The sequence below is a fragment of the Thermobia domestica genome, chromosome 7 (assembly GCF_964235325.1).
Source record: "Thermobia domestica chromosome 7, izTheDome1.hap1.1, whole genome shotgun sequence".
NCBI classification, from domain to species: domain Eukaryota; kingdom Metazoa; phylum Arthropoda; class Insecta; order Zygentoma; family Lepismatidae; genus Thermobia; species Thermobia domestica.
Window position 1 is genome coordinate 15,737,529 of NC_137460.1, and position 72,089 is coordinate 15,809,617.

At 36.1% G+C, this 72,089-nt stretch overlaps 1 protein-coding gene across 1 annotated transcript; it reads right to left on the reverse strand.

Moving 5' to 3' along the window:
- Window positions 1-9,226: 9,226 nt before the first annotated feature.
- LOC145689863 (uncharacterized) lies at window positions 9,227-57,020 on the reverse strand. Its single transcript, XM_081764132.1, has 4 exons — window positions 56,866-57,020; window positions 50,814-50,944; window positions 48,488-49,034; window positions 9,227-21,859 (listed from the first exon to the last, which is right to left on the reverse strand). The coding sequence occupies exons 3-4, from the start codon at window positions 48,958-48,960 to the stop codon at window positions 20,362-20,364; spliced, it is 1,971 nt and encodes a 656-aa protein (XP_081620258.1). The 5' UTR covers window positions 48,961-49,034; window positions 50,814-50,944; window positions 56,866-57,020; the 3' UTR covers window positions 9,227-20,361.
- Window positions 57,021-72,089: the final 15,069 nt, after the last annotated feature.

Below are 72,089 nucleotides of genomic sequence, written 5' to 3' on the forward strand. Positions count from 1 at the left end.
GGTTTCTATAAAATCAATTGAAAATTGCTATTTTTAATTAGGCAGCTAGTGAAAAACAGCAGCTTTCGACTCCAGCCGAGTTTAAACTCAACCTACTCAGTTGACCAAAGTGAACTGACCCGACTGACCCGACCCGAGCTGACCCGATTGACCCGACCCGACAACCCGACCCGAGTTGACCCGATTGACCCGACCCGAATAACCCGACCCGACCCTAGTTGACCCGACAACCCGACCCGAATAACCCGACCCGAGCTGACCCGAAACCGACAACCCGACCCGATTAGCCTGACCCGACAACCCGACCCGATAACCCGACCCGAGTTGACCTGACCCGACCCGACCCGTAACCCGACCCGTTTGAGAGCACTATTAGTCACTGATCGATCATAAGTTCATTGTCATGAAACCTACAAATTAATATCATCGCCCTGGAAATCCCATTAATTATAATAAATATTGTTAACAGCAGGGACGTACGCAGGGGGTGGGTCCTGAAAGCCGGATCCCCGAAATCAAGACTTTTTTGTAAATGTAGTCTAAATTTAGGGGCAATTTTACAATTTTAAATGTAATTGAGCCTGAAATTGTGTTTGGACCCCCCGAAAAGCTTTGGACCCCTCCCGAAATAAATTCCTCCGTACGTTCTTGGTTAACAGTACCATAAATAGGATTTTTTGTGTCGCTCCACCATTGATCCTGTTATCACCATTGATAGGATTTATCTATCCTAAATTGTGACATTTTGAAAATTAAGGGGGGGTGTGTGCAATGACATCAGCCTTTCTTTAAATTTGGCCCACAATATTGACTGAAGGGTACTATCCCCCAGAAAATTTTTGATGGGCACGCCTATGGTCTAATTGACCTTTACAAACCTAGGGAAGATATTTCTTGTTGCAAAACACAAAAACTATCCTTTCCATATCGTAATGATATACCATGGTCGCATTGAAATGTAAATGAATGCAATTTTGTTTTATACTAAGAATTTTTAAAGCATTGGTCACGCATTTCGTACTTTTTAATTGCACGTGTATCTCTTATGATATTTAGTTTATCATCAATCCCAGGTAGGTGTACGATGATATTTCATTTTTTTTATTACAGCGCTATCTAGGCGGGTAACGAAAAGTACTTTAAGTAAAATTTGCATATTTTCGATCGCAAAATTCAAATCTGCAAAAAAATAATAAAAAAAATGGAGTTTCCATTTAAAAATTTCAAGTTGGCCCGTGGGACCCTATGGAGAGACCCCTGGGGGAACTTGTTGTTTACAGAATTTTATAGGCCCCTGACATATGTACATTCTTACGTAAATAGATCTGTCACATTTTTCGTTGTTTAGGAAATATTTGAGGTCGCAAAGTTCGGGGACGTACGTACAATGATATTCATATTTTGCGATTACAGCGCTATCTATTAGAATAACGGAAAAGTGCTACAAGTAAAAGTTACTTAGGTTTGATCACAGAATCAGAATCTGCAATAAAAATAGGAGTTTCCATTTGAATTTTTTAAGTTGCCTTTGGGCCCTATGATAGGACCCCTGGGGGAACTTGCTGTTTACAGAATTTTATAGACTCTTGACATGTGTACATTCTTACGTAAATAGATTTGTCACATTTTTTTGTTATTTCGGAAATATTTGAGGTCGCAAAGTTAGGGGACGTACGTACGATATATTTTTTTTTTGCGATTACAGCACCATCTATTAGAATAACGAAAAAGTGCTTCAAGTAAAAGGTACTTAGTTTTAATCGCAGAATCAGAATCTGTAATAAAAATATGGGGTTTCTATTTGAAATTTTCCAGTCGGACCCTGGGTTACTATGATGGGATCCCTGGTGACACTTGATGTTTACAGAATTTTATAGCCCCCTGGCATGGGAACACATCTGCGTAACTACATTTGTCAATTTTTTTTGTCATTTCGGAAATATTTCACGTCGCAGAGTTATTTGAAACACCCTATATATATATATATATATATATATATATATATATATATATATATATATATATATATATATATATACAGGGTGGTTGTGCATGAATGTCGGAAAATTCGTGAGATGAATCTACAGGTAAAAACAAGCAAAAAATGTTATATGAACATTGGGTGAATGCGGCTTCGTTTGGACGCTAGAGGCGTCTGAAATGTCACCTTCCGAGGCGGCAATTTGCAATATCTCAAGAACGGAGAGAAATACGAATGTCGGGTCAAAACATATCAAAGGAAACCCCATCCGAAGAATCCAATTATGCATAAATGGTGGCGAAACAGTGGCGGCGCTAGAGGGGGGCACAAAGAAAGTGAATGAAACATGGAGAAAAGTGAACAATTTACACTGAAAAATTGTAGGAGGGGATGTTACTTGGAATATGCAACAACAAATGTTAATGAACAAAGGCAACAACGGCTAGTCTGTAGGGACTTTATGGGAGGCGGATTGTAGGAATACACTATCTTCGTAATGGTGAGAAATAGGAATGTCGGGTCAAAAGGTATCAAAGGAAATCCCATCCGAAGAATCCAATTATGTATAAGTGATGGTGAAACAGTGGCGGCGCCAGGGGAAGCACAAAGAAAGTGAATGAAACATGGAGAAAAGTTGAAATTGGTGAAAACACAACTATTTGAAAGCAATCAGGAAACAAGGAATACAACTCTAGGTGTACTGTATGATACATGTCCGATGACAGAGGGCGCATAGCTACAGTAGGTGGAACAAGGGGGCGTGCAGAGCGTCGCGTAGTAGAGTTAGTTATAGGAGTAGTGGAAGCGTGGGTAACGAGAGCGTTCGCATCGAAGGTGGAGAGGACAGCGCACAGTTCATTCGTACTGAATGGGGCAATGACAGTAACAGCACAAGCGTTTTAGTGGTACACTCTACAGGCAGGGCAGTAATCCATGTGTATGTGAATGTGGTTTACTTTGTGTCGTGTGAAACAGTGTTGATGTTGACAAGTGCTATGTGTAATGCACCACAATGAATAGGGTAGTATACACTAACGCCGAAATGGCAGATATGCATTTGATGTACGGCTTAGGGGAAGGTAATGCAGAAGAAGCACGTAGGTTATATGCGGAACGCTACCCAGATCGACAAATTCCAGCACCGGGGATGTTTATTCGTATTCATCAGCGATTGCGGGACACTGGGTCATTCCTTCCCAACACAGACATTCCGAGACGACGACGCGTTCGAACACCCCCCCTGAAGAGAGGGTACTCCGACATGTGACCCGGAACCCGAGTATTAGTACCCGACGAATAGCAAGGCAGGAACACGTTTCGCCTCAAGTCGTGCTAAGCATCTTTCATAGTAATAATCTCAGACCATACCACGTACAACGAACGCATGCGTTATACGATGGTGACTATGAAACCCGACGACGTTTCTGTCGTTGGTTATACCGCCGCTGCCGTGTATCACCAGCCTTTCTAACACAGGTATTGTTCTCGGATGAGGCATTATTCACACGGGATGGCATCACAAATTTCCACAATGACCATCGATGGGCACTCAACAACCCGCATGCAATTGTAGAGACGAAGCATCAACAGCGTTTCCAATTGCATGTGTGGACTGGTATTATTGGCGACAACGTTGTGGGACCACATTTCTTACCACAGCGATTGAACGCAATATCGTATCTCCAGTTTCTGACTCAGAACCTACCTATTCTGCTTGAAGATGTGCCACTGAGGACACGACAGTGTATGTGGTTTATGCATGATGGCGCCCCTGCCCACTCATGTCACACCATTCGTACATATCTGAACAAAACATTTCCACGCAGGTGGATAGGTCGTGGTGGAAGACAAGCATGGCCCCCACGTTCACCCGACCTGAATCCCCTAGATTTTTTTCCTGTGGGGTTACGTGAAGAGTCTCGTGTATACACGGCCCCTGCATGATGTTGAAGATCTTCGCCAGCGTGTATGTGCTGCATTTGCCACATTACGGCAAACGCCAACGATATTGGCACCAGTCAGAGAATCCTTACGCCATCGTGTAACTGTCTGTCTCGAAGAACAAGGAGGACATATTGAACAGCTGCTATAGAATGGCATTATGTTGACCATGGTAAGTACAATACCTCTTGTTTTTACAGTACACTGGGTCTCATCTTCCATACGTGTTTTTTACGATCTGCACTTTTCATCACTAAGAGTGTTTAACAGTTTCTTTACAGCTCCCATGCGCCGCCACTGTTCCGCAGTACGTGTGCATAATTGGATTTTTCGGATGGGATTTCCTTTGATATCTTTTCACCCGACATTTCTATTTCTCTCCGTTAAAATGATACTGTATTTCAACATTCCACCTCTCATAGTGTCCCTACAGCGTAGCCATTGTTGCCTTTGTTCATTAACATTTGTTGCTGCATGTTCCATATAACATCCGCTCCTACAGTTTGTCAGTGTAAATTGTTCACCTTTCTCCGCATTTCATTCACTTTTTTATGCTTCCCCTGGCGCCGCCACTGTTTCGCCATCACTTATACATAATTGGATTCTTCGGATGGGATTTCCTTTGATATCTTTTGACCCGACATTCCTATTTCTCACCATTACAAAGGTAGTGTATTCCTACAATCCGCCTCCCATAAAGTCCCTACAGACTAGCCGTTGTTGCCTTTGTTCATTAACATTTGTTGTTGCATATTCCAAGTAACATCCCCTCCTACAATTTTTCAGTGTAAATTGTTCACTTTTCTCCATGTTTCATTCACTTTCTTTGTGCCCCCCTCTAGCGCCGCCACTGTTTCGCCACCATTTATGCATAATTGGATTCTTCGGATGGGGTTTCCTTTGATATGTTTTGACCCGACATTCGTATTTCTCTCCGTTCTTGAGATATTGCAAATTGCCGCCTCGGAAGGTGACATTTCAGACGCCTCTAGCGTCCAAACGAAGCCGCATTCACCCAATGTTCATATGACATTTTCTGCTTGTTTTTACCTGTAGATTCATCCCACGAATTTTCCGACATTAATGCACGACCACCCTGTATATATATATATATATATATATATATATATATATATATATATATATATATATATATATATATATATTTAAAAGTATGTGTTACAGTTTCGGCTATGTAACACAGGAGCCACAGAAAAATATGTAAACGTTACAGTAGTAACTCTGTATAAAATTAACAATAAGCAGTGAATAATCAGATACCAAGTCATGTAGGATAGCTTTAAAGCATAAGGTACACCACTAACAAGAATAGGTGAGAAAATTCGGTTCCCTGGAGAGTCGTAAAGCTTCGTGCATATTTTCAAGCTTTCTCGTGCTTTGTAAACGCGCCTTCGGCATGGGATGCCAGGATTCAATTGAAGCGCTTGGAGGATAAAGGTGTTATGTTACATTTTTTGAAATGTTGCATTCTGGCGGTTCATGTACGTGCTATATGTTAATCATGCCGCATAACACCTTATTAAGTGAGTCCTCGTCTGGGCCCAGGTATTTAGAAAGGATGAAGGCGGTATGTTAAGGAACAAAGTTGTCAAAGTCAATTTTCCCGTTATATTCAATTTGTTACATAACACCTTTATCCTCCAAGCGCTTCAATTCTCGAAAAAAAAAAAAAAAAAACGAATATTCTGAGTGTACATTAAGCAGTCAGTCTACGTTTCAATGCTGAAAATGTAGTCCAATGCATTACTCATTTGCTTCAGAAACGATCGAAATTGAACACATACTTGTTTCAATGTATCATGAAAATATTATTGTGTCTCTTGTTCAGAAGTAAGTAAACAAATGTGTAAGAAATGAAACTAGTTAGCCTTTTACAATTATTTAGTATTTGTATCCGTTTCGAATTATACTCTTAAGCTGCGACATACTTAGGGATTTATTTTAGATGTCCAAATTGAATATGAGGATAACGTGTATTAAAAATTTGTAAAATACCACTAAGTTTGAAGTACATTTACAGAAAAGTTGGGATTTCGGTTTGGGGCGGGGTCCGAAAACCCATGTCCTACCCTCTGCGTACGCCCTTGCTTTCAAATATGTATGTTAGTGGGTATGTAACCCAATGTTTTTTTCTTCAGGATCTATTGAGGAGGGACACGGTGGGTTAGTGGTAGAACACTCATCTTTAGTGCGAGGGGTCTGTGGTTTGATCCCCACCCAAGTGAGTTCGTATTGAGCAATATTGTATCCATGGGTTTTCCCTGGGTTCTTCCAATTCCTTCCGCATTCTCATTTCACCAATTATTTCATAATTCACTTTCATTAATTCATCCATCTCGTTTAGTCTAAAGCCTCTGAAGGGATATACGACTAGAAATTTCATTTCATTTACACAATCGATTTAGAAAATTCAATTGAAGAAATAGGTTTAGTACTGTTGGCAACATTAATTGTTTTTTGCCTTTTGAATACGTACCTTGAACTATTTTTGCTGAGTGTAAAGTTCGTAAAGTTAAGTTAAATAATTATGTATATAACGCATATACATTGGATATATGACTATAGAATGGTAATTTTTTCCTGCACGATTTGCACCTAACATCAGAATTTTAAAATATGCCTTCAAATTAAAATATCGCTGAAGGCCCGAAAGCCAGGGGATGATTTTGCAATGCGAAGCGGAGGAAGGGGGGGGGGGTAATGAGAGAAAAACAGCTTCATCGCTATTGTATGCCATTGTGATTTCCTTGTAGAACTCTAAGGCAACCACTGCTTGATACATTTATTAATTTAACGGAATACAACGGAATCCGAGCTAAAACATATGTAATAACGGAAAAGACATTGTTCACTCAGTAACTTCACATGACTGTCTTACATGTAAAAATAGCGAAGTATATTCGTGTTATTTTGTAGCTAATTGAACGATCAGTACTTCTTTTCTGGCCATATTATTAGGCATATACCATATTTTAAACATTATTATGACTTTACCATCATAATGTTCCATAAATATAACAAAAATTTCAGTATTAGTTACTACAATTCCCGATATTAGAGAGGTACATACAATATATTTTATTTAGTTTATTTTCCAAACAGTTCTTCCCGATATCAGACTAGTCCATACACAATATTATCTTTTGCATATTTTCCAGTTCTCCATCTTTTAGCGCAGAAACGAAATGACTACCTCGAATAGGTGGTGGCTGATGCAAGCTCAAGAATAACGGTACAACTTTCGTCGATGACCGTACTGGTGACATCATAACTCCAAAACCTGACATTAATTTTCTGGTGACTTTTCCGGAGGAGATGAGGATTGCCCAGTGAATAAATACAAAGTTTCAATTCCATTTGAATTAGTTAGGTCTGATCAACATTTGATATTTTACTGGACTATTAGCCAACGCGGTTTAACGTGATAGAAAGAACTAAAATATATAATTTCAATTTCATCTCTGTGAGATATTCGGTTCGGCCGTTTTAGTATTTTCCTATCTTAAATTTTATTCATCTTAAAGAACACCATGCAGGTTGACATTTTTGTGTGATTTTGTTACATGTACACTCTGATAGACTTACATCTATAATTCAGTGAGCTGGGATTTAAATAAACAGGAAGAAAGAAAACGAAATCTTTGATGAGAAGAGAAAAAAAATATAGAACTATGTTGGTGCGAGAATAATTGTGAGCGTAGGACGTTGTTTCGTTATGTTTGAGGCATACTTTGTCTGACTGCTACTAGGACAAGGGTCAGGAAGTTCATGTGACTCGTTTCATCACTGATTGACGCTGCATATTTTTATTAAACGTTGTCGATAACAACACTTTTAGTTATTGTAGAAAAAGCATGCCTAGATAACGCCTACAGTAGCATTAGCGATTAAAGGTAAAAAGAAAGGGAAATGGGAAGACTTATATCAATACATCTTAAACAATATGAAACTGAACAAAATTAGATAGGTGGAAGTAAATACTCTTGAGAAATTTTCAATAAATTTATTTGAGTCCTAAAAACTGATGTTATAACTAAGAACGTCACCTATTAATATGAAGTGTATAACAATTACTCATTATGGTTTATTAAGCCATATTATACCAGTAGTATTAAACCAGTATATTATAAATACATTATGGTTTTCATTATTACACTACGAAGTAATCAGTAGGTTGTATGGTTAATGGGATGAAGTTCAACATTATGATTAACTTCTAAATTGTTTTTTTTTCAAACTTTAATATTTCCTAAAGATGAGGTCGTACTACGATATTTCAGATCAAGATGAGTAAAATTGGATGTCTAGAATTGAATTTCCATCCATTGTTTCCGAGAAAGTTGACAAGAATAAATTGTTATTGAGCTAGAAGTTATGACATTTCTTTCATTTGGCCAGCTATAGTTTACAGTTTTGTATTGTGCTTCAACGGATAATTTATTTCATATGAAAATACCATCTTAATGAACATACCCTGTACAGTTGAAACCGGTTATAAAAACATTCCTTTTCGCGACCTATTGACTATAACGGCGAAATTTAATGATCCCGTCTAAATCTTATAGAAAAACTGTATTTAAAAAAAAAAGCGATTAGTACAGCACTGCTTATTGCGACATGTATAAAACAATATATTTTTATCACATTATCAGAGAAATGTACCGGCCATAACGTTGAATGTTGAATTTTGTTACGTGTTTGGAGATTGCTGACAACAATGTAATGTTTATTTTCATATTCTTAACATTTTGTTTCATTCGTTCGCTAAAATCGTGTACGACATTATCGAACAATTTACACGGTTGATGTCTTTTCCTCACTTATTATAAGCTTTTATATTTTATTGCCATACAGTATTATTGTTGTACGTACCGTATAAACATTAGAAGAAAAAATCCTCTTCAGTCCCACTCCACAAATATTGTATTTTATGTACTGTATTTCAGTTGTGTTTTTGGAAGTTTTAGCTTTATTCTGTTCATTTATGACGTAAGTTTACAGCCTAAAACTAAGATACGAAATGTTGAGGAAGAAAAGGCAAACGCGGTTTGTGCGACGATTGGGTTTAACAACCATAAATTTGTTGTCCCTTTGGAGTCTGTTATAAACGGTTTCGACGGTATATTGTTAGGTTCTAACAAGGACACATACTCTTAACCGTAAACACACACTTATATATATATATATATATATATATATATATATATATATATATATATATATATATATATATATATATATATATATATATATATATATTAAGACATTCTTTTATTTTGTGGTACTAAAAACTGAAGTATTTTCTTAATCTCTCGGGGAAACCAAACAATAAACAAGTAAAGGTGACATATTTTAAATAAAGTATCGAAAAACATCCTGGTAAAAATAGTGAAACCTAAAAAGAAATATTGTAAACACGGAAGACTTTTACAAGGGAAAATAAACAATCCTATTTTCTCAAATCCGAAATAGAAAATGAAAGTATGGAAAGTATAAATATATATACTCTACAAATCTTACAAAAATCATCACATTACAATCACAACTCAACCTCAACGCACAACATCGTTTACAGTGGCGTTCTTCAATCTTAGCGTTAGTGGTGTGCAGACTCAGCTGTCAATTGACTGTACCTGATCATGGACTTCAGCCAAGTGTAAGTACGCAACCATGAACTCTGTCCATGCAGTCTTAACATAAGAACGAGAATATGTAACCTTGTGTAAATCGAAATATTAATTATTATCTTCTCTTTAAATGTTATTCATTTCTCTCTTAACATTTGGTGGCGATCATACATTATGTACGTATATGCAATAAAATCACGTTTTATATTATTCTTCTAAGAATCTGTTTGTCTCCTTTCAAGCACTATACTACCCGCTTTATGGCAATTAATCTCATGTTTTTTTAAACGTCTTATGGCTCCCCCTGAGGAATTTAAACTCTCGTTGTTAAGACAGTCTTGTATACATTTCATATACTTGTAAGGCAAGTCTTTTATTTTTCATATTTCATTTTATTGTTATGATATGCCTATAACTCATAGGCAAGCATCTTTCATACCACTCACCATGCATTCCACTTCAGACAACAATACCAATAATACTTCTTGTACAGTTTCCATCATTCCCGACATATACGATCCAAGTACGCACCCATCCGCGGAATTATTTTTAAAGAATTTTCTCAAGATCGCTTTAGTTAATAATTGGTCAGACTCGAAATGTGTGCAAATTTTTGAGAAATCCTTAGCTGGACCCAATTATTTCTGGTTTTCCACCCAAAACTTTTCATCCAAACCGTGGGTAACTATCCAATCAAAATTCTTACGTCAGTTTGGTCAAGATCAGTTCCCTCGTTCCCGTATTCACCAATACCGTTCACACGTTCAGGTCCCCAACGAACCTCTCTCCCATTATGTCTTTTCCAAAAAGCATTTAGCAGACCAAGCTTATATCCAGCTAAACTTTCAGGAATTTTTGTTAGATTGTGTTTCTAATATGTTACCTGAACACATTCGTTGGTTCGAGACACGCTCAATTCCTGACTATCCTACCCTCCTAGAGGAAGTAACCTTACTGGAACGAACCAACCACCTTGTTCACAATTGGGAAACCGAAAAAAAGACACATTCTACCACCGCGACCGATCCAACAGCGCAGGCTATTTCCGAACTAAAAGATCAAATATCTCAACTCCGTTTCCATGTTAATACTCTTTCAAATTCCCAATTTACATCTGTCCATTTTGCGTCTCCCCGTTCCCGTTCTCCAAGTCCTCATAACCGCTTCTACTCCTCCAAACCATCCCGATCTTCTTTCCCGAACTCAACTCACTCACTTTCCTCTTCCTTCCTCCCACATTCCCATCCTACCAATGCTCTCACAACCTTCTATCAAAACTGCTCTTCGCCGACTCCTCCACATTTTCATTTCTCTGTTTCCACCTCAACCCCATGTGTTCCTTGCACTCCACTTCCCTCCCACATTCCCATACCACCAACTTCAGTACTCCCTCCTGCACTATCTGTAACCCACAGCAATATCAATGCTGCCAACACACTTCTTCAACCCCTTACCATCCTTCTCATAACTTCATAAACGAACCTTTACCTGCAAACAATACCAAACGAAAGAACCCCAAGAAACAGTGGCGATCGAGTCAGAACAAACAATCTCCATCGCAGAATGTTTTAACCACACAGTCTACCCAAATATCTATTCCTCCCTACCCGTTTATCATCCTTTTTTCCAGTATCCCCCACCTCCGTTCCCTCCTGTCCCTGGGACCACAAAACACGCCTAAGAATTCAAACAACGGCCTAAATTAGCGCGGGACTCACCCACTCGCGCGTTAACCACACAATCTTCCCATCTCTCTTCCACTTTCTCTCCCACCGCGACCAACCAGGACTACCATACCCTTCCCTTGCAGTTCAAGGGTAATTCTCCCTATATACGAGGCACTTACGCAAACAAAGATTTACTTTTTTGCCTAGATAGTGGTGCAGACGTGGGATTTTTTCCATTTGACTTACTGGAACCAGACGCCCATACTTTCCATCTCCCATCCCTTCTCCACGGCCTGTCAGATAAACCTGTGCAATTAAATCACACTACTATCCTCAAAATTAACTTCAATGGTCGCAATTACTCCATTCTTTTTCGATTAGTTCCCTTCAAAAATTTCCCACCCCTTTTTTCATCACGTTTTTTGTAAGATCATCAATACATTTTGGATTACTCAAAAGGCACTTTGTCCTTGAAACATTTTGGAAAAATGCCACATACTGTAAAAGATAAAAACCCAGTTAGTATTAACATCTCGCTTTTGTTTCAAAAACACTCCAAAACTCAGGTTGTATTTTTTTGCGCGGCGCACTACTGTTATTACTTCTCATTCTGTTAGATTCGTACCACTTGCTACTAATGGTTATTCCCTGACGCAGTTTCGCATACATACACCGATTTCTCGGAATTTAAGTAAATGTTATATAGCACATACTGTAGTTTCCACACAAAACCTTGTTCTACCGTTAGATAAACTAACGAGCAAAAAGCAAACGATTCAAGCTCATAATCCAGTAGTTATAGGTTCTCTCTTTTCCCAACGAGAAAATGGCCACAATATCTTGAGTGTTAGGCAACCATATTTTCCTACAGACGAAGATGCGGCACGCAGCAAAGAAAAACGTCTTAAAGAAATTGGTCACCTTATAGATATTAGTAAATTTCAGCTGTCTCCAGACATGAATAAGGAACAAGCTCAAACTCCGGAATTACTTTCCGAATATTCCTTTTTATTTCAATGGGCAAGTGACCATTTTACCAACATAGATTCTTTTGTGGCAACATTAGATTTAGAAGTCAAAACTCCATTTCAGTGTAACTCTTTTGCAATTCCGCACAAGTTAAGGCCCAAAGCGAGAGAATTAGTTATCAACTTTTGAACCAAGGGATATTTAAAAAATCAGACTCTCCCTATAAAAACTACATCCTCTGTTTTAAAACCGAATTCTGAATCTCTCAGAACCGTATTTGATTTGAGGGTTCCCAATAGTAAATGCCGTACTTTGGCTTCTCTATTAGAGGACACACAGGACGTAATAGACTCGCTTAGTGATTCCACGTGGTTTACGAGTTTTGACCTTCATTCCTCCTTTCATCAATTATCCCTTCATCCTGATGATCGCCCTGCAACAACCTTTAGTTTAAAGGGCCTCTCTTTGCCCTTCAATCATATGGAACTCGCTTCTATTCCACAGGGTTTCAAAAATTCATCTATTTCAATACGACAGGCACTGCAAACTATTTTTCGGGATTTATACACCAATAATATTACTTCGTTCGTAGATGACGTTTATCCATGCTGATTCTTTTGACCACATGGTGACAGTTTTACGCGCATTTTTTCACACAGCTGCAAAACATTCCTTGCTGTTTATATAAAAATATCAATATTGGCGCTAGACGGATTAAATGCTTAGGACATATTGTGGAAAATCATAGTCAAATCTGATCCTAAAAAAAAAACGCTGCTCTCACCAATGCACCAAAACCGACCACCATAAAAGGGTTAAAGAGTTGGTTAGCTTCGGCTAATTACTTTAGGAGGTTCTTCCTTTACATTTCTCTCATATTAGCCCCACTTTATGAAGCTATTTCGAATGGAAATCGCAAATTAATATGGACACCTGAACGGGAACGTGCCTTCGACCAGATGAAGCACCTTCTCACTTCTCCACCAGTTCTTGCTTTGTACTCAACAAAGAACACAGAACATATTTTAATGTGCGTTTCCTCAGCCCTAGGCGTTGGCGCCGTATTGTTACAAAAAGACCTTAGCTCTAATGTCATTCAGCCCGTCTGTTATGTTTTTTCTAAGCATCCAGAAACTGTCAACCCACTTCCAGTTTTTCATCAGGAATTATATGCAATTTTCTTTTCTCTTAAGAAATTAGAAAAATACCATTTAGGAAAACATTTTACCTTGATCACTGACATTTCTCTCCTCGTTATTAGGAAAACTGTTGTCCCTAACGCAAAAATTCTCCGGTGGATCACTTATATCAACACTTTCACTTTTACAATCAAACACGCAAAAAGCCAGTCCAGTGCAGTTGCTGATCTATTTAGCCGTTTTCCTCTAGACGTCCCACCAGACACCATTGCCTTAGAACAAGATGACACTCCCGATGCCGTTTTCTTTACCAATAATACCGATACTGACCAGACCCACCTACTCCTGGAGGACACTCCTCCTACTGTTTTTACTATAATAGATAACAACACTGACCTTCCAAATCTTCAACTTCAGAACCGTTTTTTTTGGCCAAATTATTATGACTTTGAACACTAAAAATGAACCAGATCCAACCTTTCAACGTCTCACAAAAAAGTACGTTTTTAGGAAGAACATCTTATACAGGAAAATGTATCGTGCCTCGCAAACTCGTTTGGTAGTCTATTCCGGGCGCACTAAAACCTGCTTTATTTCAAGAATATCACAGTGAACTTACTCATGTAGGCTTTTACTCGATTGGACGATACGCTATAAATATTATGTTCCACGTCTGAAACCTTGGCTAGCTAGTGAACTCAAATCTTGCAAACAGTGTGCAATTTTCAAACGGTGTCCATAAAGTCCTTTGCCACCCCTAAAACTTGGAAACGGTGAAATATGTCAAAACGAGAAAACACGTATTTCATTATTTCAGAAGTACCACATACTGAGGGAAACAAAGTTGCCCCAGGGTCCTTCAGAGGGTTCAACTCAAAATTTTCAAATGGCAAGGGGTTCAAGTAGTATACCGTTTGAAAGCTATTTTCAAAAGAAAGACGATGGAATACGTTTTGATGCTCTATAGTAAACTTGTACAAAATGGCGGCAGGTCAAAAAGTTTGCAGATATCAAAACTGAAAAACACGTATTTTATAATTTCAAAAGTACCACGTATTGAGGGAAATAAAGTTGCTCTAGGGTGCCTTATAGGGTCCCAGACGGGGATCAACGCAAAAGTTGTAAATGGCCGTTTGAAAGAAATTGTTAAAAGAAAGAAGATGGAGCAAGTCTTGTGGGTACACTAGCCCTGTATGAAATGGCGGGGGACTAAAAAAGTTCAGACAGCCTTGTAAAGCAAATTGTAATAATACTAATAATAGTACTACTACTTGTAATAGTAATATTAGTAGTAACGTCAGAAATACTAGTAGGCACACTTGTACTTGAAATAGTATTGTCTCAATTAGTAATGTAGACATGGCATCCAGTTAATTAAACCTTTCAATAGATGTGAGTGTTCACATATCTATCAATTCACCCAATCCCTGTTCTTCCGGACACCGTTGCATAGCCGTTCCGAACTTGTATCATCTTTCTTTTACCAATAACTTTCAAACAATATGGTACTTGACCCCTTTCCGATTCGCAAATTTTAAGTTGCAACCCACTTAGGAATCTGCAGGGATTCTGCGACAAATATTTGTACATCGAAAAGCTGTACTTAACAAATAAGGAAACACTCCTTTTAGCGTTTTGATATCTTATGTTTTACGTTTCGGATCATTGGAAGTAACATGGACTTTTCGGTGAAGGTCATGTTAAGATTTTAATCCCCCGCCATTGCACGCAGGGTTGGTATTGAAACAAAAGACCTGTTCCATCTACTTTCTTTTAACAATAGCTTCCAAACGATAATTAATCCCCTTTCCCATTTGAAAATTTTGAGTTGGACCCCGTCTGGGACTCTCCGAGAGACCCTGGGCCAACATTGTTTCCTTCTATACGTGGTACTTTTGAAATGAGGAAATACGTGTTTTTTAGTTTTGATATCAATTGAGCCATTTCAGATTTCTAGAAGTGGACAAAGTCATTTCAATGCAAACTGTATTAAGATTTCGACCTGCCGTCATTTTGTACAAGTTTACTATAGAGCATCGAAACTTATTCCATCGTCTTTCTTTTAAAAATAGCTTTCAAAGGATATACTACTTGACACCCCGTGCCATTTGGAAATTTTGAGTGGGACCCCGTCTGGGACAACTTTGTTTTCCTCAATACATGGTACTTTTGAAATGATGGAATACGTGTTTTTCAGTTTAAATATCTGTTGAGACATTTCAGATATCTAGGGGTGGCCAAAGACTTTTCAATGCAAACTGTATTAAGATTTTGACCTGCCGCTATTTCGTACAGGTTTACTATAGAACATCGAAACTTATCCCATTGTCTTTCTTTTGAAAATAGTTTTCAAACGATATACTATCTAACATCTCTTGCCATTTTAAAATTTGGAGTGGGACCCCGTGTGGGACCCTCCAAGAGACCATGGGGCAACTTTGTTTCTCTCAACACGTGATACTTTTGAAATGATTAAATACGTGCTTTTTTGTTTTGACATGTATTTCACCGTTTCCGAGTTTTAGGGGTGGCAAAGGACTTTATGGACCCCCTGTATATACATATAAAGATGTATATTGACTACAGAATTAGAAGAGCATTCTTGATACACAAAATAACTACAGGCAGAGGATGTAATTTAAATTGACGATATTACTAATCTGCATATACAGCACATAGAGCCGAATTTGATGCTGCCTTCCTAAGAAATGCTTTGTTTTCATAAATAATTCTAAGTAATAACTAGTATTTCTTCCCTTCTAAATTTCCTACCCGGAGAATGCATTCCAGTTGGATCACGTGTATGATATACCATTTCTCTTTACCGAATTTTTACAGGCCGGAGGGGGTGCGGACTGGATGATAGAACATGCACCGCTTCAAGAGTGTAAACACGATAAGGCCATTGAGCTGGCATTTGTACACTTGGGGAATGTCATAAGGTAACTGCCGTAATCCGTTTCTTGGTCCGTCCGGCGATAGAACTTCAGAAATGTTTTCACCTTGCGTCTGTGCAGTTCAACTGGCTCAAAATATTCGAATTTCGTCTAGCACATTTAATATATACTATCCATTTATCACGGTCTTTAATCTTGCCTGGCATAATCGTAAAAATTGAAAGAAAAAGACAGCAAGCCCTATTCAACAGAATGTATAGTTTACTACTTCTACCTTAATTTCATGTTTCCGTATTTAATTCTCAGTGAAGACACATAATTTCCGTAAATCTCAGTGCATGCATATAATTTCAATTGTAGCATAGCATTGCAAACATTTGAATAATTATTTGAATTAAGAGCTAACGCATTGAAATAAGAGAAAGCTAGAATAAATAAACTATGTGAATTCACTCCTAGCCATGTGGTCTGAGTACTCATGTCGTTTGTATCCCATATAAAGCTGTAAGTCCCCGTTCCATAGAGCTTCGATGCTTTAAAAAATTCTAAAACACAATTCAGCAAACCAGAAGACCGTGAAATTATTGAGCCAAGTTATATAGTATGCTGGAGATTTTACAGGTCCAGGGGATATTTAACCGTTTTTAAGTATTATGATGACTTAATTACGAAAACGATAGGATGCGATATAAATATTTTAGAGCAATTAATTTAATTTCCCATTTTTCATGATTCAATACGGTAACTCATAATCAGCTCCATTGTAGAAAGAAGTGAAGAACTTTACTTAAGTTTGTTTTCAAACCTTTCTCGGTCGAAAATGTGCAGCAGTTTTTTTTCAGGTTAAAAATGCAGGTTTTGAAGGGTTTGTTCATTTACATCAGCCAAATGATAGAATGGTACCCAGCATACATATGACATGCTGGAAAAACAATATGTCTTGGAATTTTATATCCTATTTGAAAAAATATGTGCTAAAATGAAAACAATGTATCTTTTAGTATAACAGTTAACAATTGCTTCTAGAATCATAATACAGACTCACAAAAACCTTTAAAGATACTCAAAATATCACTAAATGAAATCAACAATTTTTTCAAAATATTGATTGGTTAAGCGTTAAAAGTCAGTTTAAAAAAATGAAAAAATATAAAAAATAATTGAACATATAATATGACTGATCCCTATTGTGAAATCACGCTCTTGCAAACGGAATCATTTTTCTTATAATTTTTCAACATGTCGTAAAATGTCGATTTTCCAAAATATGCATAAGCTTTTTCTCGACACTAATTAGTATATAATGGTTAGTGTGCGAAACACTTCATAAGAATTTCATACATGTTATCAAGAGTCAAACTGAGAACTTTTCATGTAAGATTTATCTTAACTTGAATGTAATCTATCAGTAGTAGCGATTCAACCTCTAAAGCTTAAACATTGTCTGGTTTCGTTTCTCAGAGATTCTTCAACTTCTAATCTCCCTTCTGTAAATAGCTTCCATAAACTGAGGCCAGATTTTTCTCACGGTTTGACTTTAAATTTTTATTATACATTTTAGTTAGCTTTCTGAGATATAATTGAGTACTTTCTTTCACACCTTTTTCATATAGAACATTGTTGATGTAATAATTTACCATTGGCTTTTAAGTGGTAAATGCTTCTGCGAAAACTCATGCCGAATCCACACAATATCATTTTTTGTTGTACGATGTGCTTATAGCCCTTGAATAGGGACGCCGGAGTTCAATATTTACATCCAAACGGAATGTAAACATATAATTTTCTAATCTTAGTTTAGACAATTGTTAATAAAACAACATGGTACAAGCGGTGGTTCATTGTCGATTTTTACCGCAGAAGACGTGATAGCTTACGTTGCAAAGTATTCTTATTCTAAAGTCGAACTAGCACTGCACATCAGTGACAAGCTTATGAGTACAATATTTGAGTTGAGTGTAGTAACTATTACAAATGGTATATACACACGTGTAAGTAATATTTAAATGACCGGAGCTCAAAAAAGCGGACAGGAATCGTGAGTCTTGCGCCTAGTTAATCTATGCCCAAAACATTCACCAGTATGTGTGATCTGGTAATTTACACGACAGGCTTGAGAAATATTTTTTGAGTCAATTAAATCTTTGCGAGATAATATACAGTTCAAGCAGTCTGATAAAGGAAATCATACAGACATTAAATTTTGAATTCTCCCTTAATATATAGGAAAATATCGATTAGAGAGCCTTACAAATGAAGGGTAGAAAGAAGGAATGACCCCGTGTGTGCTTTATCGAGTGCATTGTCCTATTTGTTGGTGATTCGTAGTACTATTTGACGGTATATGCTATGCATGCGTAGATATAGAAATGTCCATGTAAAAAAGGCAAAAGATTTGAGTGACTCTATACTTTCTTACGCGGTTTTCAATTTTAAAACCGCCGTTTTCTCGAAAATGCATTTTTGTAACATTTCGTATTTCCCCCCTTACCCTTCAAATATGGTTTGAAGGTGTTTTATCACATTTGAATATGACCAAATACTTTCCCGTACTCTACCTAGTTATATCATAAATACTATCAAAAAGTTTGGAGTGGCGCTGTTGGCATCCGGAGTGGCAGTGCTGCCATCTGTGTATAAAGCGGAAGATACCTGTAGTGTGTGTTTGACTGTTCATGACATACGTTGATATTGTACTGAGTTCTGATAGAGTGGGACGATTACCAAAATCATGTAGCAGTAATTGCACTACAGAAGGTAGGGAAGACAGCAGGTGAGATTTTCAACCTCCTGAAACTCCTACAAATCAACAAGAGATTCGTGTATCGCGCCATACAGCGACACATTGAGACGGGAACAGTAGCTGACCGCGAAAGGAGTGGCAGACCACGAACGGTACGAACCCCGCGGGTTCAGAAAGCAGTCAGAGCAAGAATTCGATGAAATCCTGTTCAAACACAGTGTGATGGCTGCTGAGATGAACGTCAGCAGAAATTCCACCTCTGGTGTGCTCAGGATTGACCTACATCTACGGGCATATAAGAGGCGGACTGGTCACTTTCTGACCCAAACATTAACGTCGCAGAGGGTCCTTAAGTCAAAGAGACTGTTGAGGTGTTATGCCAACAATCTCCACAGAAAGATTCTGTTCACTGACGAAAAGGTGTTTACAATTGAGCACGCCTAAAATCACCTGTGTATGCCAGATCTACTGCAGCTACTGATGCAGCTCCAAGGGTTCAGAGGGCACATCATCGCGCCTCAGCAAGTTTGGTGGGGTGTGAGCTACTCAGGCACAACCTAGCTGCATTTTTGCGAATAAGGTGTTAAAACATCTGCCAAGGTGTACCAGGACACAGTGCTAACACCTATAGTGAAATCACTGTCTGCTACCGTATTCTTTCGAGAAATGTGGACCTTCCAGCGAGATTCCACTCCGGGCTACAAAGCGAAAACAACCCAGGACTGGCTGGCACGGAACGTCCCCGACTTCATTTCTACCGCTGATTGGCCTTCTAGTAGCCCGTCCTTAACCCGTTCGACTACAAACTTTGGACAGTCCTTCAGGCAAAGGTCTGCCATAAACGGCATCCACCTGTTGACAGCCCGAAACAAATTTTAACACGAGCAGTGAACAATTTTCATATGGACGTCGTGCGTAATGCCATTAATCAGTGGCCGGATAGACTTCGTGCCCGCATCAAGGCCAAGTGGAGACATTTTCTAAAAATGATTCGTGCACAGCTGTAAAACATATAAGTGTAAAACATGATCAAAATAAATTGCCTTGATGTTAATATTCTCTGTGTTATTTACATTCAAACTTGTGAACGTATTTATGATATAATTAAGTTGATGCCTATGGTGTTTTACACTTGTATGCGTAGAAGTTTATTTGGAGTATCTGTATATCGATTAAATTTTTCTCACATTCAAACCACATTTCTAACACTACGTATATTAGTTGCGTTGCCAATTGTCTCTTTGTAGCAAATTCTTCTCCACTTTTTTAGACATATATGACGAGAATCTATTTATACAACGTTGCCACGTGTGAGGTTTTCGACCTGTATGTAATAATACTTGTCTTGCCATATTACCTTGGGTCGTGTGATATTTTTAATTGCATGTATCAGCTCGCTTTCTTAAATGTGAATTTACAATAAATCGAATAGCTTTTTGTTGGTACGTGCGACGTTTTATACCTCTATGCTTTAACATGTGGGTTGTCAAGCTAATCTTTTGTCTAAACTTCTCCCCACACTCATTGCACATATGAGGTTTTATATCGCTATGTATTAACATGTGTGTTGCTAAATTACCCTTTAGACCAAATTTCTTGCCACACTCATGACACGTGTAAGGCGCTACACCTCTATGTAGTAACATGTGTGTTGACAAATTAGACTTCTGTCTAAATTTTTTTCCGCACTCTAGGCATCTGTGAGGCTTTTCACTTGTGTGAATAAATACATGTTTTGCTAAATCTGATTGTACGATAAATCCTTTACCACATTCTTGGCACGTGTGAGGTTTTACACCTCTATGCATTAACGTGTGCCTTACCAAACATGATTTAAAACTAAATCCCTTTCCACACTCATCGCATGTGTGAGGTTTTGCACCTGAATGAACCAACATGTGTCTTCTCAAATTTGTTTTCTCAAGAAATCCTTTTGCACAATGTTCGCACGTGTAAGGCTTCTCGCCTGCGTGTATTGAGAGGTGTAATGATAAATACCGCTTATGAAGAAATCCCTTTCCACATTCTTGGCACGTGTGAGGTTTTTCAGCTGTATGATTTAACATGTGTCTTGTCAAATGTGATACAGAAATAAATGTTTTGCCGCACTCACAGCAAGTTTGAGCTTTCTTATCTGAATGAACTAACATGTGTTTTGTCAAATACGATTTTTGAATAAATCCTTTACCACATTCTTTACACGTGTGAGGTTTCTCACTACTATGAGTTAATATGTGTCTTTTCAAATGCGACACACGAGCAAATCTCTTCCCACACTGTTCGCAAGTGCGAGGCTTTTCCCCTGTATGTATCAAAATGTGTGCTGCCAAATTTGACCTTAGACAAAATCCTTGTCCACATTCTTGGCATGTGTAAGGTCTTTCATCTGTATGTGTTAATGTGTGTGTTGCCAAGTGTGCCTTCTGGCGAAATCTCTTACCACAATGTAGACACATATGAGGTTTCTCTCCTGTATGTAATAACGTGTGTTTCGACAAATCTGATTTAACAATAAACCCTTTGCCACACTCATGGCACGTGTGATGTTTTATATCCGTATGTATTAACATGTGTCTTGTCAAATATGACCTCTGACTAAATCCCTTTGTACACTGCTGACATGTGTAAGGTTTTTGATCTGTATGTATTAACATGTGTCTTATCAATTGAGACCGACGAGTAAATCCTTTTCCACACACTTGGCATATGTGAGGATGTGCACTTGTATGTTCTTGCATATTTCTTCCCAAATTTATTCGAGTAAAGTCTTTGTAAAACTCCTCGCAAGTATGAGATTTGTCATCTGAGTCAGAATTGTTTTCCTTTTGAGTACTAGAAGTATCAACTTTTCTGGAAGCTGTATAGTTACGAAAACTGAAAAAAAATCAATAAACAAGGGCACAGAAATTGAAATAAATAATTTGAAAAACCAAATATAGCAAACGCTCTTATGTAAAATGCAGTAACAAAAATAAGATATAGTTCTTTTTTTTTTTTACTCTGTGTGTATAAAAATGTTCTGAGAACGCAGGCTGCCATATGTTATATTACGTGAAAAACAGAACCGAGATATATCGAAGAGACTCGATTCATTTCAATTCTCCAAAGACAAATATCCTTTTTTAAAAAATCTCAAATTCTATTTACATTTATATATAGGATAACAGACTTAAGTATATACCAAGCTTCATATCTTACACTGTGGAACGATCATATCATTATACATGAAAATGGAGGTACGAAGTCACTGAAGATTCTTATGCATTATGTCGTTTAGTGGTGGAAAGTTAAGTAATTACGAAAACTTTTTGCAATCACCACTGCCAGAAACCGTTAATAAAAAAGGTACAATGGAAGACTTACAATTTTCAAAATTTGAGACCAAATATATCGCTTTATGCAGTATACCAATCTCGTTTTTTAATATCCTCGCAATACTTTCAGATTTAATAAACCTGAAGACTTATGTCTATTGTAATACAATTGCGTGGTTAGATATGTTACGTATCTAAATATTTTTCCGAAATAAACGCTTTTGAGAAACATCGAGTTTTAAATTCCTCGTAACATAAAGAAATACTTGATATTACGATTGCAGATTTCGACGCTAAAGTAACGAGCAAAATACATTGGCCCATTCGTCTCCCTTGGGTTATTACTGTTAAAAGTTTCTAGAATATCGAAGGGTATCATGCTGTACCACCCTTTATTTGCAAGAAACGAAAAAGAGTGTGCTATTGTATGCTTTCTCTTAACTTGGTGTTGAGCACTTGCGTAGCGCACTCGCTAAAGATTTCGCGAGCGGTCCCGGGTTCGATTCGCGATGGGGGCACTCGGCTGATAAAGCTCTTTCAGGTCAACCTTTATCAATGAAGTTTTCCTTGGCTTTTCATTCACACCAGGAAGGTGCTGGGGTGGTACCTGATTAGTGATCGGTAAATTCTTGGGAAAATATTTCTCGGAAAGTTCCCTGGGAATATTTCCAAAAATGGTAATATTCCGGGAATTTATGTAAACACACAAAGAAAAATTGCATTCTATTACTATATTATGATTTCAAAATAAAATTCGTTCTTATTACAGTATACTTATTAGTGTTGTCTTGAGAGAAGTCTTTAAAACGTACATTCTGAACGATATGTTGTTTTACTATTATTTTGTGTTATTTAGAGACTACACATAAATGTAAGTTTACTTCCAATAATTTTCATGCGAGTAAATACGTAGGAAAAACATTTGGTATAGAAAGTCCACGTGCCTTTACACCGGTAACAGTTTAGCTTTATATGTAAGTGGATTTTCTTAATTTAACCCTACTAATAATATTATAATCATACTAAATTTTAAAATGTTATAAACGAATTACGTTGCTAATAGCCAGAAAACTTATGTAGTATCTCGGGAAATTCGTAACGATGCCAGTGCATATATACAGATATTTGATTTGGGATACACTGTGCTTCGTTACTGTGTTCTTAAAGTGTACTATTAAAACTCTAATTTAAGAAGATAGGCTATTTCGAACAATATTTATGGTGGTGCAAAAATTCTCCAACGACGGTTGGTACATGATTACATACGTAAAAAGAAGGAAACAAATCTAATTAGCACAAGTTGGGAAATACTGGTACTAATGAAACATCCTGAGAAGCTACCCTAATTTTGATATGAAAACATTACATTTTAAACCTATATGTATTTACGATCACATAGATTTCTTTATTCAATGTCTGATTCTTCCTCAGACAGCGAAATTCGAATCAGAGACGGCAAACAGACTGGCGTCTATTACTAATGGTGGTTCGGGGTGTATATATAGTACTTCACCTCCATCTCTAGACAATTTCTAGATTATTTTACAAACTGGATCCCTTTTATCATTTATAAATTAGTATTTTGCTACTTTCGAGTGTAAATAGAAATGGAAATTAAAAAATCACATTAATTAGTTACATAAAAAACCGTCAACGAATTTCATATTTCTAAACTGCAAATTATTTAAAACCTAGAAGTAAATGATAATAAAGTAATTATTCACATTTTTCTGATAATTTGGTAAATAAAGTAAAGAAATGGAAATAAATTCTCTCCCGGGAATTCGTATGCCAGGAAAGAAACCGGGAATATTCCCATTTTATATTTTCTTTCCCACTAGGAATATTACCACTGCCCATCACCATACCTGATATAGGTCGCAAGATGATTCGTTTCTTCCCCAATCCTTTCTTCCTTCTTTTTCCCCGGATAGTGTGATCGCCGAGTGACACCATTCTTCATACGTGATGGGCTAACATTGCCACAGATACCGAAAGCCCAGAACTCGAACTCCTAAACACACTTCACGTGATGATGTGCCACTCGAGAAATCAGAATTCTATACTGGAATTGCAAGACCGCTATTGCAGGATATGTCAAACAACTTCTCCCGACTATTATTTGCTCGTGAGAAACATCAGTGTTGATTTATTTTTACTTTATGAGTTAAAAGGTCGTATAAAGTAAAATGCTAAATTCTGTATATTAAAAAAAAAAAATAAATAAATAAAAGCAAGAAAGCAGATGATCTATTTAAAATAAATTTTCTAATATGCTCCTATCTCCAACTGGAGTTTTTTATCACGCTACTTTTGTTGAAATGGGTATCATAACGAGACGAAGGTGATTACCAATGTACGCCAAAAATTATCATTTCACGATCTTTCTTTTTACAAAAAGAAGACTCAGCACATAAGCTTAACATTTAAAATAAACAGTCCGTGCACCACTGTTTTGGAAAATACTGTATTTAAGAGGGAGATGAGGAACAATCTGCTTATTACTTCTCAGTACGTATACTTGACATCCAGATTTCTGCCATTAGCTCGTGAATCGCTTAAAATTAAAATTACATTGCAGGTAGCACTGTTCTTAACCGGCTTTCCATTTGTAACGTTACTTTGATTAGAATGAGGATACTATGAGCAAGAACAAAGGTTTAAATTATATACGGAAATAAAAGATGCCAGAAGATTGGATTATGTTAGGGAGGTGAACTTTGCAACATAAAGTCTTTCATAAAAATCAGTGTACAAGTTATCTCTTTAAGAGATGAAATCGGCAAATTTGCGTAGCATAGTTATGAACAACACTACCATATTGCATAAAATTAATATTTATTGTATGCAATCCATCACACATTGTGTGATGCAACTCAGTAACTACAGTTTTGATAGGGGACAATACATCTTAGGAAAATTAGGTTTTTATAAGGATGTCATCAACTGTTATTCAGCTGTGAACCCATACATCTTATACACAAAATATATACACTTGCTTCGATGTTTTAACATGCTAAACGTCTAGAATTCCACATCTCGTGGCATAGGACTTTGGAAATCTCTTCAGGCAAATAAAATATTTTGACCATTTTTCTTGCTAATAAGGCCATTTTCCAGTTCATCACGTGTCCTGTTAGTTATGTGGAGTATTCCACTTCTTTGGGGAAATATGTCAAAGAATAACACTTTCTTCCTGCGTAATTCACATTCATATTAAGCGTTTCATTTCCGAGTTATTACACTTAGCGTTCGCGGGAAGAAACATGTGGACCCTCTTTACTAAGTATATCTACGTAATTTTAATGGCTTTACATGATATAACGTTTTAAACATTATATAACTTTTAAACAAAGTATAACTTTTTAAACACACGCTTTAAGGACTAAAATTTAGGAAATATATCCATTTTCCGCTTTGAACAACACATTCTAAAAAATAGATATTTAATTTATGTTATAAGAGTTAGAGTCGCTTTCCTTTATCAAAATATGTCCTGAAACTGGTCAATATTTCATTCCACTAATAATAAGATGGAAACCTCACAGATCCCGAACGGGGGCACAATATGCATAAGGGTACCCCGGGTTGTATTTATCAACTGTGAAATTCAAAAGTCGAAGTTGTGCACTGGTTTTGTGGACATTTTTTTGCAGAGATCGCACCTTCGTGTGATCCGCTGGCTACAAACAGTAAAGAGCTAATTGTGCATATTTTTGCGAAAGTATGACTAAAGACCGAAAAGTGGTAATATTTGCAACACCCCTAAAGTTTAATTAGAAATTTACACTGTTCTAAAATTGCAATGTGCAACTTTTTAGAGCAATTATTAAGCACTGAAGAAAATATAATATACATTTCGCCGTTAAATACTAGAACACATCTGGTAATATACGAAATTCATTCACCATGTGATTAACCGAACTCAAAGTTTCATAGCTGCAGAACTAAAACTTTTCTATTAGATATAACCCTGGATTAAACCAAGTCACCCTGGATTCCTATCACCCATTTTCATACGATCTTAATGTATAATATTCTGTTATCGCTTCTTGAGGTACTAAACTATCTATATAGATTTTTAACAAGAATTTATTTTTCCCATTCGTATTACTGACGCAAGTGACGTGGCCCGCCTATCTTAGAAAACTTATTATTTGTGTAACAACAGTAGATCTATTCCTATTGTAAAGATCAACTACAGCGACGAAAATTTTCTTTTAGTTCTATATTTCGCTAAGTAACTCGCTAAGTAATATTTCGCTCGCGCTAAGAAACTTAGTCAAAACTTTGTGTTCAAAACATACCAGCCTTCTTTCCTGCGTGTTAATAACAAACTATATAACACGATAACTCGGTCTTGTGACAATGGAAAGTAATCCTGCTTAATTGAAAGCAACATAAGGGTCGGAAAAATCATCTCTAAGTGCACTTGCATGTGAATTGTTACTTTGACAAAGTATTATGTTACTTGCTCAACAGACAGTTTCTACTGGATTGCTCAAAATGATACTCAGCTATCAGGGACGAAGTTTTATTTCAGAAAGACACCGCTGTATCTGTTGATTCTTTCTTATTTTAATTTATTAATTTATTTTATTTATGCCCTTCAGGACTCAGAAAGTTTCAACATTCAACGGACAATTAACGAAAACTTACGAGAACCAATTTGTTCCTTTCAAATAATAATAAAAAAAAAAAAAAATACGTAACAGCCTGCTACTCGAAGTGCCCTTTGGAAACAGTATTCCGAACGGAGTGAGTGCCACTTTAAGTTATACAGAAAAAAATCCTTATAAACGTTTAAGAACATGTTGAAAAAAGGCCAGAAATCTTTCTCTCCCTTCTATGTCATGGTGCTATTTAAAAGGTATATTTTAAAAACACTAAGAAACCCCTCTATACTCGCACCTACAACTTTGGATAGGAAATAGCCTAGTTTTTTCTTAGTGCATAAGTTTACATTAATTAAACTCAAAAGTTGCATTCTAACTTATTTTTAAACGGTATCAGAAGTGCCACTATTAATCTTAGCACTCCTGAAAACTATTAATTTGACTTTAATATCCATAATTTTCAATTACTTTCAAGATGTTTCCCTTCCCGATTCCTCAGGGATGAACTTGAACGGCTCGTAAACTGTCATTATCCATCTCAGCGACTGACCCGAAAACTATGGATTCGGCATGAATATCGACCTTTCCAATTATTTTTAAAATATCACCTCTCCCATCTCCACTTCTTGGGTTGCACGGTACTCCTTACCATCCGGAGTATTTCTTTCTAGATTGTAAGACACATATGTATCAAGTTTAGTTGGAATTAAACCAAGAATTACATAATTATGTAGGAAAAACATATTTTAAAATTAATGGAGGTGACTCTTGAACCGAAAGTGGCAGAAATCAACGACTTGCGGTTTAAGATTGATAATTGTAGAGCAAAAGACGTTAGTAGGAAGGTAGAAGCGATCTTTGAAAAACACAGGAAGTGGTAGCGAATAACTATTTCCTGTTTTTAACGTTGATTCCTATGAAGAAAACTGTAATAAACAGCAATACACTGTTTACTGTAATCGATTAACCGTTCCAAGAATACACTTCATCTCCATCCTTAACCCTACACTAACACCAGGGATGATAGACACACCATTTCTGGTTTTTAACGTTGACCACTGTAGGGCAAAAACCGTAACTCGGTTTTCTACAATCGACTATGCATTATAAGAATACACTTCATCTCCATCGTTCACCCTCTACTAAAACCGGAAATGGTAGATATCAACCACTTCCTGTTTTACGTTCACTATAGAGCAGAAACGGTAATAGATAGCAAGACGAAGTTTCCTGCAATTAGTTAAGTAGCCGAAGAATATAATTATGTCACCAATCCAATCTATCTACAACACCGGAAGTAGTATAAATCTATTATCACTTCCGACTTCAACATTAATAAAAAAAAATATTATGTGAGCCTGCTTAGGGTCTTCGTCGGAGTTTATTCAATACAAGTCTTCGTCTGGCTGGGGGCTTTGCCCTCAGACTCACAAATTTGTTCAGTCTAAGGCTTTGCATTTCAAACTTGCAGTCATAAGCGTTTGCTCGGCCTACGGCCTCGCATCTCACATACCTGCAAGAATACTGAATTTCAGTTCAAATACTAGTTGACTTCTCTACCAGATCATCGCGTTTGCTCACCCTATCGCCTCGCACCTTATACACCTGCAAGCACACAAATTTCAGTCCGAATACCACGTTTCATGTCTTCAACCTTACGGGATCACGAGATAGGAACATCCTAGTATAGGGCTTAATAATAATTATAATCTTCACCTTTTTTTCTTTTCAAAATCCTTTTCTTCTCTTCTAGATTACAATCAAAACCGCTGAAGTATGTAAGTAATTATTAGGATTACGCAGTAATATTTAAAATAATATTGTACGTTAGTATGTCTGTTACTCAGCAACTCTTGAATGAAGCAGAATTTTCGAATTCTGCTTTTTGCAGTTGATAGCTAGAGTAAATATCTCGAAGAGTTCGTTAATAGAGATGTATCATAAACAAGGATCGGTAGAAATCAAACACTTTTGCCTTTAACGTTGATCACTGTAGACCAAAAAGAATAATAGATAGTGAGAAACGAGTTCCGGCAATCCATTAAGCATTCCAAGAATACCGTTTATTTCCATCCTGAATACTGTATTAAACTGAAAATTGTAGAAATAAACCATTTCCCACTTCAAAATTGGACACTGTAGAGGACAAAGTGTAATAGAAAGCGAGAAGCTGTTTTCAACAATCCACTGAGCATCTCAAGAATACATTTCGTCTATCATTTACACTCTAACAAAATCAAGAATGAAAGTAATTCACTATGACTTCTGGTTTCAATTTAATCTACATAGAACAAAACCTATAACAGATAGCGAGAAGAGTATATATTTTGAAAATGAAATGAAATTTTTGAGTTTTACGTCCCACGGTTATGCCGGCTAGACTAAAGGAGACGGTGATGATGAGAGATGAATTAAATGGTGGAATGAAGAACGTGGGAGGAAACGGGAGAACCCCGAGAAAACCCACGCACACGGTGTTTGTCCACCACAAAGTTCACTTGGCGGGAGCAGGGTTTGAACCCGGGACCCCAAACACTAGAGGTGAACGCTCTATCACCGAACTACGCGGCCCCTATATATATATATTTTGAGTTAACGTTCTAAGAATAGGACCAACTCTTCTTTTAACCCTCTAATCAAACCGTAAGTATTTGAAATCAACTACTTCCGGTATTAACGTTCATTATAGTACAACCTTGTTCAAGAAATCTTGGCCACTCACCCTGCTTTAAAAGATGTTATTTTTGCAACCGCAATAGGAAATTATAATGCTTTGACTCTAAATAAATGTCTTAATCGACCAAAGAAAACCCACATTTCTTTAATTGTAACTGTATGTAAGACTACAGGACTTTTTAAAAAGGGATGGGTGGCAAAGTTTTTTGAACAAGACTGTACATGATATAGATAGTGACGAATAGATAGTGCGACACGGTGCTTGTATTCGATTAAGCGTCCCTTGAAAATATTCCATCTCCACTGTAATCTCTCTACTATAACACTAAGTGACAGATATCTACTGGAAGTTCTGGTCTCAAGTTTAACTGAGAAGATACTGAGTAATTTCCTTTACTGCCGTTTGTTTTAAATGAGAAATTCGAAAACCAAAATTCATGTTTCTAATCTTCAGAGATTCCGAGATATCCACATGTTATTAGCTATAATAATCGCAATTTCCACCTATTTTCTTCTCCTTTATTACTAAAAGATAAAAAGAATGCAGAAGCACGTGTTAAACTAAATTAAATGAGAAATCCAAACATAAATTTCAAGTCCCCAAACCGTATGGGTTCCGGATATAAGAGTATCTTATTAAAATAACCCCCATCTCATTTCCCCCTCTCTTTGTGAATTTTCAAAAATCTTTTCTTCGGTACCCCACGTCACAAATCGTCTGTACGGTCTAAACTTCAAGCTTCTAGCTAGTCTCTAGAACAGTGGTTCAAAAACCAGATGGTGAGAGCTTCTGACAGAACTAAATTCAAATTTACAAATATCATGAATGTCGTAACAAACATAAAGTTAAATGTCATTTAAACACAAATTGAGCTCCTCCGTGGCTAAGCGGTTAGCGTACGCGCCTTTGGCTTGGGAGACCTGGGTTCGATTCCCGGCGGGAGCTCATGTGGTTCGGATTCCACGTTAAGCAGTAGGTCCACATCTCACATAGCCTCGCTGCTGAAAGGGACGCTAAACTGAAATTCAACTCAACTCAACAAAATAACTATTGAGTAAAAACTATGGTTTCATTAAGGACATAACAGATGAAACATAATACTGCACTGCAACAATGCTATGCCGAAGTCGTTCTCGAAATAAAGATAAATTCATGAGAATTTTGTTATTGTTATTAATTATTATTAACTGCAAGTCCGTTCTTCGTAAGGGGAAAATAAGTTTATAGGAAATATCTGAAAGTTACATTTGATCATCTTTCCCCGTCATGCTATTTGTTTGAACAAAAGTGAAACAAAACCCATAATTCGACCCATGCTCAAAAATGTGTTTCATATAATGCAGTATTTATTCTTTGCGTGAAATATAAATTCCGTTACGCTTTTACGATACTTTTCTCAAAGTGAGTTGATAAAGTAGAAGATGTCCCACGTGCTAAATATGTTTAAAAAAAACATTTCAGACGTTTCAAACACTTTGTCACTTCGATAATTTTATCAGTGCAAAATAACAAGTTACAAATTTTAAAAATGGCTTTGTAACTCCTTTAGGAAGCAGAATTTTCGAAATCGCTGGGGCAAATATACATGGCGACTTCGTTAATTAAAAAGTTTTATACCTAGTTTCATCTTCCTGACTAGGAAGATATTTAATTTTCGGCATATATATTAACTTCCCCATCCTCTTAGGATACGAATTTTATTGAAACTGACATGATTGAAAAACGGCTCCAGCCTAGTGCTAACTATGTTCGAAAATTCATTTCAATTAATCAGTCATTTTCCATGATGATAAGACAGAAGTGGAATTTCCGAAAACGCAGGGTTGCATGTTTACTTGGTTTTATATCAAGTTTTATCTTCATACCATGAGAGACTTGTAAGCAGCAGTATACGTAGGAACTTATTTCGGGGCGGTCCAAACTCAATATGAGGGTCTTTTATAATAAGTCCTAAAATTGCACGTAAAATTAGGCTAAATTTGCACAAAAGTCGAAATTGTAGGGGGGCACGAACCTCTGGACCCAACCCCTGCGTAGTCCCTGCTTGTAAGACACTTTCCTTTTAGCAAATGTTTTAGACCTTGATCCCCTCCCCCTTAGCATACGCGGAGTGGATTTTAGTTTAGCGTCCCGTTCAGCAGCGAGGCTATATGAGGCGTGCACCTACTGATTAACGTGGAGTCCGAACCACATAATCTCCCGCCGGGAATCGAACCCGGGTCTCCCACGCCAAAGGCGCCTACGCTAACCGCTTAGACACGAGAGAGCTCCCCTTAGCATACGCATTTCAGTGAAAGTGACATGATGAAACCTTGCTCTAGAATAGTTCTAAATATGTTCAGTAATTCTCCTCGAATATTCCATGTTAATAAGACAGGCAAAGTTGATTTGAATGTCGAGAAATAAATTCCCCCCTCTTCTGCTTAAAAGGAGAATTTTAAAAACTGAAATACGTATATTATTCTTTTAAGTTTTGAGTTTATATACCGAATTTCACGTTTCAAATTTAAGCGTATTTTACATTCCATGATATTTTCTGAATAAATAGTGATAAATTATACGAATCGTCTCTTTTCTCCCTCTTTAAGAGCGGTGTTTCCGAAAACATACATTTAATTATTTTTAGTTAAGAAATTAAATGCCACATTTCACACCTCAAGCTTAAGCAAATCCTTCCATTCAGCATTTTCTGAGTAAATAGTGGGAAATGTTAATAGATAACTATACCCTACTCTCCTCTTAGGATCAGAATTTTCGGAAACGCTGTACATGTATTCGTTTATTTTTAGTTGAGGTTAACTTTAAATTTTATGTCTCCAGTTTAAGGAATTCTTACATTTGGCATTTTGTAAAAAAAAAAAAAAAAAAAAAAAAAAAAAATCTAAAATAAAATTGAAATTTTTAATCTTATACGAATTACTCCTTCTTTGCTTAGATGTGGTATTTTCAGAAACGTCGAGAAGTATATTCATTTATTTTTTATGCTAAGTATATATGCCGAGTTCTATCTTCCTTATTTTAGGGATTCGCATTCATACTAATATGAAATTAATTTATTTATTTATACATTTTAGTGGCATGTCCGACATCTATCTTCTTAAGCCCGTGATGTTGAAGGGGTGATGTCCCTCGGCCAGCACACTATCCCGGGGAGGGGGAAGGAGGCTGTCTGAGGCCTGTATGTTGGGTACTATCTCGTCATTTCCTTGGTGTGGGTGAGACAACCCCAAGAACAACCTTACTCAGGATGGCTGGTCTGAAAAAGCTATTACTTTTTTGAACGAGTGACTTCACCGGGACCTCTCGCCCCAAAGACGAGGGCTCTAGTGACTACTTCAAGGAGATCCAAATGAAAAAAAATAATCAAATTGATCATTACGCTGAAAACAAGCTGTAGATATCTGACTTAATGCTTAGTTTTTCTAATGCAATATTTCATGTTGATTACATATAAGAAAACTATTTTTTTCTGTCACTCACAGTTCTTGACATATACAGCGTGTTCAATATACACGCAATCAGGAACTGGAGATGGTATAACTTCAGAACCGGAAATGGTATACGCAAAACGCTTATACCAAAATAAATTATAATTAATCAGGTATATACGCAAGAGTAAGGGCAGTAACGTGAAACTTCAACAGCCTACCAACTATATTTCGGATTTATTAACCTTAGATTTCAATGACAACTCTTCTATACTTTTATTCAAAATCAATGATCTTATGTCTCATTTGAAGGCTAATGTTCCGGTTCATCGTCGTGTTCCACGCGGTGCTCGTTCATCGGTAGCTGATTCTCTATGTAATATTACTCGTAATATCAACAACATCAATAATGTTGATTCTTGGGTCGACCTTCTAGTTTTCCCTTACGCAGTGCTTTGCATCCCACCGCGTTCTGAGAAAGTAAGTAATCTCACCACTTGGATGAAGCTAAGAGTCAGAAACTGGAGGAAACATCATCGCGAAGTATTAACGAAGCAGCATCGAGGGACTAACGAACCTCGCAAACCACACAAGCCGGTTCAATCAATACCAAGAGCATCAAATAAAAATTAGCAGATGGTGATGTACGTGGCGCTATCAGACTACTGATATCCGATGACACTGTGGCTACGCCAGATACGTCAGTACTACATGCTGCCAGAAAAAAACATCCAGCCCACGCTCACTCATTCATCAATCCCAAACCACCTGAAGACTCGACTACAGTAACTAAAGTCTCTTCCATCGAATTATTAAAGGCCATAAAATCCTTCCCCTCTGGTTCGGCAGGCGGAATGAATTATCTCCGTCCCTCAATCTTAAAAGATCTACTTATAAATCAAGACTTTGATTCAAGGGAACGCTTAATCACATCCGTTTGTGAATTTATGCACTTAATTATATCTGGGAAGGTGCCGACCATTTTTTTGTTTGTTCTTCACTTATAGCGCTGAAGAAGAAAAACGGAGGAATTCTCCCGATAGCTGTTGGCAATGTTTGGAGACGCTTATCAGCAAAAACTATCTTCTTCCGGATACGAGATTCATTAATTAATATACTATCACCACACCAACTAGGGGTCTGCATACCGTTCGGAGCAGAATCAGCTGTACATGCTGCCAGAATGTACTACTCATCTTCCCATACTGAAGTGAAAGCATTTTTAAAAATTGACTTCCGCAACGCCTTTAATGAACTCATCCGCGACTCAATGTTATAATCTGTTAAAACTAACTTTCCAACTTGTTAAAACTAACTTTCCAACTTACTATCCATACAACTACCAATGCTACTCCGAACCAAGCAAATCTTCTTATAAGTGATAACATAATTCACTGACAACGTGGAATACAGCAAGGCGACCCACTTGGACCAGCACTGTTCGCCCTAACCATCCATTACATTATTAAGAATATTAACACAGATTTAAATATCTGGTACTTAGATGACGGTACCATAGCTGGAAATATCGATGTAATACTATGCGCTATTAATAAAATTCGTCTAGAAGCTTCATCTATTGGATTGTTTCTTAACTCTGCCAAATGTGAAGTGAGTTTTCTGAGCGCCAGAGTTGATGAAGTTTATGAAAGGTTTAACGAAGTAGCACCTGGTATAAAACTCTTATCACCTACCAATGTGGAAATTTTAGGGGCTGCCATCTCTACCGAATCAAGGAGCAAAATTTTATTGGACAAGATATCAAATTTAGAATTCTTCTTTTCTCAATTATCAAAACTTTCTACACACTCCGCTTATTATTTACTACCAGCTTCACTCTCACTTCCAAGGTTACTGTATTTCCTCCGTTGCTTCCCTTCTTGGCAGGATGAACATTACTTTACAGATTCGACCACACTCTTAGAACAGGACTATCCATTCTAAACTATTCTTTGAAAGACAGTTCATGGTTACAAGCTTCCTTACCAGTTGAGAATGGAGGCCTTGGGATTCGTCGAGCCATGGATATCGCCATATCTTCTTTCCTCGCATCATCCTATGACTCACGAGAACTAATTGGATCTCTTCTTCAACAGGAGGTTGACTTAGCCTCGATTCGAGACGTACAAGAATGCATCGATAAATGGAGTGTTCTGGTTGGAATGGATCCCCCTAACGACAAAAGACATGTTTAGTCTGTTTGGGATGAACCTATAATCAAGCTTCGTTTATCTTCACTCCTATCATCAACTAATAACCCAGATGACAAAGCCAGGCTGTTAGCTGTCTCCTCCTCCGAAAACGGAGCATGGCTTCAAGCCCTATTTTCTCACACACTCGGTCTACACCTTTGTAATGAGAGCTTTCGTATTGCTACAGCTCTGCGCTTAGGTGCTAATATTTGTGAGCCTCACTTTTGTCCTGCTTGCAACGCATATGTTGATAATAAAGGATTACATGGTCTTTCATGTAAAAAAAAAAAAAAAAAAGTGCGGGAAGTTAATCTCGACATTATATTGTAAACATTATTTGTAGAGCCCTTGTTTAGCGGGAGTTCCTTCAATAAAAGAATCAATGGTTGTTGCCGCTCTGATGGTAAAAGGCCTGATGGCATGACCTTCGTACCGTGGAAAAATGGAAAAGCACTAGTCTGGAATTTCACATGTTCCGATACTTTTGCTCCTTCCAACTTACCCCATTCTTCAATTCAGGCAGGTCTCGTCGCCGCTCACAGAGAATCAGACAAAAGACTAAAATACTCAAACTTATTGGACAAATATTGGTTTGTAAGAGTACTAATAGAAACCAGTGGGTCTTGGGGTCACGAAGGATCTAATTTAATTAATGAAGATAGTCATCGAATAGCAATCAAAACTGGTGACCCCGAGCTACTGCATTCCTTTTCCAACGTATCAGCATCGCCATCCAGCGCGGGAATGTGTCATCAATCTTAGGCACATTACCTCCTGGTAAAGAACTGGATGAGATTTTTCTTCTATAACACACAATAAGACAGAAGTAGAGACATCCTAGGAGGCTGACTACTACTTTTGCTATGTTCATGAACAATGTTTTGAATCCAGTTTGGATAAATATAAATTCTTGGAAGTCGTGGCTAATACCGGAAAATTTGGGAGTGATAGCAACATTATCTACAGATTTTACTTTGTTGCTCAAAATCGTTAAAGACCAGAAAGATATTGTTGTCAAGCTGTCCGATGTTTATTTTGAAACAAATATGATGGCCACAGAAAATCTATGTGTTCTTAAGATGTGCTTATAAGGAAGAAATAATGACGGTATTGTCATTGTAACAAATAAAATACCGTTTTCGTATTGTTGCAATAAAACTTATGAAAGTGTGATTATTAAAAATTAATCAGGTATTTTCAAACCTGAAAACAATTTCATTCTTGGTGTTGGCTGATGTATTTTTTTTTTTTTTTTTTTTTTTTTTGTAAAATTGCACATGATGTATATTCATGGACAATTCTGAGGTTAATTTTTATTTCGTTGGATGCAGTAGATCGTATTAATGGTGGAGAAAAAAAAGAAGTGTTTCATTTCTGCTGAAACCAATTGGATGAGACTCCTATTACGGTGAACTACAGAAATGGTTGTGTTTATAAATTATAAATTTACTAATTAAAAAAGCAATAAAATAGTTTTTAGAAATAGATTAAGGAAACTACAGTCTGGTACTAATTTCCAATAAGAAACCGGGATAAAATTTCTTAGCCTCTTAGGTACCTCCTCAACTGAGGGAGAAAAAAGTCGAAAGTAAGACATGGAAGGTAAGGTAGGATTAGGAAGAAGAATGCAGCAGGTCGAGGATTTGAATAATGGAAAAAAAATATTGGTAATTAAAAGAGGAAGTTGAAAATCGAGAAAGGTGAAAGAAGCATTTCAAGACCCAAATCTAAGAAAACATACACACTCACACCTCCTATTAGTCCCAGGATGCCAACAGGCATAATACTTAATAATAATAATAATAGTTTGATCATCTGTGTGTTACTGCGTACTTGAAAGAAAAGGGTAATTTTTTGGAGTAGTTAGTTAATTGGTGTAACCGATAAACCGGAAGTGGTAGAAATCAACCATTTCTAAGTTTTAACGTTGACCACTATAAAACAAAAACATAAATAGAGAGCGAGAAAGGTTTTTGACAATCGATTAAGCATTCCAACAATACCTTTTATCTCCATCCTTAATACTAAACGAAAGTGGTAGAAATAAAAAAAAAAAAATCGTTTTACGTTGTTCACTACAGAGCAAAATAGATAATACCGACGGGCTGTTTTTTGTAATTGGTAATTCCTTTAGATTGGATCTGGCAAAAGATTACAGAGAAATAAATTACCAGACACAAATCGAGCCCAGAACTTGGCCAAGCTTGGCCAGAAAATATAGCGATCTTTATTAGTTAGGTTGAGGACTGCCGACTACCAAATGTAGTTCCGATTCGGTCAGTGGTTATAGAAAAATAAAAAATACCGATTCGGCCAGTAGTTATAAAGAAATAAAAACAAATACAAGCCGAGCTCGGTCCCAATGATAACGTTCCTTATTCCTTAAATGATGTGCTACTCGATTTAAAAAATTGATTGAGATGAGTCGGGTGGTTACTTCCAAATAAAGCACAATACAAGCTGAGCTGAGTCCGTAATTCTCCGTGATCGCCCACCACGTACAACGAGCTTTTTCGTTATGATACGGGCTAATTAAGTAGTTGTCGAGAAATAAAGTATCAAATGCAACCCGAGTCGAGCTGTTCTTGGCCGAGCTTGACCACAGAATATATAAGTCTTTATTCTCTAGGCAATGTGCTACTTGTTCACCAAATTTGGTAAAGATCCGTCCAGTATTTATTCAAAGACAAACTCTAGTAAAAACAGTAAGGATCACATAAGATATTCTCAATAAATACATAAACTAGAAGTTGTAGTATATTTCTTTCACTTCTGGTTTGAATAGAGGTGTTACTGTTTAGATGGAATATAATCTTGGGGAACATAATAAATTACATATAACGCTTCTCGCTATCCATTCTATAACACTCAATGTTAGAGACGGAAGTGATTAATTTTTGCCACTTCCGCTTTTGGTAGAAAGGTTAGAATCGAGATAGAACACATTTTTGGAACACTTAATTGATTACAGAAAACTGCTTCTCTCTATTTATTACAGTTTCTAACCTATTGCGATCTACACTACAGCCACAAATACTTGGGTTTTCGTATTTTAGGTTTGACTGAGAGTTTAAAAGAGATAATACCTATTTCCACAAAGCTAAATTGATTCCTCAAAAAAGCTTCTATCTATATCTTATAGTTTTTGCTCTATGTAGATTGTAATGAAACCGGAAGTTATGGATAATTTATACTATCTTTTTTTTTACTAGGGTGTTAAAGGATGAATATTAAAGTTATTCCTTAAACGCTTTATCCATTGTAGGAAACTGCTTCTTACTATCTATCACACTTTTTGCTTTATAGTGTTCAACGTTAAAACTGAAAATGGTTCATTCCTACCACTTCCGATTTTACTAGTGTTAAGGATGAAGATGAAAGTTGTTCTTGAAACGCTTTCTCGATTGCCGAAAACTGCTTCTTTCTATTTATTACCGTCTCTGCTCTAAAGTGACCAACACTGAAACCGGAAATGGCTCAATTCCACCTCTTTCAGTTTCACTAGACTGTTAAGTATAAAAACGAGAGTTGCGTTTCTAACGTATAATCGATTCCCGAGAATCACTTTTCCCTATCTATTAGCGTTTTTGTTCTATAATGATCAACGTAAAAACCGGAAATGGTTCAATTCTACTACTTTCGGTTGGCGAACTCCCTCGAGATAATCACTGTATCACTCTATTACAAAAAGTAAAATTTTGTATCCATTAGAATATTATCGTATGGAGTAACGGACATACGTAACATTGCGATGTTACAAGTTCCACTACGTGATATTAATAGTAAAACCCATCAAGAAGGTCACGTAGTATTTTCTCAATTGATTTGGAAATCAGAAGTTTTAGCAGGAGCGTCATTTCAGCTTTTGCTTTGGGGGAGCAAGACCCTTTGATATAAGTAAAATTTCGCATTTTTCATTGATTTACTGCTATTTTATTGATAAAATCTATATAAATCTCAAACTCAGGGGGACAACTGTTCCTCCTTTCCCCTAAATGACTCCCCTGAGTTTCAGTATATTTGTTTCACTTGCGAGTTGAATAGAGGGATTACTGTCTAGATGGAATATACTCTTGGGCACTTCATGAATTATATTAAACTCCTTCTCGCTGTCCATTCTATAACATTCAATGTTTTAAAAGGAAGTGATTGATTTCTACTACGTCCGGTTTTACTAGGATACTTTGTCAATTACCTAAATTTGCTACTTACTACCTTTTACCATTTTCGCTCTATAGTGATTAACATTAAAATTGGAAATTACTCATTTATACCACTTCCGGTTTTATTAGAGTTTTAAGAACGAAAATGATTGTTGTTCTTGAAACGTTTAATCGATTAACGAAAACCGTTTTTCGCTATCTATTACAATTTTTGCCCTTCAGTGATCAATGTTAAAACCGGAGATGACCCATTTCTACCACTTGCTGTTGGCGAAATAACCTCCATTAATAAATTCCCTCAAGATAATCACTGTATTTATCTATTGCAAACAACAATTTAAAAATTCCCTGTCGTTCGAAAGTTATCGTGCGGAATATTACGATATTATAATTTCCACTAAGTGATCTTAATAATACTCGTACACCCCCTCCACACACACACACACACACACACACACACATACACTAACACATGTACACGCGGAAGTATACCTGGTAGTTTGCGCATGCTTAAACCGGGAGCTAGAAACAGAAAGACAGACAGAATCTTATTGTACCTTTATTCTGAAATCACCATTACCAAGACGATTAAAAAAAAAAAAAAAAAAGTTGTAAATGAAATTTTCAAAGATTGGTACCATTGCTGCATCTAACACATGAAGTTGTTCCATAATGATTGATTCGTAAGATGATGTACATGGGGTTCCTAATGGTAAAATACCTTCAAATTCACCACAAAATAAAAAAGTTAAATTTATGTCTCAAATTTTGCAAAATCTAAGTCGATGGGCAGATGGAAACAGTCTACAATGACAATATATGCATATAAAAATAATATACTCTACGCTTTCCGCTGGTTACCTGAAACCTTCGGATGATGTTTGGTTTTATAATCATAAACGGATATATATATATATATATATAAATATATATATATAAACAGAAACCAGAAACAAATTTGTAAGTTGAAATATATATAGATTCTTTCGTTTCATACCACAAACATTAAAACTTGATATAACTTTGTTTAAAGGCGTAAGTTCTCTTTCTGAAGGAGGACCATAGCATATGCTAAAAATACTCGTAGTCCCTGATACAACTGTGGCGGAACACAGCATTGTAAGGGAGTTAGAAATACCTTAGGTCACATTGCGATATTAGATTGGCTATTTTATATTTTCGGAGTTCAGTCAACTAGATATGATTTGAAGTAGCCTGGAGTTGAAATTCTATATCATTTCAAAAGCTACAAAATTTTCCTCCCAGCTTATCTGCGACCATGTGCAACGTGTATTAATATAAAATGGTGGCGTAATCTATGAGTTCGCACCACTGCTGATTGTCTGTACAGTCGTGCAAGCGCAGTGCGCCCTTTACGTGTTTCGAAACAGAAATAACAGTTTCTCAAGAAACCATGAAAATGTACACGCCAATTGCGCAAATTCCAACGAAAACAATATAGTGCATTGTTCATAACCATGTTGGGTAACCAAAGCAATCAATTCAAACATAAAACTCAATAGTGCTTTAATAGGCGATATATAGAAGGAATAAAGAAATTTCTGTCGCTTTTTTGTGGAGGTCTGTTTTCAATTATGGTCACCCTGTGAGTTGAATGTGAATGGAGATAGTTCGAGAAGGTCAGGTGTTCGTGTTGATATATCCAACATGCAACCTTCTTGTGGCAGCTCAGACCATAAACTTGCGTAAGGACAGAGTGAACATAGTATCTTTACAAAGCGTCATAAGAGCGTGTATGATGTACGAGTTCAAATTGGGGACAAGCGCCACTGCAGCGCGGCGAAGATATGCAAGGTTTTTGGTGAGTATGTCGTGACTACGCGGACAGTGGAGCCGTGGTTTAACAAGTTTAAGGATGGCAACGAAACACCCCAAGACGCATCACATGCCGGGAGACCAACACTTGTACAAAATGAATATCTTCAGGCAGCAATTAAGACGAACAGTGGCCAGACACGTGAGAAATTGGAACTATAATTCAGTGTGAGTTTAGAAACCATTTGCATCACCTACGTCAGCTTGGGAAGCATTACAAGTTGGGTCGGTGTTCTACATAGTTTGATTCCGGACCAGAAGGCAACGCGAGCAGACACCTGTGTTTCTTTGCCGTTTGATCCAAGGAAGGAGCAATTTCTGGACAGGGTGTTGACATGTGATGAGAAGTGGGTCCTGTACGATGTTCCACGGTGCTATCATCATTGGTTAGCATCCCATGAACCGGTTCTTAAAGAGCCAAAACCAGCATTGCACCAGAAGAAAGTCCTTTTCTGTGTTTGGGAGACTGCTCGCGGCATCGTGAACTGCTAAAAGCTGGTCAGTGTATCAATGCAACTGTGTACTTTCAGACGTTGAGCCATTTTCAAGAATTCAAAACTCTAGAGCCAGCACTTCTGATTTGCAAAGGTGTGCTCCTCTAACAGGACAACGCTAAGCCCCACGTCGCTACGATGACCCCAGTCACCATTCAACGCCTTGGATGGGAAATACTATTGCATCCGCCATACTCCGCAGACATTGCACCGTCCGATTTTAACCCTCTCCATTCCTTGGGGAATTACCCTAGAGGACGCCAGTTAAAATTCGTGGTAGAGGTACAAAATGCATTTGATACCTTCTTCGCTTCACGACCTACCAAGTTCTACAGCAATGCAATCCATGGCCTTTCAGAACGTTGACAGGTCGTCGATCCTGATGGGGACAAATTTGGTCTTCCAGGAAAGTCTTAGGTGACATAACGAAGTACGAATTTGTTGGTTGAAAAAGCGACAGAACTTTCTTGTTTATCTTTATATAAAACGGAAATCAATATTATTTTTTGTTACGTCATAAGTATAAAAAATTCAAGTATCTAGCAATAAGCGGTCAAATGGAAGAAAAAAGATTGTCTTATTGATCAGACAAGATGATTTAACAATTTACTGGGTGATTATATCCCTAACTCTGAAGAAAAAGAAGCGTGTAGTAAGGTATGTGATTAGGTTTATGTAATTGGAGGAGGATGTCTTTGTTGAACACTACAGTAAAGATTAATGAAAAATAATCTGAGGCAGATGTGAATAAGTTCTTTTTTAAATTCACCTTCTTCTTTAAATTCGACAAAATTATAAGGATGTATGGACCAACCTAAAGATGAAATTTTGCACGGTCTGTAGCAATAAAATACAATTAATAAGGCAGATAAATAGGAAAGAGTTTAAAATTAAAGGATGAGTCAAAGATAACCTAGGACAATTCGGCCGCGCATACCGTATACGATAACATACATATACATGTGTGTGACGAGGTAGTTTCGAGGTTCGATCCAGCACCTTCCCGTTTGTGAAAATAATTCATAGGTGTCTTAGGTTCAGTTCCTGATAGGGGTGGATTTCCGTTTGGAAGAACCAATACCTTTATCACATTCTAAGGTTGAATGATAAATACGCATGAATACAGAATATGATGTCCAACATCAATTTACGGATAAATGGCCACGCCAGCCCCTGAGGTGGTAGTGTGGAATGAGAATAAGGGAAGTAAAGTGGCCAATCCAGACGTTCGTAGGATAGTAAATTAAGGAACCAGGAACATTTAGTTTCATTTCTAAGTAACATATTCAACAAATTGAAATGGCGTTATTGACTTTCATTTAGTTAAAAAAAAAGGAAAACAGAAAAATATTTGTATTGAAATAAAAATTATGCTACCAAATTATTAGCATGCACACTGAATTATTTACTCAAAATATTAATTATTTTCAGTTGGGAGCACTACAAAAAATATATTTATATTAACTGTAAATTTATTTTTTTTAAAAAAGAAATGGGTTTAAAACTTTATATGCTTATTTCATCTACATGGTAAATATACACTTGAAATGCTAATACAAAAAAATATGATCAAATAATATTTTTTACTATAGCAATTCTTTTACTGAAGCTTCCTTATATTAACGTTACGCATATCTCAAGAACCTGATAAAGTTAGTTCACAAATCTTCCATAATTTTACCACTTTGCAGCAATTGCGCAGTTGCACATCTTTACTTATTGCATGTTCTAAGGAAATGATAGTACTGCCATGACTTAAGCATTGTTTTAATCCATTGGAAGCACTGAACTAAATAAATAAAAGTATTATACGTAGTGCGAATATAACTTTAAATCATAGTAGTAATATTCTTGAAAAATTAGGCGATCAAATACGGCGCTTGAGTGCTTCACGTGCTCAAGGCTTCTTGCTTCTTGTCCTGGGTTCTCACCGCTTCGCGTTTTAGCACTATTACCAAATCAGAGGGGGAAGTAAGAATTAAAGCAAAGCATAGTTCTTCACTGAACAACAACTGACGAAAGAGTTACAGAAGGCGATGACATAATCGATGAAGGAATTACATCTTTCTTTAATTTTACCACATATAGAACAGCTTAAGCTAATATATGCAGTTGAGACTTCTAGCTGTTCTTCAAGTATATGTATGCTCGGTTAAAGCTCCTGGCTGCACTTGTAAGAACTGCGTCTGACAGAAGCTGAATTTTATCTATATATACGAAGGCTGAATAAAATGTCCTATGGAGTATATAACGTTGATAACGTTATATAATAGCCATTGAAGAAGGGTGTTTCCTGCAGAAGTTCGAATAGCAACCAAGAGTCCTGGAGGTATCATTCCAAAATTTTCACTACACTAAATCAATTAAGACAACTTGCTTGAAGATCAAAGTTGCTTTTATCAATTGAATTCCATAATGTTAATTAACAAAGAAGTCTTCCGATGAAGGGTGAAAAAAGTAACGAAACGTAACGTCTATTCGAAATACTGTTTCGAAACGCGTAGGGCATTTGATACGACGTGCTTACCTCTGACCAATAAGACAAAGTTATTTTCTTATCTCGTTCATTCGCATAATTGCTCAATTTTTATACTTATGCCGCCACAAATTTCTTGTTCGCTCCCTCTCTAAAAGTGTCACAACAGAAATGCAAAATGCAAAACATTTTTGTGCTGGCATGTAAAGAAATTGATCTCATAACAATCATGTACAGTAAGTACACATTAATGACTCAAGATCATTATCATTAAAATATCGATGTGAAAAGAATGAAATGAACGAGAATAAAGCTTGATTAATAGAGAAAAGTGCATATGCTATTAAAAAGCTTTTATATTATTAGACTTAATATTAAAGAATTAAACATTTGAAAACCCGTTAGTTTTCAGTAATAAATATATTATTTAAACTGAGGTTCAAAGAAATAAACTTTAGCAACACTTAGTACAGAATAATCTATTGTATTTCTGCGTAATATGTATGTTATATGCAAAATTGGTACTGCATATCGTAGGATGGACAATTGGATTGGATACATCCTGCAAAGAATTTGTCTCCTTCATACTGCTATAGAAGGAAACCGAGGAATAGAAAGAACAAAACTGGTGGATGATTTGAAAAATATAAGAAAATATTGGGAGTTAAAAGAGGAAGCTGAAGATCGAGAAATGTGGAAGAAACATTTCCATGTCCAAACCAAAGTAAAAAAAATTAAAAGTGGCACACCATTAGCCCCAGGATTTTTCAAAAGACAGAATACTTAATAATAATAATAAACCATGTGCGTTCCTGGAGTGAAGTTTAATACGTACTCTCAGCAGTAATTACTCATCACGGCTGGAAACTATAAAGTTGGTATTGTGTTAAATTTAGATATTTTAGCGTTCAATTAGATACTAAAAAATCCACTAAACTGACTTCATAAAATATATATAACAACATATTTCGGGATTAACTTATGGATTAACTTTTGGGATACTAATGAAAAGAGTTCAAGATTTGAACCTGAAGTATCGACTGAAAATTAGCAATAGATATAACTCATCGCGCCTGGAACGTGTAAGGTTAATATTGAACACTTTAATATTTTAATGCCAATCAGAAATAAAGAATATACCAAAAAGTTTACAAACATATTCCATATTTAAAACTAAGCAACAAAACATCCAGGTAGCTCTGGTTGCAATATAAATTAAGTAACAAATATTGAAACGAAGAACTTGCGAATACAGAAGTTTATTGTTTACGTCAATTTAAAGCTTTCTCTTTGGTCTTTTAAGTTAACATGTCTTTGAAAATACGTAAGTTTATATGTCAGGAATACCTCTGGATTTTTTAGGCGAGCCGTATATGGGAGACAATGTAAGTTAATGAAATTCCACCGAAGATACACTCACCACTTCCCACCACATTTCTCCAAGCACACTATGTACTTTAACCCTCTATGAACTACTATGACCTATTGCTCTTCTTATACTATCCCTATCCCTCTATGATCCACTGTGGACCACCGTTACTTACTCTGGTCGACGCCTAAGTAACATTTGATGAAAAAGAGCATATATATGTTAACACTAATTAGATGTATTTTATTTAGCTAAATGTAATATATGATTGAATTGAATTTTACATAGTTAAAGGAAGAAAACACAGAGAACATTTTAATTTAGTTTTCATTCAGAGTGTGATTCCCTACGGTTAATCCCCCAATGTCCACTTCCTCTACAGTAACAGTAGATCAGACTATTACGATATAAGCATGGTTGAATATTTGTTATACCTAGCCTAAACGTAAGGGAGACAAAACTGCCTGAAGCGAAGTTCTAATGATGCTAAAATGAGGAAATCATCTCTTACACAAGTCAGACATTATATCTGAAAGTCTTAGATAATTTTGAACCTATTTGGTTCTCTTTTAAATCTCCCACCTTCCATCATATGTCCCTTGTGTTATTTCTCGCCCTAGGCATAAATCTCTTGGATACCCTTGATAGTTGTAACCTTTGTCTTGAAAAATGTCTGCACATAAACCTCATATATCTCTTCTCATTTTGATCCATAGAGAACTGACATTCTTCCCATGTACAAGAGAATACAGATAAGCATTACCTATCCAATTATACAATCTACTTACAGTAAGTAAAGGTTAAGGAACAGATTTCCAATAAATATTCTTTAAAGCACCAGTTAATTTCTCACTTTCTTGAAGATCTTACATTTGAGTTACTCAATTCCTTACTGGCAATCACTCCCAAAATCTAACACTTAACTATTTCATAAACGAACCACAGCACACATTACCCTAATAGAGTGTTTCCCTAGCATTGATTTAAACAATTGTAAAGCACCGTTTGCAAAGATTATCATTAAACCATGATGTAACGAAGTATCATTGAACACTAATCAAAAACATCTTAAGTTATAATTTGATAATGATATTTCGTTATAGACCAAGTATTTCTGTCTTGACGTAAGGAAAACGAAGTATCAAAGCAAGGTACGTGTTTTTTTGGAGAAGTAAAAGCAACAGAATAGTAAAATGAATTATTCACGGACTTTAGTGCTATCGGATCCTTTCTACTCTAATCGAATTATAATTCTTTTAGATTCTTAATTTTTAAGCAAATTGCTTGTCAACATTTATGTGTAACATGGACATTTTTAAGTTTAACGCCCCACGAAAATCCACCCAGGATAAGGGAGAGGATGGGGTTAGATGCATGGCAATAGCAATGGTGGAATGAGGAAAGTAGGAGGCACAGAACTCCGAGACACCCAAGCAAATGATGTTCCTACATCACAAAGATTACTTGTCGGGATTTTGGGATCGAACCAGGGACTCCCGAAAAAGAGGTCATCACTCTACTAGTGGCCACCATGGCCCCGGGACATGATCAGTATTAACAAAACACAACAGGGGAACGCATTCGTTAAGAGAAAAGATTATTTTGCAAATATCGTACAAAAGTAGTAAGAAAAGCTTTTTTTTTTATCTATAGGCATTGCTCACGAAACAAGGCCATATCGTCGTTTAAGATATATAACCTCATATGTCCAACTTTCATGATTTTGAGCTTTCGACTTAAACCTAATGAAAAACTAATGCTTCGTGTTCTACCAAACTCTCTCACATTCCAGATATAGATTGCTGAGAAATAATCGATTATAGTCTTGGTTTTCATATCGATTGTTGAAAATTCGTGGTGATAAGTCGTATGGCAACGTGCTCAATTTATTATAGACATTTATGTTGGGATGTGAGATGCTGCATTAGAGTTTACGACATATAATGCACTTTTTAGACGAACTGAAATATTAATATTGTGAACAGATGTAGTCAAGTTATTTTCGATTCTTCAAAAATAAGCAAGTTGGACATAAGAGGCATTACGCCTTAAACGACGATATGATGGGACCCATCATCACAAGATATAAACTTCGGAGATATGAACGTTCAGCATAAAGTGAATTAAGCCATATATTAAACTATATACAAAAGCTGAATGTCAGTTTGGTCTAATAGCAGTTTGTTCGGGTTAAAACAAACATCAAAATTTGAACAATCACAATAAGTGAAACGGTTCCCTAAAGTTAACAAATAATAATAATATTAATAATAATAATAGTAAACAAACAAATATGATACTTTCTTGGGGGATCCAAATTTGACATTCTTATTAACTAGTATGATTCTGTATAACAATATGTTACAGTTTGAAATACAAAAAATAAATAAATACAAAACTTTGAGGTTTTGTATCATGAAAATATTTTGAGTGATAGTGAAAATTATAGATAAGGCCGTGAGTTAATTTTACCAGTAATAGACAAAATATTACCGAATTCTATGCAGACAAAACAAATATACTTCCTGTTGCAATTAGTGCTTCAGAAGACCACTATTAGTCTTTACTATATATGAAAATGGGTTACACGTTGTTTAAAGTATTACTGAGTGAACGCTTTATATGAGCACTTTTTATAAGAATTTTTGATGACATTACTAGGAACTGCGTTAGTGCTCATCCTAACACTCCAGGCTTGCTGCAAGGAGAAGGTTTATAGTGATTTACCGTTACGGTTTGATACTTTTTCCACTACCGAGTTGTCTCACCTCTTACAAAGCTAAGCATTCGGTTGTGTTTTTTTGTGTGCTTAAATGTTTCCGATTCATTAACTCACTATATGGTAAGGGAAAGAAGTATTTAACTAAGTATTGCAAGTGTTGAAAAGAAATATTAATGCAGATTTCACCCTGATGAAATAATTGCATTTAAACGTACCTGAGGGCCTCAGCATTGATACCTGCTTCTTGATTATCGCTTTCTTGAATGTCCACTTCGTGATTGTTCATATCTCCAAAAGTGGCAGTGATGGTACTGCTTGGCTCTTCCGTGCTGTTTGTAAAATCGGAGGATTTTAGGTTGATGTTACTGTGAAAACGTGCGGCAAGTTCTTCACCTGTTGATAAACACTTGACAAAACATATTCCTCTCGAATTTAGTTCCAAATCTAATATTGCTCCATTCTCATTACTTTCTGAAGCGATAGTCTCTCCTTCCATTTCACTTTCCTCTTCCTTACATCCCAAAGGTATTGTAAGAGGATCTTTAAGATCATTAGTGCTACTAGCACATACTTCGTAATTACATTCCTCAAACGGCTCGCTTTCTGCTTTCACTTCAGCTTTAATAGAAACATTTTCCATTTCCATTTCGATTTTATTAGAAGTAAAGTTGAAATAGTGAAAAGACATTTCATGAACACAAAAAACGTCCAAGTTGGAGATTTGAACATTCAGTAATTGATGTTAAAGGAAACCAAACAAATCTGAAATAAGAAAAGTATTATTCATTTTAACAAAATTTCTGAGGCGAGCCGGGAGTACCATTTCAGTAACGTTCAGTACCATTTCAATTAAATTGAGTTAGTAAGAGGAATGGTTTGGGATCAGACTAGGGGTATAAAAGGTACTGAAACAAGTATTTTAAAGTATTCGAAACTTTGTTAAAACTCATACCAATTGTCGAGATAATACCAAAAATACCGAACTATATAGAAATATGGAAATATTGGTCAATATCTGATTGTTTAATTTACTTTATCGCTTGCCAAAGCAAAACCGAACATATTTTTCTTCTATTTTACACACAAGTTTTTTTTATAGCCCTATATTATATTTCATATACATAATTATCTTTCTTTTTGATATACATAGCTACATTTTATGAAAGTAAGATTCATGGTTTTATCTGTTGTACTTTTAAATAACACAGTCTCTCTTTCTCAATTCTTAAACTACGATCAGTGTTGCATGCGGATAGAAAACGCCGAAAACAAATCTCTTCTATATAGGCTTACATTACTAAAATAAATTATGAAAAGAAGTGGTATACAAATTTTCCACTTAAAAGTGGATAACATTTTTAAGACGTACTGTAACATTTTAAAGATAGACCTAATTGTTCCCTCCAGTATTTTGTCTTTATCCAAATACATGTAGCGCAAGCAACTTGTAGCGAAATTTATTATGATGTTTTTTCGCATGCTTTAATTTGCAGGTATTGTCTTTTTTCAGTATTTTTGGTGTTCCAGTAATTAGTTGTCTCCCGATTTATGATATTTCTTGGTTGTATTGATGTATAGCATCGATTTTAGTACCAGTAATATGAAACATGGAACTACTGGTTAAGGTTGGATCCTAACAACTCGAGTACTTACGAAAAATGAACGGATCTTTCGCGCAGAAGGCGCTCGGTTCAATCAAAGAGCATAGAGAGAGCTTTTATGTAGTGTTGGAATGGGGGATATACAAACTTAGTCCACTTATAGTCCATTGAGCGCGGTGGCGCAATGGTAGATCATTAGATCATTTATCTTTTACGCATGGTGTATTCCGTTCCACCTCAACTCGCAGCAAGTTAGTGGATAAACATCGTGTGCGAGTTTTCTTAGGGTTCTCATGTTTACTCCTACTTTCTTCATTCCTCCATTTTATTCATTTCCCATCATCATCCTCTCCTTTAGCCTAGCGGGCATTATCGTGCGACATAAGACTTAAATATTTCAATCCATTATTTTATAAACAAGCACATCTCTACCTTAAATTAACGAATGAATGAACGTAGTATTTTTTGGGATAATATTTAGTATATCTTAAAGTTTTGCAACACATATGACATTTTGCCTGTGCCATAAAAGTCAATATAAAAAAACAACATTTTCAACAAAAATTATGTGATTCTATCATTAAATGTTTCTAATGATATAATTAGATCATTTCTAAAAATAGCTTCTTTCTTTTCCACTCTAGTCAAAACTGTGGATAAAACTCCTCGGGACCAAAAGAAAGAGTGCTTCAAAATGAATTTTCCAGTGTTTTAGTTATTGCAAAATTATAATAGAAGCATATAAAGTTATAGTTAATCGTATTCCAAATAACCAAAACGCTTAAATCTGTGAAAATGAATAAATGTGATTTTCTCTCTTAATAGCATAATACTTTATATAATATGGTTGGTTTCGTTAATACAAAAAGATCAGTGGAAATACATCATTTACAATAATTATTATGAAATTACTTTGCAGTAAAAATAAACGCACACTCACACACACAAATCGTAAAGATATCCTAGTAGCGGCTGAGCGAAGAAAAACATGGCTGGGTATACGCAGTTTTGTCATCATGGTGTAAATTATAGTACCTTCTTTTTTCATCAATTCATTGGAAGGAGTTTCTTCTGAAATAAAAGGAAAGTCACTGTAGGTTAATACTACTGTCGTAACTGGATAAATATTTGTGGTTCACATTAATATAGTGCCGGATAATAAATCGTGCATCCGCGACGGGAACTTATAGAAAAGGGGCTAATAATAAAATAAAAAAGAAAAAATAAGTACAGTGATTATATATAATAAAAATGTGAAATATTGAACGTATTTTCATGTGTTAGTGCCATTGTATTTTTGTGTAATTTTTGGTAAGTGAATAATAATATACGTCTCTATATATTTATTAATAATACAATTTCCTTTACAGCTTCCTAAGGTAATAATTGCAAAGTGAAATACATAGTTAATTGATAATTATTGCATTGTTGTATTTAGTGTTGTGTAGGTACAAGGTATTAACCTTTCGTTTACTAGATATTACTTGAACAAAGAGTTGTTCTTAGCATTATTAGTGACTATAGTTTCATTACGTCCAGCGACCCGTAACTTTTGGACCGTAAAAGCCTAACCATAATAACCTTAAACCGTTATCGAGCGTTCAACAGGACACGAACCCAGGACTGTTATATATGGCTAAGCTTTCACACGGACCCATGGGACACGAAATCAAAACTTATATATGGCTGTCTTTCGAACAGGAACGCAAATATAAAATTGTATGCTAGTAAAGGTGTCGGCCACCGCTGATCTAGGCATAATTAAACTTTTGCAGTGCCAATTTTATTTCTTTCCTTTGAAAATTTTCATTTATTCGTTGGCAACCATGTCGATTTCAGAAAGAGTGACAATAATGCAAGAAATGTTCAAAGGTAAGGATTATAATAAAATATGAAAAAAAAATATGAAAATGCCCAAAAGTTTACTACTTTATCTGGAAGAGAATACGCATTAGGGTTACACAAAGAAACTAATCTAGTTAGAATTAATGTCAAGAAGCCAGTAGAGAATTCACTTCTCAAAATGAATAATTCGCGTATGTCTAAAAGTGTAAGAAACATTGCTAACGAATGTTTTGAAAGAATACCATTCGAGTTTGTTAGTCAGTATCATATATTTCAAGATATAATTTCGCAACAAATGCACTGACAAACGTATCGTTTTAAAACGTGTTCTTGTAGAACCCTAGCTACTGGTTATTAAACAAGCTGAAATACAAAAATTACATGTCAAATTTGAAGAAGTTAAAGAAATATGTGAATCGCGGTTTAAATTCCCATCTATAGATAGTGTAAAGGTAACTGAAAACAAAGGTTTGGAAAAATCTAGCATATTACAGCCAGTTTTTACGCATTAACTACCTGTTGAAACCTTCGAAGTTAGGGATGAACAAAACAAGTTTAAATCAGATCTGGAAATATTGCTTCAAGTAATCGAGGATTTGTCAATAAATGTAGACGGAAAATTTGAAAAGTCTAATGCAGAGAAGCAGAAGAAAAGTCTAATGCAGAGTGAAAAGGCTAATGCAGAAGTTAAAGGTAGTTGAGGAAAATGTCATTAAATCTAAAGTGGAATTACAAAAAAGGTTACAAAAAAATGATACAAGACTAAGGTAGATTTTGTATTTACTAGTGACAAATTTACGGAAGAATTAGGAATTTACGAACTACCGTTGAAAACAAACTAGTTGTTGAAGTAGGTCATGTTGAAGAAATATGCGAAAAACAGTCGAAATGGTAAATGTAGTGTTAAAATAAATTATGTTGCTAAATAATTACAAGGCAATGAAAACTAAATACCTGTACTAAGAGTGTGGATAATTATAAGTTATTTGTTGTTACTCAAGAGGTAGAAAGTACACCCACCTCTTCAATTTTATTGAAAACTGTAAATGCAGGTAGAGCTAAAGAAAGGGCGAGTAAATTGTTGATGTGTCTCGCAAGAGTGCGGCCTTAAAGGCCACAGACTTTACGAATATATGTTTTTCAATAAAATACTCACTTATCATTATGAAACGTGTGTATTTCATGTGATATAGCTAATATGACAGAGGAAAGTATTCGTGTCGACTCTGAAACAAAGAAAAATGTTTGTATAGCCTCACCACCTGTTTGTAGCCTGCTTGTAAGTTAAAGGTCAACTAAGATAATATTTGGGAGAGGAAAAAGTAAGTACAATGGCAGTGAAATTGCATGTGCACAGAATTATCCATTAGGAAAGATTTTAGTTATTGTTCTTGCCATTGATAAAGTGACTTACATGGTACCTACTGTCAAAGAGAGGTCACATATTAAAGTTATGCATCCTGTCGAGTTTTACAATAGAATGAACAAAATACAATTGAAATATTTTGCTAATCAAAAACTAGGATATAATTTCTTAGTAGAATATGTTCAAAGATTGAAAACTGAACGTAAATTTTCCGAAAAGGCTAAAAATAATAGTAATGCTTGCAAAAAGGCTCTGAAAATTAATAAAGGTGTCATAAATATGAAAGAGAAACGAACTACGGAAGTTAAATTAACTTTAAGGACACCAACTACGGAAGTTCAACCTCAACTTCACTATTCTAAAAGTAAGTAAAAGTAATGTAAACTAAGAATTATAAGAATGCAAGAATTTTATCAAGAACCTCTTTTGCGTACCAAAAGTAAAATCTTTCTTGTTATACCGAGTAAATCGAAATTTTTAAAAGAATGCATGAGTTGTGAAAAATATGGATTATGTAATCTGTTATTTAAGAAGTCAAGTAGATTTTAACCTAAGAGGGATAATGGAGGCACTTATACTGCTTTTTCTATGAAGTGTTTTCGTGCTCAATTTCATTTAGGGAAAAACCACAATAAAAAATTAGTGAAATTTAATTATAGATCAGCTGTTTGTCATGCGCAAGTGCGTGTAGGTGGAGTGAAAGAATTCATAGCACGTAGTATGCAAGTGAAGCTAAAATACGTAACGTCATGTACATGTAATATTAAAGATCCCAGTGCAGATTTACAATCTCTCAGCAAGCTAAACCTTCACCACAGGCCTACCAAAGAAAACTTCAAATATTTGCGTGTCAAATGTAGAAAATTGTTGCAAATTAACATAGTTGTTATTTACACACAGTGTGGAAGATAATTCGTAAATTTTGCTTACAATTTTCGAAGGAAAACAAATGGAGAAATTTGTTATGAAATGCGCCCGTGTTGGTGATGGATATTTCATATGACATAATCAACCAGATTGCGTGTATATGAGAACGACTATGCAATATTTACGATTCAAGGATAAATCTTAATGCAAATAGTTTTTTTTAGTGTTCAAAATAAATACATTTCAAAATATGCTACAAAAATAGTTTGCAGTTTTTAAAAGGTAATTATTTAGTTTTTCTAAAATTATTTTATGCATTTTATGAGATACTATAACAGTTGCTGCATAGATAGAAAATAATTTAATTGTAAAAAGATCATCAATGTGTAAATATGTGACAAAGTTGCTTAGTTGTTAATGTCTGTAACAAAAACGCATGTTTCTTATTGTACTTACATCTGACATTTGAAGGAGGCTATAACTGGATTAATATTTGTGGTTCATATTAATAGTGTCAGAAAATAAATCGTGCATCCGCGACGCGAACTAATCAGAAAAAGGGGCTAATAAATAAAAAAGTAAAATAATTACAGTTATACATATATATATAATAAAAATGTGAAATAAATAAAGTATTTTCTTGTGTTAGTGTCATTGTATTTCTGTATAACTTTTGTAGTTTCACCCATAATATAAGCTTCTATATATTAAATAAATTTTTACTAATAATATAATCTCCTTTAGAGCTCCCTTAGGTAACAATTGCAAAGTGAAATACCTAGTTAACTGATAATTATTGCATTGCTGTGTTTAGCGTTGCACAGGCACAAGATATTAACTTTTTGGGTACTAGACTGAACTTGAACAATGAGGTTTTCTTAGCAATATTAGTGACTATAGTTTAATTACGTCCAGCGACCCGTATCACTCTGACCGTAAAAGCCTAACAATAATGACTATAAACCGTTATCAACCACATGCCCACAACAGGACACAAACACAGGAGTAAGCTCGCACAGGGTTCCACGGGACACGTACCAAGAACTTTTATAAGCTACGCATTTATGACAATTTTTTTCATTCACGTTATCTACGCGTATACCCACTATCGCTGATGCGTCTGCTCCCTACGGAAGTACCCTTCACTATCTTCGGCGCCCTGTGTGCTCCTGCTCTAACTTGGTTGGATAACGTTTTCTTTTTGTGGCCACCTAGCGCAAGTTGGTTCGTTTAATGCACTACTTTATATACTACACTTTCAACTGTATTTCAAACAATAATCACTACCTAGTGAACGAGGGTCACAATCTAGTATTTTGAGGGATAAAGTAAATAATATTCACTCTTTTTTTGTTATTATTTTCGTGTGGTTCAGGAATACAGAAGTAATGCTATTGTTAATATTGAACCCAGTATTATCACGCAAGTTGTTACCAAGTATTTATTTAAAAATTATTCCTGGTAGATCCCGGTTATTGCATCTATACGGAGAAGGTTACTGCAATTTATATAAACTCACGTTGGCATACTTCTTTTCCCTGAAAACAGGAAGTTTTACTTTACGGATACATAATATAAGTAGTGGCAGTAGTAGGAACAGGTTAGAGAGGGGTGTAGCCAAGGAGCTTTTTCACGTGTGCACCCACTATTAATCGGTGGTCCACGAGGAAGAGAACTTTGCGTCGTTGACACTGGCGAACTTCAAATGCACGAAGCATCCTGGATCTCGGAAGAAAAGACCGATGTTATTTCTTTAGATCCTGTTTTAACTGCATCTTCCGCAGTACTTTCTCCTTGCCAATCGCCAGTGACCTAAAATGATGGGTGCGATTCCCTTAGGGAAACTACAGTAGCTTTGAATAATTAGGATTGGTTAATTAAACAACCTTATGGGGTTAAAATATAATTACAGGTCTACTATTTTTTAATACTTTTATTTGTTGGCGAAAAACGCTACAAATATATTCACAATAATACAAGCATTTTGTAATAAAAAGTTCTACCATCAGAAACAGTTTTTTTCTATTGTAATAACCCCCAAAATAATCCAAATTGGTGAAAAAACTAAAATTAAAAAGTGTAATGCAACAAAGTTGAACAGGTTCGGCCTTGCGTTACGAAGTTTGACAAAGAGGAGAAGGGGGTAAAAATTTGTCAAAAATAGCGTTACGAAATATGTGGAGTGCCCCTAAAACAGTACATGAGATATAGCTTTTAATAAAAGTATGGTTTTGTTTTAGTGACGAATAATAAATAAATATTTTTGTCAGGAAATTTTAAAGAAATTAAGTGAAATTCAAAGAAAATCAGTCTTATGAAGATACAAGGGCTTAAACTAAAATAAATAAATATTTTTGTCAGGAAATTTTAAAGAAATTAAGTGAAATTCAAAGAAAATCAGTCTTATGAAGATACAAGGGCTTAAACTAAAATAGCTATGCAGAAAGGTATAACGTTTGGCGGTGACAGTAGTCATTGGTTAAACATAATAAAAACTACTTGGAATATAAGTTATGGAGAAAAATGGAATAATAATAATAATAATAATAATAATAATAATAATAATAATAATAATAATAATAATAATAATAATAATAGTAAGCTAAAAACCAGCTTTTTAGTTTTCCGAAAGGAAACTAAAATTTTCCGTTTTTACCAGGCTTCAAGAGCACTAACTGCAACACAATTCCTTTGGCTTTGTACATTGTAGCTGCCCTCCTCCTAGAAAACGACGGGCCCCTCCTACTTAAAACTGCTGGCAACACCTCTGGGGTTAGAACCCCCGCAGGGTTTCGTTTCGTTCTGTTCTGGACAAAAAATGAGCAAATTAAAGACTTCCCAATTTTTCTCGTACATTTTACAATCTGTGGATCCGTATTATAAAACTACACCGAAATAAGTACCTCAGACGTACATTTTATAGGTAATAAATGTAAAACTGTTTTATGCATATTTTACAAGGAGGATTCTTGATATTAAAACCAAAGTCTTCGGGTGATAATGGTTCCTATGACTGGTAGTTGTTTTTATAAACTTTACACTCAACACTCCTGCCCCTCGCTATCTTGTCTTCTCATGATACCATTCTCGGTCTGATACGCCAGTGCACCAGCTATCGATTCATGTGTGCTACAGTTGCAATAATGGCTTATGTGTACGTCACACGCACGAATTATTATTTAGATAATAATGAAATAGTTAGGCACAAGTACTTTCCGTTTACGGAAAAACGAAAAACCTCATACTTTTGGGAATTATTCATTTACTATATAGCTTTCTAAAAAGTATGTAATATACCAACTTTTAATTACTTAATGAGTCATTGAAGAGAAAAGAATAACGTACCAGTATTCAGCTGTGGTGTTTGTTTTCGTCGGTTTGTTTGTATTCACGACTAGTGATTTTCAAATGTTTGAGGTGAGTGGATTAGTACCAGGTCAAGCGTTATTGCTTAGCGGTTTTTGTGCCGAGAAAGTAAAATTTGGGCGTCATTCCGCAGTGATTTATTGGATAGAAAGCAAATTTTACGTTTGATTGTTTAGTTGCGTTTGATTCAGGTAATTTGCATGCGAATTGTAATACTTGGGATTAGTTAAGAATATAAGAAGAAGAGAAACAATACTTCTGTGTACTTACTTGTTAAATTACTTTTTTCTGGTCTTTTATTCGGTACTCCGTTTTGACCCGTGACACATCCAATTGTGAGGTCGAATGAAAAATATTTGCTTCTTCTGCTTTGTCCGTCGATTGGATCGTCCGAATAGGGTAATTGGGCTCGTATTTTCCTCTCGGCCCCTGGGTTCTTTCTTAAGGGTTCCAGTTGCCGGAGTACATCTATTAGCAGGTCCGGGTGTACACCGTTCACGTAGCCGAAAGTGGCAAGGACCATTCACTCCCGATAGTTGAGATTGCTCCTCTAGAAGGCTTTTCTGATGAATTGAGGAAATTTTCGCGCTGAACCGATCACGTCCTGTAATTCCAACCATAGGTTTGGTCTTGTAGGAGGTGCGATTGCTACTGAACAGTGTCGGCGAATGGAACTTGTAAATGGGTCTGCCTGCTTGCCTTTATTTGTCCGCTAGAGGTGTTGAAAGAAATTACACGTTCGTAAACTTGGCGACTCCACTTAACGCATTAACGATAAAATTAATGCCAATCATTATTGCATCTTTAGTGCTTCTTAGTGCAGCAACCCCTAACGTTAGTAGTTCATTAGTGTACTTGCTGCAAGTAAAAAAACTTAGGCTTGCTTCCAAATTGACGCCTGCCCCCACTTTAAGGACTAACGAAATAATTAGTGCCATTCGTTAGTGCATCATTGGTGCTTCTTAGTGCACTAACCGCTAACGTTAGTGTTTCAGTATTGCAGGTTCTAGAGCCAAAGCAATGGTCCACGCTGATCTCTCCATACTATACACTAATGAAAAAATTCGTGCCATTCCTTTGTGCATCTTTTGTGCTTTTACTAAATACTAGCTGCTTCGATAGTGCTTCACTAATAGTGTAGATATAGCCAATTATACGTCACGAAATTCCTTAAGAAATACATGGGTAAATTTTCATTGTGTGAAATTTCCGGCAAATTCAAAAGCACTAATGACCTCTTATAGTGCAATTGTTAGTGCATATTTAGTGTTTTTAGTGCACCAGCCCCTAACGTTTGTTCTTTATTAGTGTCGATGCAACAAGTGAAAAACCTTTGGTGTCAGCGTGATCTTGGTCATTTTAAGTACTGACGAAGAAATTAGTTTTTTTGTTAGTGCATCGTTAGTGCTTTTAGAAAACACTTATTGTTTCGTGAATGCTTCACTATTAGTGTAGGTATAGCGAATTTTAAGTTCTAAAACCCCCATAAGAAATACATGAGGAATTTTTTCATAGCGTCAAATTCCCTCCAAATTCAAAAGCACTAACGATCTCTTCTATTTTAATCGTTAGTGCATTGTTAATGCTTCTTAGTGAAGCACCCAAGAACGTTAGTCCTTTTTCACTGTAGATGCTACAAGTAAAAAAAAAAAAACTTTGGGGAGCCTAGTTCACGCTGCCTCCACTTCAAGCAGTAACGAAAAATCTGTGACTTCATTAGTGCGTCGTTAATGCTTCTTAGTGCGCCAACCAATGACGTTAGTGCTTCATTATTGTATTCTATAGATCCAAACCAATAATAGGGAGTAATTACCCTTTGAGCCTCACTTTAAGCACTATCGAAAGGATTAGTGCCATTTCTTAGTTCATCATTAGTGCTTCTTAAAACGCTAATAGTTTCGTTAGTGCTTCGTTATTGTTGTAGATATAGATATTTATATGTCACAAAACTCCCAAAAGAAAAAAATGCTAATTTTTCTACTGGTCAAATTCTCGCCAAGTTCAAAAGCATCTCTTCTAGTGCAATCGTTAGTTCTTCGTCAGTGGTTGCTAGTGCACCAACTTCGAACATTAGAGCTTCTCATCGTGAATGTTTTTGTAGGGAAGGGCTAGCGTGTAGTTAGCGTCCCCAAAGTTTTATTTTATAGCATCCATATTATTGAAGCACTAATGTTGGAAGTTCTGCAATAAGTCCTACTAACGAAGTAGTAATTATTACAATACACGTAGACATTAGTGCTTTTAAATTTGACCTTAATTTCACAAAATAAAAAAGGCTACGTCTCTAAAGTTTGCCCCGCATGGTTCTCAAATGCTACTAAAACCTTTAACATTTTAGTGCTTCTTTAGCGCACATTAGTGCACTAAACGCTAACCTTAATACCATTATACTTTAGAAGTTATTAATGAATAACTCGGGCAGTTCTAAGTTTAGATTTTTCAACTTTCACACAATTTTACAGTAATTGTGCCACAAATGTGGAACTAACACAAGCGGTTAGTACATTATTAGAGCTCTATGAAACAGTGCTAAGATTAGTGCTAACATAATTTAGGAGTTATAAGTGAATAACTCACACAGGACTAAATTTAAAATTATCGAATTTTAGAATAATTGTCTCGCAAAGGTAGAATAAACGTCGAATTTTTGTGCATCATTGCTACTCCAAAACGTTCTAACGGTATTGCTATTTAAGTTCTAAAGTTAGTGCTATCACAGTTTGGGAGTTACTCATGATTAACTCGTGCGGGGCTAACTTTAGATCTTTCAATTTTTTGTAGAATTTTATACTAATTGTCAAACAGAAATAAGATAAACACCAGCAGTCAGTGTATTGTTGGACCTCCATTAAACAGCAAGCACTAACGTTAGTGTCATAATTTAGGAGTTATTATTGAATTACACGGACGGTACGGAATTGAAACTTACTGAATTTTACACTATTATCTCATAAAGAATCAACAAACGCTAAAACTAAGTGCATCGTTAGTGCTACATGAAACTGAAAGCACTAACGCTAATGCTATCATAGTTTAGGAGTTATTAATGAATAACTGGGACAGAACCAATATTTAAAATTATCGAATTTTACTCCAATTGCCTCACAAACGTAGGACAAACACTGAAGATTAGTGCATCCTTAGCAGTCAAAAAATACTAGGTACTAACATTAGTACTATTTCATTTTAGGGGCTGTTAATGAATAACTCAAGCGGGGCTATTGATTTCACACTAATTTAGATTCACCTTAGAGTTTTCACTTACACAATTTTACACTAATTGTCCTACAAAACTGGGACAAGTACCAGAGTTTACTGCATTGCTAGAGCTCTATAAAACACTAAGCAAAGTCGTTGTATTTTCATGAATAATTTAGACAGGATTGAATTTAAATTTATCAAATTTTACTCTAATTGTCCCACAAAGGTGGGCAACCACCAAAGCTTAGTGCACTGTTGGTGCTCCATAAAACACTAATCACTAACATCAATGCCATCACAGTTTAGGAGTTATTAATAAATAACTCGGCAGGTAAAAATTCAGGTTTTCAACTTTTACACAATTAATGTAAAATTCAATGAGTTTTAATTGAGTTTCGTCCTAGTTATTCACTCATAACTCCTAAACTACGATATTATCGCAGGTACTTACTATGTTTCAGAGCACTAACAATCTTTAGCGAATACCCTACCTTTTGATTTACAATTATCGTAAAATTCGATAAATTTAAATTTTGCCTTGCGGGAGTTATTCTTTAATAACTCCTAAATTGTCATAGCACTAACGTTAGTGCTTAGTTTATGGAGCACTAACATCTGGTTTTGTCTCATTTCTGTCTGACAATTAGGTAAAATTGTATAAAAACGGGAAGATTTAAAGCTAGCCCCGCCCGAGTTGTTTAGCAGTAACCACGATAGCACAGCACCACTTCTCCTATACGGGACAATTATTGCAAAATTCGATAAATTTAAATCAGCCCCGAGTGAGTTTTTCACTTATAAGTCCTAAACTATGATAGAACTAATATTAGTGTTTAGTGAACGAGGCACTAAGACAAGGGAGCCGATTTTTCTATAAATTTGAGGGGCCCATTCAGATGCAGAAGGTATATATATGATGATTTTAAGGCAAATTGTATTCAAATTATTCCAAATATTGTATATTCACAAATACAACAGGAAGGCCCACATGAACTTTGGAAGGTCCCGGGCCCCCGCAGGATTGGCGCTCTTGCACTAATCATGTGAAATGTTTTGGTAGTAATTCAGATGCGTGCGAGGCTAAATTTAGACACGTGGCCTTTTCCATTTTGTAAAATTCCCGCAAAATTTAAAAGCACTAATGAACATATATAGTGTAATGGTAGCTATTACGTTAGGGAGTCTTATTGCAGAACTCCGAATATTAGTGTTCCAATTGTATGGACGCTAAAAGATGAAACTAAGGGGAAGCTAACTACACGCTAGCCCCTCCTCACAAAAGTATCCACGACAAGAACCACTAGTGTTCGGAATTGGTGCATTAGCAAACACTAACGATTGCACGAGAAGAGAAGAGATCATTATTACTTTTGAATTTGATGGTAATTTGACTCAATGAAAAATTCCGATGTATTTCTTATGAGAGTTTTATGATATAATTTGCCATATCTACACAACTGCTGAAGCACTAACGAAACTATTAGTGTTTTCAAGAAGCACGACCGATGCACTGGGTTTCATTGTTAGTGCGTTCTCGGGAGACTAACATGAATTTAGGCCTCCCAAAGTTTTTTCGTTCTAGCATTCAAACTATTGAACCATTAATATTGGGAGTTAATGCTCCAAGAAGCACTAACGAAGCACTAACGATTTTGCTACAAGAGATTTTTAGTGCTTTTGAATTTCACGGTAGTTTCAGACAATGAAGAAGTGCCCATGTATTTCTTATGGGAGCTTCGTGACATAAAATTAGCTGTTTCACTAGGTTTAGTGTTTTCTTAACGGCTAACGATTTTTGCTTCTAGCGTCCAACCTATTGAAACACTAATGTTGGATGTTGGTGCTCTATGAAGCACTTACGAAGCAATAACAATTGCACTAAAAGAGACCATTAGTGCTTTTGAATTTGGCCAAAATTTGAGCCAATTAAAAATTCCCAACGTATTTCTTACGAGTGACATGTAATTGGTCATATCTACACTAATAGTGAGGTACTAGCGAAACTTATAGTGTTTTCTAGAAGCACCAATGATGCAATAACGAATGGCATTAATTGTTTCGTTAGTGTTTGAAGTGGCGACCAGAGTGTAATTACACACTATCATGTTTTGGCTTTAGAGCCTACACTAATGAAGTACTAACGTTAGGAGTTTGTGCATTAAAAAGCAGTAACAATCCATTAACGAATGACACTACTTACTTCTTAGTGCTAGAAATGGGGGCAAATTGTTTTGGCCCCACTAATCCCTACTATTGTTTTGGCTCTAGAGCCTACACTAATAAGCACTTACGTTAGTGATTGGTGCATTAATAAGCACTAACGACGCACAAAAAACGACAGTATTTTTCGTTAGTGTTATGAGTGTATGTGGTTCGTGTCCTGCAGTTCCCTAGGAGGGGTTGGGCATTTACAACAGTCCGGGATTCGATCCTCTATGTCTTGAGCGTCTCCTTTAGACTTTAATAACAATTTGGATCTTTTGCCGAAGCCGACCATATAGCCACTGTACAACAGGGTTCAGAGTTTGGGTCAGAACATTCTGGGAAATCGACATAAAAGCTGATTCTAATTGTATTCTCAATCCCGATGCAATTTAATAATGTGAAAATTATTATATTGCATAGGCACTGGTTATTTATACTGGAAAGAAAAATAAATTAGATTATTTCTTAAAACTAGAAAATATAAATTTATACCATGATAATTATTTTGGTAAAGGATATGCAAGATTTCACTTTTCACTTTAATAAACAACACTAAAACTGCACAAACACATATTGCTTTACCTTTTTGCACTTTGATTTGAATAACTGAATATGATAGTAAAATTTAATGCTTGACCAATTATTATTATTACGTTCGCGGAAGGCGCGGGTTACCGGTTATATTTCACTACATCGTTAGTTTCCACAATGTTGCACCGTTACTTTTCACTCACTTTGATGCTGGAGGAAAACTATTTTGCTGGTTACAAGGGGATGTCACTGAGGTTGCGGGGTGAGTTTCCTTTCCTTCCATTTTGTCTTCTTTCGGATGAACTGGACGCTTTTCACTGCTCTGCTGCTCCTCCTCGTCAAGATGATTTTAAAATTAACAATCACGTGCAAATGTTTTAAGATTTCAAATTTTCTTCTTGAGGCCACATTTTTATAATTATTAACGCACCATATAATTTGCATTGGTTCACCGTTGCACCATTTACATTTTTGATGCGCTCAACACTATAGTTAACTATTATGAATGTACCATTGTTCGCGCAGTGTTATTCGTCTGCCCGTGGTCGTACCAGAAACAAACGTCAGACTGATTTAATTTTTCTTCTCGTATCCTCGCGTTTCTACGCAGTGGACAGGCTCATAATGCAGCCTGGTGATGTCAAAGTTCAAATTGCTGTGACAACCCATAGGCAGGAATTTTTGGAGACAAAGTTTGCTCTCTGTGCTGAATGTTAGCACCTTATTTGGAGAGACGAGAGGATCACCAGACGCGACGCACACACACATATATGCATATTCGTCTGTTTGCTGAGAGAAAAATTTCTACGAGTGCTTTTATACGAGGTTTATTTAAAAATTAAAATTTTCTTCATTAATATTCGATTAGCTGTGCCATATGGTTACAGTGTTTGAAGTGGGGGCTGCGTGAACTTGATTCCCAAAGGGTTCTTACTTGTAGCACCTACACTAATGAGCACTAACGTTAGAGATTGCTGTATAAAGAAGCACTTACGATTACACAAAAAGAGATCATTATCACTCTTCAATTTGGCGGGATATAATCGCAATCAGAAATTACCCATAACTACACTAATAATGCAGTATTAACGAAACTATCAGAAATTTCTAGAAGTACTAACGACGCACTAACGAATGATAATAATTCATTCGTTAGTGCTTAAAGGGGGGCTAAGTTTACGCTGCCCTCCAAATGTTTTACTTGTAGCACCTACACTAATGAACCACTAACGTTAAGTGTTCATGCACCAATGTTGTACTAATGATCGCACTAGAACAGAGCATTAGTGCTCTATAATTTGCCGGGAGTTTGACGCAATCAGAAATTACCCATGTATTTTTATGGAAGTTTCGTAACATGTAGTTAGCTATAACCTCACTAATAGTGAGCACTAACGAAACAAACCATGTGTTTCCATGAAGCACTAACTAATGCCACTAATTTCTTCGTTAGTGCTAAAAATGCGGGCCAAGTTCAAGGTAGCCCTCCTAATGTGTTTACTTGTAACACCTACACTAATCAAGAACTAAAGTTAGTGGTTGGTGCACTAAGAAGCACTAATTATGCACTAACGATTGCACTAGAAGACGTCATAAGTGCTTTTGAATTTACCGGGAATTTGACGCAATGAAAAATTACCCATGTATTTATTTAGGGAAGTTTCCTGAAATGTAATTTGCCATAATTACACTAATATTGAAAGACTAACGAAACGATTAGTATTTTCTACAAGCACTGACGATGGACTAACGAATGACACTAATTATTCCCTTACTGCTTCAAGTCGGGGCCAGCATGAAGTTGCAGCCCTAAAGGTTTTTATCCTTGGAGCATGTACGCTAATGAAGCACTAACGTTAGGTGTTAGTGCACTAAGATGTACCAAAGATTGATATTATTTTTATCGTTAATGCCTCAAGTGCGGGCCTAGTTCACAGACCTAAATTTCAACAAAACTATCGGACAAATGGTGGCACGACCAAGTACTAACGTAGGAAAAACGTTTGGCATTATAAAAATTCTACTTCAAGTAGGGAAAAAAGCAAGGCCAACTTGACGCTAATTAATTTCGTTTTAACGGCGTTATTTGATGAACACTAACGCTCAAATTTATCTCTAACCAGCACTAATATAGCATAAACGTTTGGCGTTAGAGAATTCATTCTATCTCAATTAGGGAAAAAGCGGTGCCAACTTGACGTCAAGTTGGCCCCGAAATTTACATTTTCATAACTTTTTTTTGATTGCACAAACGCTGAAATTTCGGCACTAACCAAGACTAACGTAGCACAAACGAATAGCATTATTCCTTATTTATTTTTCTCCGTCCAAAAGTGATCGGGCCAACTTGATACTAATTCTATCACCGAAAAATTTATACGGAGAAATTGAAGTTAATTGATGAACAGAGCATGATATTGATGAAAACATGTTTTTTTAGATGATGTAAAAGTTATTATAACTATTATGTAGATTATCGTCAATTAGCGTTACCTCCCGCGAACCATTACTGAATGTACGCACTATCTTTTCAGAGAATCTTCTATTGACAACTAGAAATTTATATGGGGATTGTAGTTTAAATAGAGCATGTTATTGATGAATAATTGTTTCCATTTTAGGCGTCCTGAATTTTATTATAACTGTTATGCAGATTATCGCAAGTTTGGCGTTGTCTTGACGCAAAGCATTACAGATCTCTCCACTGTCATTGCACAGTCTTCTATCGGCACCATATAATTTACATGGTACTAGCACCCTGCGTCTAGGAGACCCTCTTCCAGTTACCTTAACTTCTCCCGGGTCAGAAATATTGACTCCTTGACTATAAGCACATAGTTGTTATCCTTTTTAAATGCTTATAATAAAACATAAAATATCGTTTAAACACAGTGCCTACTTTTTATTAAGTATTACCTTTAAATCTATAATACCTGAAATATTATCGTTACAAAACATTTCAGGAGTAACTTATATTCATGTTGTTTATATTCAATCTAGAATCTTCTGTTTTTAATTCTTCTCTTTTTCTTCTTTTTGTTTCAACGGTATGTGTATAATTTCATAACATATTCTGCCCTTTGATTTATGTGCCCCTAACATCCTTCTTTCCTCAAAAAAAATGTTTATTCATACCCCATCTGTCCGGAGGTCTACGTAATCGTTGTGGTCTTCTACTTGTTTCATCTTTATCTTCTAATGTCCTTTCCTCTGACAAGTTCTTTTGAAGAAAAGCATTATCAATTCTTCTAACTACGCCAGAAGGACCTAGTCTATCCTTACTGTAACTCCTTCTGAAAAATGGCGTTGTAAAGTTTACTTTTGTCACTCTCTCATTTGGTTGAAAAATGGGTCCGTCATCCTAACTTGATGAATATGACATCTCCGAACTGAACCATTAACAAGAACGTCCATTGTATTAGAACCAGTGTATCTAATGAAATTTTCTGTAATAAATTTAGGTAAGTTTGTCTTGTAGTTTCTTACCCAAATAATTTTATCTTCCATAGCAGTACGTTCGGGTTTATCTTTACTTATACTCCAGGCTCGGAACTGTTATACCAACATTATACCAAGTAGTTGGTTTAAAAGTAAATATCAGCGAAGCAAGTGATTATTGTATAGTTTTCAAAGGAGTGTGTAACAAAGCATAGTTAATTTCCTTTAACCACTGAACCACAGCTTGTTTGCTAACTTTGTATCCATTTTGATATACCGTTTCCTTAGTAACCTTTCAAATGTCTGCACTGCTCTTTCAGCACTACCATTGCTCTCCGGTGAATAAGGTGGTGTATTTAATAACTTAATATTTCGCTTTCTACAATATTCTTGGAATTTCTGACTATTGAAAGGTGGTCCGTTATCTGTTACTATAGATTCAGGAAACCCAACTAATGCAAACAGTTCCTCCAAACATTCTAAGGTAGTTTCTGTATTTGTAGAATCTACTCTCCACACCTTAATCCAATGTGAAAACGTGTCGACAAAACTAGAAATAGAAAACCCAATAATTGGCAATGATCTATATGCATTCGAGCAAAAGGTTTACTAGATGCAGGTCAAGAAGAGTAGTTAGTCTTAGGAACATTATTAGCCACTGCCGAACAAATCTCACAATTTCTTAAGAAACAACGTAAATCATTCATCATATCAGGCCACCAAACTTCTTCAGATGCTAATTTTAGCGTAGCATATTCCCCCATATGATCTTGGTGCAATTTTTTCTCTTGGTGCATGTATTGGTCTCTTAACCTTCTACGTATTAACACTCTTCCTCTCCAAAAAACACAATCTTCCTGCCATTCTAACTGAAAACGTTTTTTAAACATGTCTTGATTCCTTGAAATCGAAACAAGAAGGCAATTTCTTTGGCCAACATCTCATCATCCACTCTTTAACTTTCAAAATCGTGGGATCCTTCCTAGATTCTTCCATTATATTCTCTTTCTCCAAAATAGTGGACGAGATTTCGCTAATAAATTCAGGTGCTACCTTTTCCTCCTCTGTCGGCACTCTCAGAGGGAATCTTGATAAAAAATCTGCTAATTTCACCGATTTACTGTATACAATGTCAAAATCATAATTTGTTAATAACAGAAACCATCTTTGTATTCTCGGAGAAGTCCCATCAGGTGCAGTTTTCCACCCGAAAATCCATTTTACAGGCTGTGAATCAGTTAAAATTTTAAAATACCTTCCGAAAAGAAATTTGTGGAATTTCCGCACCCCAAAAATTATGGCTAAAGCTTCCCTTTCAAACTGAGAATAATTTTTTTCTGCCTCCGAGAGTGTAGCTGATGCACAAGCAACTGTCCTCAGTTGACCTTCTACTTCGTTATATAATACTGCCCCCACTCCATCTGGTGAAGCATCCGTCATTAAAACAACTTTAGCACCTTCTTTAAAAGGATGTAAGATCCTAGCTTCCTTTAACAGGTCTTTTGCTAATTGGAATTCTTGTTCATGCTTACTGGACCACTCCCACCTGACACCTTTCTTCAATAAACCGTATAACGAAGGAATATTAGTAGGTAAAGAAGGTAAATGTCTATGATAGAAATTCAACATTCCCATGAACGACTGTAATTGCAGAATGTGTTTTGGAGGGGGCGTATCCAAAATTGGCTGCATTTTGTCTTTCGCAAGTAAAATACCTTGTTGTGAAATGTCATAACCTAAATACGTAATAGATTGTACAAAGAAAACACTTTTGTCTCTATTAACCTGAATACTGTACTCCTTGAATTTTTGCAAAACTTGAGTAGTTCTTTTATGACATTCTTCTAAAGTGCTTCCCCATATTAGCACATCGTCCAGATAACAAACTATTCCTTCCAAATCTTTAGTTACTATATCCATGAACTGCTGAAATATTTGAGCTGAGCAGTTCAAACCGAAAGGCAATCTGTGATGTAAATATAAGCCCCAGGGAGTATTTACAACTAAGTATTTTAGAGAGCTTTCTTGAACTTCAAGTTGTAAATAGGCCTGCTTTAAATCCAGCAATACAAAATATTTAGCTTCTGTTAACTTATTAAGTACGTCCTGTGTCTTCGGCAAAGGATAGCTTACTCTTTTCGTAACTAAATTAAGGGTCCTTTTGAAATCTAAACACAATCTTATGGAGCCGTTTTTCTTTTTAACTATAACCATAGGCGTCGCCCAATCCGCTTGCGTAATTTTCCTTAAAACTCATGCGTTACATAGTTTATCTAACTCGCTTTTTACTTGATCTTGTAACGCATAAGGTATATCATATGCTTTTCTAAAGATAGGCGTAGCCCATGGTTTAACCGGAATATTCACTTTAAAATTCTTAACAAGTATATCAATGGATCCTTTAAAAACTTCCTCAAATTGATTTAATAATTGTGCTTGCAATAAATTTACTGTTTGGCTAGCTACTGCTTCCATATGTCTCAGATCACTAGTAATATCAAACATCTCAAACCATTGTTTCCTCCACTCAGGTACTATCTCGTCAAGCCAACTTCTTCCTAAAATATGAAGGAATGTTTCTTGTTTGACTACCATTAAAGTTAAACGATCCTTGTAACTTTTGTGTTCTACCATAACACTACACTTTCCCTCAGTGTTAATAGGAGATCCGACCCTGATCCAATATTCAAACGACCCTGAAATTCTTCAATCAAAATTCCCTTTAAATAAAGGCGATTGATAACCTATAGCAGAAACAGCTGCTTCCGTATCCACCAAAAACTTAACCATTTGGTCATCACACTTTAAATAAACAAAAAGAGGTTTTCGGTACATGGCTTTGTTACTAAACAATCCTACCGACTGCGCCATTTGTTATCTTTTTTAAATGCTTATAATAAAACATAAAATATCGTTTAAACACAGTGCCCACTTTTTATTAAGTATTACCTTTAAATCTATAATACCTGAAATACTATCATTACAAAACATTTCAGGAGTAACTTATATTCATGTTGTTTATATTCAATCTAGAATCTTCCGCTTTTAATTCTTCTCTTTTTCTTCTTTTCGTTTAAACGGTATGTGTATAATTTCATAACATATTCTGCCCTTTGATTTATGCGCCCCTAACAATAGTGATGGGCCGAATCGAATTACTATTCGAATACTGTCAAAACGAATCGAATTCGAATTTAAATACTACGAATACATCAAATTATATATATATATATTGTTATGATGTTTTGTTCTGAGATTGGCGTAGCAATTGTGTACACTTTCTTTTGTGAAATCGTATTTGAGATCACTCCTCTACTCTCCACCCAGTATTACAAAGTTGGTTCGGAGTCCAACTCCCTTTCAGCCTCGGTATTGAAAACGTCTTTGGCTTACTGGTTCGAAGATGATGAGAAAGTGCACTAACAGTCTCAATAATGGGGGGAGACTCGTATTTCAGTGGTAGAGCTTATACTGGAGATCGAAACCCAGGTAACATATGAAGACTGTGAGCTGAATCTAGATAGGTGGGATAGCTTGTCTAAATTAAAGAGACCATTCCATTTTATATTTTATTTATAAGAATAAAAAAAATAAAAATGAGAATACAGATGAATTTCACAAATCGGTTACTTGGAATTACAACTTGAAAGTATTACTACATCACGAAAGAGGAGCACAACCCCTATGTTATCCAATGGGTGCTAGAAGGTTTTTATGCTAAACCGCGATTTATTGAAAATAGTGAAATTGAACTTCGTACATCGCAACTTGCATTGGCTCAAAGGGAAAAGTGTTAATTCTCGAAGAGGGAATTTGGTCTCGAGTTAAAATAACTTCATATTCGTAACTAAACATTCTCAAGGTGTTTCTAACAAATCTCCTGGTACTCATCTTAAGTCGAGGGGGGACTTAGAAAAAATATCACATACCTGATTTTATACAGAGCGGCCGTGACTAGGGAAGACACACACTCGTCGACTGTCGGCTGCAGAATCAACCGGAGCGGCGAACAAGCCTCGTTTATATAGGCGCTTCGTCCCACGCATTTCTGCCAGTTCTGACGTCGCTCGAACTCTACGTCACGAGCCTCGGCGAGCTTGGAGAACTTATTCACGCGCATGCTCAATAGTGGCTAAGACATCCAGTTTCTCTATGATTTTTCCCTATCACGCCGGGGTGGGAATTCCTATTTTACATTTATTTTTACAGTTTTTATTTCACGCATAGCTCCAAATACATAATAGATTTCATGTATTTATCGCTTGCGTGGTATTACCTAAATATTGCATCCGGGACCCGGCGCTGTGATCTGAGTAAATCAAAGCCAGGGTCATACCACTATTACATGCGTGAGGGTTGGTGTCAATGAGGCATCAGGTTGCTAATTCAATCTGAACCTCAACTGACTCCGTTCTCCCTTTCTCTCTTTTCCTTACTGGACACACAATTTGAAAAGCGCGGGCGTCTCGCCCCATAATTTGAGTCCGGCTTAGGACTTCGAGGCACAACTGTGTAACAATATATATATATATATATATATATATATATATATATATATATATATATATATATATATATATATAACAAGTCATTCAATAAGTCCGTAGGATAAGTAAGAAGGAAACAAAATTTTGACAAAACTCGTTTTCATTATTCAACATAGTTGCCTTCGAGGGTGATAAAAGGAGTATAGCGATTTTCCAACATTTTGATACCACTTTTATCGTACGATTTCTCTTTCTCGTCAAAATAGGCCCGGTTTCAGCGATGACTTCATCTTTGGACTTAAATTTCTTTCCAGCAAGCATTCTCTTGAGATCTAAAAACAGGAAAATGTCGCTGGGGGCTAAATATGGAGAATATGGTGGGTGGGTAAGCAATTCAAAGCCTAATTTTGCAATGCTTTATTTAAACTCGAAATTCACTTTGTCCATTGTTTTTGCACTAACATAAGTTGCTTCACACAAAAAGCTATAACTCACGAATCAATAGTCAGATTGCTGTCATATGTATACACGTATCGTTTGAAGGTTAGTACTTAATAAAAATCATATGGAAGAAAGTCTAGTATCGCCATCTCTGTGTCATCCTATGGACTTTTTGAATGGACTGATACATACATACATATATATATATATATATATATATATATATCGGGTGTTGCAAAATAAGTGTTACAACTCTTGAGAGGTGACTCCTGACACTAAGACAAGAAAAAAAGTTCTCTTGAACTTTCGGCTATCGGACATAGTTTCAGATCTACAACGTGCCGAAAGCGTGGGAAGTGACTTTCGGAGGCCAATAGTTCGGAAACTATCCAACGTTAAGAGGGCGGGTAAAAAATTCACTGAAGAAGTCATACCTGCTGTATTGAATTTTGCATGTTTCACAATCCTA

Bases quoted from the DNA above. Each gene is read 5' to 3' on its own strand.
- LOC145689863 (XM_081764132.1), bottom strand. From the start codon at position 48,960: ATGTCTTTTCACTATTTCAACTTTACTTCTAATAAAATCGAAATGGAA. The intron at 21,860-48,487 runs GTACGTTTAAAT...ATTTTTTTTCAG, and splicing joins ATCAATGCTGAGGCCCTCAG to TTTTCGTAACTATACAGCTT.